Source organism: Anguilla rostrata, chromosome 5 (genome assembly GCF_018555375.3).
Source record: "Anguilla rostrata isolate EN2019 chromosome 5, ASM1855537v3, whole genome shotgun sequence".
Taxonomy (NCBI): domain Eukaryota; kingdom Metazoa; phylum Chordata; class Actinopteri; order Anguilliformes; family Anguillidae; genus Anguilla; species Anguilla rostrata.
Window position 1 is genome coordinate 12,328,431 of NC_057937.1, and position 62,032 is coordinate 12,390,462.

At 44.3% G+C, this 62,032-nt stretch overlaps 3 protein-coding genes across 5 annotated transcripts; all 3 read right to left on the reverse strand.

Moving 5' to 3' along the window:
• Positions 1 to 7,732: 7,732 nt before the first annotated feature.
• mogs (mannosyl-oligosaccharide glucosidase) lies at positions 7,733 to 14,341 on the reverse strand. Of its 3 annotated transcripts, none has more exons than XM_064335144.1 (5): positions 14,266 to 14,341; positions 12,677 to 13,049; positions 11,443 to 11,666; positions 10,179 to 10,372; positions 7,733 to 9,849 (listed from the first exon to the last, which is right to left on the reverse strand). In XM_064335144.1, the coding sequence occupies exons 1-5, from the start codon at positions 14,290 to 14,292 to the stop codon at positions 8,085 to 8,087; spliced, it is 2,583 nt and encodes an 860-aa protein (XP_064191214.1). In that variant the 5' UTR covers positions 14,293 to 14,341; the 3' UTR covers positions 7,733 to 8,084. The 3 variants fall into 3 exon arrangements, with proteins under 3 accessions (XP_064191214.1, XP_064191215.1, XP_064191216.1); XM_064335145.1 differs by lacking the exon at positions 14,266 to 14,341 and adding an exon at positions 13,765 to 14,038; XM_064335146.1 differs by lacking the exon at positions 14,266 to 14,341 and adding an exon at positions 13,271 to 13,629.
• Positions 14,342 to 14,803: 462 nt separating this feature from the next.
• On the reverse strand, positions 14,804 to 34,335 carry pdcd4a (programmed cell death 4a). Its single transcript, XM_064335147.1, has 12 exons — positions 34,089 to 34,335; positions 33,850 to 33,927; positions 25,890 to 26,198; positions 25,565 to 25,662; positions 24,600 to 24,713; positions 24,132 to 24,353; positions 22,675 to 22,772; positions 22,073 to 22,187; positions 18,444 to 18,551; positions 18,006 to 18,116; positions 17,519 to 17,658; positions 14,804 to 17,066 (listed from the first exon to the last, which is right to left on the reverse strand). Exons 2-12 carry the CDS (start codon positions 33,884 to 33,886, stop codon positions 17,015 to 17,017), a joined length of 1,404 nt encoding a protein of 467 aa, XP_064191217.1. The 5' UTR covers positions 33,887 to 33,927; positions 34,089 to 34,335; the 3' UTR covers positions 14,804 to 17,014.
• Positions 34,336 to 40,189: 5,854 nt separating this feature from the next.
• On the reverse strand, positions 40,190 to 50,933 carry LOC135254721 (WW domain-binding protein 1-like). The gene is made up of 6 exons (XM_064335148.1): positions 50,572 to 50,933; positions 46,656 to 46,700; positions 46,417 to 46,461; positions 45,934 to 46,081; positions 45,166 to 45,327; positions 40,190 to 44,523 (listed from the first exon to the last, which is right to left on the reverse strand). Exons 1-6 carry the CDS (start codon positions 50,620 to 50,622, stop codon positions 43,598 to 43,600), a joined length of 1,377 nt encoding a protein of 458 aa, XP_064191218.1. The 5' UTR covers positions 50,623 to 50,933; the 3' UTR covers positions 40,190 to 43,597.
• Positions 50,934 to 62,032: the final 11,099 nt, after the last annotated feature.

The window sequence follows — 62,032 nt, forward strand, 5'->3', positions numbered from 1 at the left end:
GTGTGCATGTGTGTGGGTTTTTATGTGTGTGTGTGTGTGTGTGTGTGTGTGTGTGTGTGTGTGTGTGTGTGCATGTGGGTGTGCATGTGTGTGTGTGTGTGTGTGTGTGAGAAACCCATGCTTTTAAAAAAATGGTGGATGAACGGACAGTCAGAATTAAGCAGAAATTATGTGTCAACAGCCAGGCTCCCTTGGGATATTTGATGACGGTACAGCAAACCGCCAGGGAACCCAAAGAGCGTCAACGTTGTGAAGTTTGCATCACCGCGCTTTGGGGTAATTGCCGTTGATGGGGTGAGCAATATAAGCTAAGATCAAAGGGCTAAGGGTTGCACTGTGTTTGGTGAAACAAAAGCACTCAACAGCCACTGGCCTTGACAGCCTCTGACTTCATACAAGTGACTTCACGCATTCAATATCCATTGGAGGATATTGCATAAATATGCTTAAGCATATTTTTCAGGATCTACAGAATTTATTTGAAATCTTTCTGGAGGATTCTTAGGAAAGAATAAAATTCCAGACTTATAGGATCACATTATTTCCCTGATGCCAGCAGTGTGATAGCATGGTTTGAGAATTATTGCTCTGAATTGATCATCACAGTCACCTGACTAAATTTCCACTGAGAGGACGTTTTGAAATAAACTGCTGCCAAGAAAGATGAGCGTGCTAAACTCTGTGACCTGTAGAGGGCTTCACTACAAACACCACATGGGACTGTGTTCCCACAGGAAGGGACCTGTACTGTAGACCCTAAAATGTCAAACAATTAAACAACTAAATATTTTAATGATTCAATGGAGGTACATAATTACATAATTATATAATTACATAATTAATTATATTACAAACAAATGTTCTAAGATCAAGCAATTTTCTTTAAGGTTAATATTATTTTTCACTGTTAATGCACTTTGAGCAACAGCGTTATCCATTGTAGAGGTGCAGTAAACCATCCAACAAACACAGGACGGGATAAGAATCCATACAGAGGTACGCTTGCATCTGACAAGATACACAATAAATTTCACTCCCCTCCCACTTTGATTACCCCGGTCATTGCTGAAAATTGTTCTCAATTGACCAACCTGGTTAAACAAAAGTAAGTAAATAAATCTCTCCACTGGGCCTTTGAGCTGTGAGGGAATAGTGTTTTCAGGAGTTCCCTCCATTTTGTTTTCAAACAACAACTTTTCTGCTCATGCATTAAACCAAACTCTCTTGGGCAGAAACCGAGAACTGACTCTGAAAAAGAAGAGCAGAAATGGTGTATTTGGTAAAATAATGCCAAAGGCCAAGGTTACAAGGTTACACCTAGAGAAAAACATTTCTCTTGAATTAAAAATAAGATTTATTTTCTCCAGGTTAGGTCCTCAGGCGTTAATGTAAATTCATAAATGCTGCTCTTATTGTGGTTATAAAATTAAATGGTATCAGTCTATTTCTGCTCACTGCACCCCCTTCACTCATTCCTGGTTTCAATACAATCTTCTGGCTTTATATATTTGGTTATTAAAACTCAACCTACTGGTGTTCCATTATTAAATATCATTTTTAATCTGCTGCGGAGCCCATAAATAAGAAATAAATGAATCGACCACCTATTTGGCAGAATTTCCAGAAGTAAAATGAACACGCTGGTCAAGTGTTAGTTTTATTTTCCATCCCAGCATGTGTTAGGCGAGAGGTAGGAATACACCCTGGCTAGATCATCAGTCCATCAAAGGGCACACACACCACACAAACGCATACCTGCGGGGCACTTTAGACTTTCTGAATAACCTAACCTCTGTGTCTTTGGACTGTGGGAGGAAACCAGAGTACCCGAAGGAAACCTACACGGACACGGAGGGGGAACAGGCAAACTACACGCAGAAAAGCCCCGGGCCTGGATCCTAACCAAGGACCTTCTTGCCGTGGGCAACAGTGCTACCCACCACACTGCCATACCACCGTACGTTATCACAAATGTATTATAAATATGAAATTTGCTGATCCGGCACATCTTAACGAAGTTCACACCTTGAATGGTCTGTTTGATGCAGTTCTGTCTTTGAAAAAGTGGCCTCTCTTTGGTTCTTGTTACTCCTTGTACTTTTTATTCCATGTAAAAATTTTAAGTGGACAATGTTCCCTGGAAAAGTTGAAAAGAACTGGCTGTCCCACCACTAATAAATAAATATCCATCTCCTGTTTGGGAAAGGAAGATCAATGCTAGACAATGTTTGCTTTCATTCTTTCAAAATTTGTGTCGCTAGCTAATACATAAAAGATTCATACAGGAGAGCTATTTAACTCCGATTGAATCAAATAAAAGGAAATCTATTACACAGCGAAGTGTAAATGTAGCAGGCTGTATGCCCTGGTGCATTCCCTTACGATGAAACCTTCCAATATATTGAATGTGCACGGGGAAACAAAATGAAGTTTTAGTTTGTACCAGCAGGGTCACATGAATTCCAAATGAGGCAGGGTTCAAAGCACATCAGTGCTGTCTAGTGCAGAAGTGCAAGCCAAGCTGATTTTTACTGTAGCAATACCTTTCCATAGTCCCACCACCACAGAGCATACTAAGGGTTGATCAAACCTTCGGCTTCATCACAGTCTCTGTAAACTTTAAAGCAGGCTCTGATCTGAGCAAAAATCCCTTCTTAATGCACATTCCCGAGCCCCCTTGATCATCCTGATTCTTCAGAGGGCTGAGAGAGCCAAGGGTGGGGTTATTGCAGCCCCTGGCTGGGTGTGACCAAGGAAGGATTCTCCAGTGAAATTTATTTTTTAGAAAGAGAAATCCATTTCTCCTAAAAATCTTTCAATCTAATTATTCAAGCACATTTTAACCAGCCTTAATTTGATTTGTCAGTGATGTTTACCGAAGCATGATCAAAATTTACTGTTTGAATCCCCTCCTCTAATTTCAGCCTGAACAAGATGTTTCAGCTTAAACAAGATGACAGTTATTCAGAAGAAGCAGCTAACCATCTGTTTATGCTCATCCACAGAGACTGGGTGGACTTATCTTTAACAGGAGTGCTAACCTTGTCAAGCTCAAAGCATCATAAAGACAGATCCCCACATTCATCTGGTTCAACAGCTCATTGCTTTACACCAAATCAAAGAGGACTAAAGCAATGTCATATATTATAAACAGCATGCATACTAGTATTACAAACATTAAGTGTTTGTGCTCACATCCATACAACGGTGAAGTAATAGAAATTAGAAAAATCATGATTGCTTCTCAAACATAAAATGAAATTCATATGTCAGGGTGCACTTTAGTCAATTTTTGAAATATTATAGCCTAATTCCCAGTAATTGTAACCTGGCTCTCAAAAGTGAACTGGGGAGAAAACTATTATTTTTATACTAATTTTTCCAAAGTCATTATTTTTTTTACAAAGCAAAGAAAACAAAAGATCTTTAGATGAGTTTTTTGGCCCATCTGTGAAATTGATAAAATATGAATGTGTGACCTTTGCTAGCTTTTAGAAGGCAGATATTGGCTCTGGTCCATGACTCACTCATAGCCTACATCTTTGACCAGAGGAAACACATGTACTCCAGACCTTTTCATAAATGCGCAAATGGATGTCCCCTGACTCATCTGTTTATGCGCCCGCTGTAAGCTCTAATGTTGTTTGGCCATTATGCCGTGAAAAAAAAAACCGGGTCTTTAGGAGGGGATGAATTGCGTAGCGCGTGACTTAGTCACAAAGATCGGCTCGGCTCTTCAAAGACGTGAGCTCATTTTCTGACAGCGTGCGGGTGCTTGGGATACAGATTGCAGTGTGTTGGTGGGGATCAGCGCGAGTTACACATACGTCGGACGGCACCACACGCTACCCGAGGCACTCTGCCTCCCAAAAATCGAGTGAAGAGGGTCAAAGGCTGTTCCCCACACTGGCCCAGAGGCATTGTTCCTATCTCTTCAGTGGGCCCACAATCGCAATGCCGTGGCATAGTCACTGCACCTAATGATGCAGTTTCAACCTGAAACAATTACAGCACTAACTTCAGCAGCAGAGAGACGTAGACACAGCAAATTACACAGGATCAGGGTTGCCAGGTGGGGGGATATTGCCCCCGACTGTAGGAGCTTGTGAAAAGCACGCAGTGGAGGTTTCAGTGTAAATGTGTATGGGAGTCAGTAGAAGAAAGGTCCCAGATAGCAGCTGCTCAGAGCTGACACTCCATTGACTAGGAGGAGTGCTTCAAGTGGGGGGAGAGTGCATCACACCTTAAAAAACCCAGTGAACTATATAGTGGAATATAAATGGTAGGAAAGGGGAAAACAGTGCATTCTTTCAATTTGTGGGGAGTAGAGATGGGCCTCCATGAAGATGAAAGCAGGAAAATGGGAGGCAAAGCCAACTTCTGCAATCACTCTACTGTCCCTTTGCCCTCTAGTGGTTACACTGCACTACTGCTACCAAGGGAGCCATACACCACTTCAAAATGTCTTCTGTCTTGTTCACTTTGCATTACAGGCATTTAGCAGATGCTCTGATTCAGAGTGACTTACAGAACCTTCTACATAGCATTTACATTGGATCCATTTATACAGATGGATAAATACTGAAGCAATGCAGGTTAAGTACCTCGCTCAAGGGTGACCACTGGAACCTTATATTCATTATTTTATCTCAAATCCAATGTGCGGGAGCACAGAATATAAATTGTGTCACTGTGCAAACCCACATACTGCACTGCATAAATAAATGGGGACATGTAGAGCTTTTAAAATGGCTGACACTGCTTCTTGCAGCATCAAATTCTTCAGATCTTATACCATAATCAAAATTATTTAAAATAAGATGCACAGCAAACAAACAATAACAATGGAATAAGATTGCAGCATGATGTTTTCCAAGTGGATACAACAGCACCTCGCAACAGAGGCACAAGGTTTAATCCCCTCCCCCGAGACTCTTTCGAATGTACCTGCCGCTTCGTTTCTTGAAAATATATCTATTTTCAGTCCGGCTAACCGGAGTGTACGAAGCTTCACCTTGAACCAGGCAGGTTTTCAAACAGAGCATTTCAGAGCATAATAAAAAAAAAAATCAATTGTTCCAACCGTACGGAACCCGCAAAGCCAACGTCAGCGCCATCAGGCTTCTGAAAATGCCATTGATGTAAAAAAAAAAAAAAAATGTCAGCGTGTGTGCATGTGTGTGTGTTTGGTTGGGGGGGGGGGGGGGGAGGCTGTGTGCAGTTTTTTTGTCCAATTTAGCAGCGGGGCCTCACAACATCTCGCCATGGTAACGAGGCCCGGTAGAAACAATGGCCCGCGGCTGACTGACGTCAGGCGCTGTCCTTCACGCGGGTACGAGAATGACAAAGCCCTGGCGGAGAGCAGGCTATCAGACCAGGGCACCCTGACTCCACATGCCTCTGATTCAGCTCTCGCTTTCACCCGCCAAGGCAGACCGGGGTCCAGCGCCGGGCGCCAGATACCCCATTTTCACCCATCTGAGGCTCGCTCATGCACCACTCGCGTGCTGTTCTGCCGTCGCTCGCGCCGCTGACTCCTTCGGGGAGAAAATGAGGTGAAGAGCACTTGCTCAACGTGTGCCATTTGTGGCTGATATCTGACACTCTCCCTGGTCAGAAGATGAGGGGCCAAGTTACACATATTGGTGCAATGAAGACTTTTTAACCAGAACTTTTATCACCGTAACATACAGTGCATGAATTGGAATATGACACAATTCCGGTATATGACAGGCTGAATTAGAATGAGCACCATTTGAAATATATTTGACCCATACTTGATCCAAATGTGTCTGTATCTAGAAATTGTGTGTGAAGCAAAGTAAAAGGCAAACAGGGACATAAAAGCTGCAGTATGAAACTTTTTCAATAAAATATGACGATACATCTGCCGCTAACTGTGAATGAGATTCGGTGGGAAATTCAGCAACCTCAGGTCATATTTAAGTCCTCTAAATTCACATTTTAAATTGGCGTGTTTGGGCCAAATCAGTGACACAGTGTCCTCTGTGACTGAGACAAATGAAAAAAGGAATTTGTTAATGGCAATCCAAAATAACAAAAGCTAATTTTACAGAGCGCATTTCAAGTCAAGTGTAACTTTCCCAAGGCGATGGGAACTAAATAGATAGGGCTAAGAGGAATGAAAGTAGACATCCAGCCGGCAATATTTCCACTCATATGTCAATAAATTCCATTTACCTGAATGGCAAAGATTTTATCTAATTTGTCATCTGTAAAATGTGATGCTGTTCAGAGGCAGACATTGTGCATATTGCAGCTTTTAGTTTAAATAGACTGAGGTTACGTAAATGATATACAACATATTTGTCAGAGCACCTTTAAAGTAACAGATTACAGGTCAGGGCATCCCACAATGTAAAGAATACAGAATGTCACAAAAAAGTTCAGAGTTAAATTACAGTACCTAAAGAAAGACTATGCAACCTCTTCAAGATGGGCGAAATATAACCAGAAGACTTCATTCAGGTTGTTAAAAATTAACGTTTTGGTTTGGGGGCACAGGTGGGGAAAAAAAATCAAAGGCTAAATCACACAGACAGTATAAATTATTCTTCACAGGACTGAATATCTGGAATAGGTTAAGAGGATGGGGAGTAAAACGAAAGACCCTGGCGTGGACAAAACCACGTTCGAAACACCGTTGGTCGCATTCAAGACAACAGGCAAAAATTAGCCAGGATGGCCTATTCTCATCCTCAAACATTACCATTCTCTTACATAAGACTCAAACATATCTCTGATCAAGGCAGTCAGAAGGGAATAACGTCACTCCCAATACTAAAGTAACGGGTTTGCCGCACAAATCGTTTACTTTGAAATCATCGCGCCGTTCTTTAAAAACCAGCCCCACGATGCCCAGAGTAGCGCTGAAGTATAGGCCTGGAGGCTGTAAGCAGTCAGCAGCGGATAACACACACAAGACTTTGGACTTTTTTATCCGTCGACTTATTTCAAAAATAGTATAGGAAGTGCCATTCTTCCCCGCACTGCCTTCAGCGGGACTATGTGGAGATTATCAAGTACTGCTCTTGTTTTTTTGTGGGCTGGAAGTAGGAAGGCGACCGCAGATATTTTTGTAACCGATTTGGATGAATAAATTTCTGTCTCACAATACGAATAAAACACTGGGAGTGTGGCGTTCCCAAACAGGCGCTGGAAATTAACGTAAGCTTCAAATGCTACGGATTATTGGTTTATACAATATCAATATGCATCTGTCTTTACCGAATAAACACTGAAATAAAATAAGCAGACATTCAAAAGATGCTCCCGGTTCACTTCTATACTTAACAGAAGCCGAGAAAAGTAATCTTCTGTTCACACATGCTTAAACCATTTATCCAATAAAGAACAATACAATTATTTAAATTCAACCTATTCATAGCACTTTTAAACCAAGGTTTTGGCAAACCAAAAACTGAATTTTCCATCTCACTGTTTTAAATATAATATGTACCCCAACCAAAATGGATTCTCTTGTATATTAACCCAAGAGACCTTGAGGAAAAAATTTGCACATGAAACTTTGTCCTTTCTGCAACAGGTATTTTTATCCGGATGAAATCTGTGCTTGTTCAGTATAACCCCAGAGGTCGGGAGTTTAAAAAAAAAAAAAAAATACTGTTAATAGGGTTTCTAAGCCAGATTTTTTTTAAAAACTCTTTGTCCAAGAGCATTTCAGCCATCACAAAACCATCCACACAAAGAACGGGGTCAAGAGTACTTTAATTCACTGTCGTGAGAAAAAGTAGCTACAACACAAGAGTTTGAGACACTGCGATCGCTGAGCTGCTTCGAGAGCACACAAACTGAGTAAACATTCCCCTCCCCCCTGGCCTTCGGCAAAATTTGCCAAGTTTATTTGATCGTTAAAAACGCTTCTGTATAAAACACACCGGGAACAGTTTAAGGAGAAAAATATTTTTTTTTGCTTTTTGCTTTAGTAACAATTCAGCATGATGATACGAGAGAGGATGATTTGGGGGGAGGGGGGTAGGGGGGTAAGCCATGGCACATTTGATGAGACTGAATTTGGAAACAGGTGCAGACGGGGCGTGGCTTCAGAACTGCTCAGCCATCATTAACACAGTCAGGGCGGACCAGCCGGTGAAGGGGTGGCTGCCCTGCCCCCTGCCCGTGCTGTCGTTGTACTGTTCCCAGATGTAACCCGTTTCCACGTACTGTCTGTAAACGTTGCTGACCACGTTAGTCCTGAGCTCCTGGTACAGGGCGGCCGCCGTCTCCCGGTACGGCCCCTCGGCGTTGCCGTAGTGATGCAGGGCCCTGACCGCCAGGTAGTTGATGTTGATCCATATGGGGCCCCGCCAGTAGGGGGCGTCGTGCTCCGTGTTGCGCTTCATGTACAGGGGGTCGGCCTTGGAGAGCGAGCGCAGGCCGTAGGGCGTCCACAGCTTGTCGGGGTCCCTCAGGTCGCGCAGGACGTGCTGGAGGCGGGGCGAGTCGGGGCGGAGCACGTGCAGGAGGAAGGGGAAGAGGCTGACGTAGCCCAGGGCGTTGACGTACTGCGGCTTGGGGGCCCTCCGGACGGCGCGCACCAGCCTCGCCACGGGGAACTGGTGCCGGGGCTGCCCTGGCGGCACGTACACCTTCTCCTGCTGCAGGGACACCGCCTGGGTGTGGTTGCCGAAGTCGGCGAAGGCGCGGAGCTGCTCGGACCAGTGCAGCTCGTCCAGCAGGCCGCCGTCGCTCAGCGTCCGGTGCGTGCGCTCGTACTCGCCGTGCGGCTCGCCCAGGAGCCGCGCCACCCGCGCCATGACGCCCGACGCCAGCGCCATCCAGCAGTGCAGGTCCACGTGCCGCTCGTCCGCCGAGGGGTGGGACGCCCGCGGGTAGTCGTCCAGGCCAGACGTCAGCGTCTTGGGGTTGAGGAACAGGTTGGTGTCCTTGTCCCGGCCCCGCCAGCGGTAGGAGTTGGGCAGGGGCCCCGTCTGGGTGGTGTTGTACCACTCGAACCAGGTCTGGAGGCGCGGGAAGAGCCGGCGGAGGAAGGGCACGGTGGCGGTGGAGGCCTCGGGGCTCCGCTCCAGCTGCTCCAGCAGCTCCTGCAGGGCCAGGAAGAGCGTGGGCGGGTTGGCGTTCTCGTTCCGCTGCACCACGAACTCGGCGGGCACCTTGCTCCGGGCCTCGTCGCCCAGGATCTGCTCCCGCGGGATCCAGCCCTCCACGTTGATGAGGTCCAGCCAGTGGCCCGTCGCCTCCCGGGTCACCTGGGGGTCCCACTTGGAGAGGAGCAGCTGGTGGAAGCCCTCGTCCCACAGGAAGCCCCGGGGGAAGAAGGAGCGGGACGGGACGGCGGTGAACAGGGCGCCCTCCGGGTACAGCAGCGGGTACTCGTTGTAGGCCGACTGCACCACCGACTGGCCGTGGAAGTAGCCCATCCCGCCCAGCATGTTGCTGAGCGCCGCCTTGCTGAACTTCACCTGGCTCGGAGAGAAGCCCCGCCCCTGGAGGCCAAAGGTCCTCTCGAACTTGAGGTCGAAGGCGGCCTTCCTCTTCTCCAGCTCCTCAGTCATCGCTGCGCCCACCAGCTGGCCGGGCCTGTCCCGGAAGCTTCCGGACTCGAAGAGGACCTCCACCTGGAACGGGGTCTGTACGGTCACCTGGTGGACCACGAAGTCGCTCTCCTTCCGGGTGTCGGCGTGCTTCTGCTGGTGCTGCTGGTGGGGGGGCTTGTAGGTATCCACGGCGATGTAGGGCCTCTTCTCGCCCGATGGCAGGCTGAAGACGAACCTCCGGTTCAAGCTGTTCCTCACGATGTCCGTCAGCTTCTCCAGGCCCTGGGTCACGGTCTTCAAGAAATTGTAGCTGGAAATCAAAAAGGCGACATTAGAACAGGACAAAAATGAAAACTTCAAAAACTTCTGAATATTTAACTTTAAAAACAAAACACAAAGTAAAGCTCTAGCTATAATTGAGAACTTTCTTACTGCAGAATTATCTTATTCTACAAAACTTTTGTTTGAAGAAAATAAGTCTTTGTAGAACAAGAGATTTTGAGGAAATGAAGAAATAGCAAACAAAATCTCTGTTGCCAGGAATGAATTATGGTGCGGCTTGAGGAGGATTCTTTAGTTGGCGGCACAGGCGTCTCCTCGGTAGAGGTCACATGTGCCCGAGTGTGCCCAATCGCGTACCTGGCGTACTTGGCGCTGGCCGCCTCCCCGGAGGACGGCTTCTGAAAGGTGACCTTGAAGTTCCCCAGCTCCTCGGAGTAGCCCGTCACGGAACCCAGCCGGTTCCTCTCCTCAACGTGAGCCTGGAGGGAGCCCTGGGTGTCCGTGGCGACGTAGAACATCAGCGAGATGACGGGCGGCTGGGCGGCCGAGCTCTGCGCGAGGAGGGCACGAACGCACATTACATTACCGGCATTTAGCAGACCAGCTCTGATCCAGAGCGACTTACACAACTTTTTCCATATACACTGCATCCACTTATACAGCAGGATATATACTGAAGCAATGTAGGTTAAGTACCTTGCTCTAGGGTACAACGGCAGTGTCCTACCTGGGAATCGAACCAGAGACCTTCTAGTTATAAGACCCACACTGCCGCCCGGATGCGGGCACGCAAGAAATCATCGAAGCAAGCGGCATGTACACAAGGCTGGGACAGAACATTCAGCCACACGCTCTCATGACACACACAAGAGGTCACTCAAAGAACTGTGTCATCAAATCAAACACATTAATGAATCACGCGAAAAAAAATGAGCAGCCCTTTTGAAACGGTAGTGAGTGTGCATTTCATAACATTTCCACTCAGTTCTAGAGAGCACAACCTTAGTCACACAGCATGAGGTAACTGCGAACAAAGGAAAAAATATAAATAAATAAAAAATCAGACGGCCCTGACTCACTTCTGGCCTTCTTTTCTTTTTCCCAAAACATACCCCCCCTTTTTCTTATTACTTCTTTCACAAATTGGAATGTGAGGTCATATGTGAAGGGCCTTCCCATAACGGCAACTTCAGAGAGTGTGGATTAGCACACCTGAGCCCCAAGTCCAGCATGCACCAAGTCACTGCTTCTCTTCACTATGCAATATAGAGCACAGGCACCTGATGACCCATAGGAGGCACTCCTGAGTCCTGCACAATAAAACAGATACCCTCTAGGCCAAAGCCCCAGCCACAGGCACCACTGCCACAGTCAGGATTTGACAGCACTGCCACAGTCAGGTTTTGACGCCAGGACCTGATTCCATGTCACAGGAGCGGCGGCTAGCACTTTAGCGGGACGTGCCACATGTGGAGACGTCAGCTCCATCGCTAGCAAATTCACTCACGTGTAGGCCAGTGAACAGACGGGAGTGGACAGGTAGAAAAGGGGTGCATTGGGTGTAGAGGGGGACGGGGACATAAGGGGTACGGGATAGGACGGGGCACGGCCTCTCGCTCACGTGCTGTTTGGCGGTGACCCTCCAGGTCCAGTCCCCGCCGTGCTCGCCGCCCGGCCTCTTGACGAACTCGGTGGTGAGGGTGAAGTCGCTGTCGCGGATCTCCTGCACGCCGAAGCCGAGGCCGTCGTGCAGGAGCCAGCCGTAGCTCGGCAGCCGGTCGCCCTGCTCGCACGTGTGCCGCAGGTTCACGTCCGTCTCCGAGAACTGCCGCAGCCACATGAGCCCTGCCGAGATGCGCAGAGGCAAGCCGGGGTCAGGAGAGCCCACAGTTCCCCTACCCTGGTCCTGGAGAACCCCTACATTACATTACATTACAGGCATTTAGCAGACGCTCTATTCCAGAGCGACTTACACAACATTATCACCTACAGCAATGTAACCACATCATACATCCATTCATATAGCTGTATATATACTGAAGCAATGCCAGTTAAGTACCTTGCCCAAGGATACAATGGCAGTGTCCTATCAAACTTGCAACTTTTAGGTTACAAGCCGAGGTCCTTAGCCATTATACTACGTTTTTGTGGTTCTGCAGATTGTAGACCCACACTGTTAACTGTAAAAACCCTGTACAGCCACTTTTTTTTACACCAAATGTGTTTATTGAGCTAAGAGACTAAGATATGCACTTTTTCAAATTTACAAACAGGTAAACTGTATAATTTCCTTTTGATGGGTAGTATGTCATTTCTAAACATAAGTGCTGGAGGTCTGACATTGTGTGCCTATATGGGGGTGTTTCTCTAGGGAAGTTACCTTGATTGGCAGCCCACTAAATCGTCACACCTCCGATTAATTCAAATGCAAATGCACGTTATAAAAGAAACATGGACCTGTAGTCAACCTGCCTGTCAGTCAACATTTTGACATTTTGACGTGTTTGACTTGCCAGTAAATGCAAGCATTACACTTTTTCTTTACAAACCCAGGTTGGCGAGTCTTATTAATTGCTTAACTCATAAAATGGAAAGAAAAAAAAGTTATGCCTTTAAATTTATTATTTATTTATTTATTTATGTTTTAAGTTTGATGGGCAATGAAAAATGCAGATACTTGCAGACGTTTGTGATGACTCGTCAGCTTAAAAGATATTTTAAATCCTAATAAATTGGAACTATCACTTTAAGGACTTTTAAAGGACTTTAAGTTGGCTGAAACCCAGTCATAGTCTCCAAATGTGCAATACCAAATCCTCTATCTTCATATAGAGGGCTGGCTAAGAAGCTGCTACCTGTCACAACAGATCTGGGGCTCCTCGTTTTCATCCCGAAATAAACCTGTGGGCGATACGATCCCCAGAACCGTTCGGGAGACACGGCAGGACTAGTGCTGTTGTCGTCCAGAACCCGAGGCGCATAATGAAGCGTCACAACTCTCTTGGCAAGTGAGTTTCGCATGTAGAGAGCGTAGAAGAACCAGGTGAGGCTGAAGATGCAGAGGCCGATGGATATATTGATGAAGAGCTTTCCGATGTCAAACTTCTTCTTCTTCTCCTTCTCCTTGCGATGGGGAGCGGAGCTTTTCTCTTCCTTCCTGTGTGGGACGGGATCGCTCGGCAGCACCCTCTTCCCATGCCTCTGCCTGCCCATCCTTCCCTTCACAACCTGTGAGCCGAGGAGAAACCGCTCTCTCATCAGCAATTCACAAAAGGTCCAATAGCTGAAACCAGCTATCTCTGGAGACATCTAAGAGCAATCGCAGTCACAACACCACGACACTCGTACCAAGGCTTCAGAAGTGAGCATCTGCCTCATATCTCGGTCAGCTTTATTTGAATCGAAGCCAATAAAAGTAAAAGTTAAAAGTTAAACTTAAGCTTGTTTACGTATTCATGTTCTTCAATGCATCAACTTCCGTGGAAATACAGAAAAAATATAAGCCATCGAACTGCTGTACAGCTAGCCAGCTAATTACCTATCAAAAATCTATTGCAGGCGAAGTAAAGCTTGTAGCAAGCAAGCTCATGTCACGTTACTACTGGACTACAAACATAGCCGGCTAGCTAAACGCAAGAACATTTACATATTTAAAGGGAACATTTAAAACTGCTTTACGAAAAAAGATCCATTTCCTGTTAATAAAGCTATGAGCGGTTACATTTAGCGAATAATACTGCGTTTTGTATGGGTAATGAATGGTTTCCAAATAGGAAGCTGGTAAAGTAGCAATCACTTGCTCTAGCTCCCAGACAGCTGTACATATCAAAAACAGCAACCTAGTCCACAAAACGGACGGGCGAAAGACAAACATGCGTTTAATTTTATATATAGTTTGAAATTGCATGTAAAAAATTATATCGGATTTTTTTGTTAAATGTACCTTAAAAATGTATGAAACTCCAGGTGTACATTATCAGTTGTGCTACTTCCTGCTCGCCTCGCTTCCATCTGGTACAGACGTGTACGAACTACACACGGTGCAATAATATTACGTCATCATTCAGGCGTACTACTTATTAAATATTTAAAAATATCTTTGCGGGATAATTATTCAATACTGTTTACATCATTTCTACTTTGCTATCTATGGCGGAGCTTACATTCTTGCCGAAGCGCCACAGCTTTAGCAAAAATAATCCGCATGTCATTCAGGCGTTTATGAATGACGCCATTTTATAATCACGTGACAGCCACATTGCCTGTACGTTTATGAAGCGGCTCTCTTCGGAATATTTGGCCAGCACCTGCACGGTACGGGAAATACTCATAGAAAGAATTGACCTGAAAGCAACATATAATTTAAGACAAATGGAACACATTCAAATATAAATTAACTACAAACATGCCATTCTTAATTAAGTTCAGTTTAGCATCTAATGACCTTGGGACTGAGCTGCGAGGTCTCCATATTAATATCAAGTTGCAGGATTTCAGAATCAGGTCATGCGGTTCAATCCCCAGGTAACATCGGGAAAGGCTCTAATTCTCAAATCTGACTGAGTTTGGTAGATCGTGTTCACCCAACCATTAAAAATAAACCATAACAAACAACTAATTGAAACTAGCTGCGGTTAAAAAACAACAAACACGCCGCTTTTGCTTAATGAAGTCTCTGGATTTACATGATTAGACGACACGGTTTCTATGGTTAATGCCGAATTATTTTTCCTCGTAGATTGTAAATGTACTTCAAAGAATATATTGCCCTTCAAGTGAACAAGCCAGAGTAATTCGAAAAAATCTGCATCTTATTTAGATGCCATTAAACCCTGTAATTTAGAACAATGGCTTAAATAAATAACATTATGGATAGGCTACTGCAGTAACTCAAAGTGAAATAGAAAAATAAGCATCTTATATGTTATCAAGTGTTTAAATGCAACAATTTTTTTATACATTTAAAACAAAAACACAGCACATGTGAAAAAAGAACTTTTATTGGAAATAATTACAATGTCCAAATGTACTGTATTTGCAATGGTAGACAGGGGTAACAGTTACAGAAAAATGGCAACAAAATAAAGCTATTTTTCCATTCCATTACAGAGATATGACGATGGCTTTCAGGGGTTCAAGAGATTTTTGGCTACCACATGAGATGCCATCGTAAACATACTGCATCTGAACAAGGATCAAGAAACAAAGCCTTCAAACAGTGAAACTGACAGATTTAAAACGCGCCACAAACATGTAAAACCTGCCAATAAAACATTCAGATTTCAGGCATTTACGTTTGGTTCAAAACCACCACCACTGAATTAACCATATGCCAAATGTTATCACCAACAGTTACAACAGATACCTTTATCAAGCCAATCAGATCTCTAAATCTTCGACAGCTATGTGGGGTACAAGCCTTTTTTTATTTATTATGGGTTACAAAAACAGAGTCCCCACAAAGTGTTAAGACTGGTGGCTTTTCACTCACATATTATGGGTATTGGTGCACGCACAAGCAGATCGAAATTAAAGTATTTCCCAACCAGTCACACTGACTGAGGAAAAAAACTGGCAAATCAATGGAAGAAATGAAACTGACAACAGGAAAAACAATGTCAGATCCACTGAGAATGACACTCAGCTTAAGCCACACAGCAAAGACTGCGTCACTAGCCAATCGTCTCAGCCCACCCGTGGGACACTGACCAATCCGCTGGCTGGGGAAACCATGAACAAATACCAACAGCACTATGGTGGTGTCAGAATTTCCCCATTTCTGTTACTATCGACGTTATAATCTGGTGAAAAGCCATTGGCTACAATCTTTAACAATGACAATTGTTATCAAAAGCATGAGTGCTTTGTTCATATAATGGCACTCTTAACAGAACCCTGGTTTCCTGATGAGACCAGCAAGAGCTTAAACATCGCTCCAAAAACGAGTGGCCTTTGTCATTATATTTGAAATACAAAATTAGGTTTATTTTTCATTTCTTTTTTTTTGAAGATTTTGTTTTTTTAAATATGCACCGAGCTTGTGACGCTGCACAAGCAGTGAAGAGTAAAAGGGTCCTAATTCAAAATAAAGGCATCTTGGCTTGATTTTAGCACACGGTAATATTCTTGAGCTCGTAGAAAGTTAGTTCAAGCAAATGCTCAGCAAAAGCAGGGGGCGCAACAGGTCATGAACAGTAGCCTTACACAAGCCTATTTTTCTTCTCCATGTTGGTTATGCTTAACCTAAACCAACCCCGATGAAAACATGTAATGTTGAAACATCTATAAAATAAAAAATCAGGGCTAGACTACAGGAATGTGCAATTTTATATGTATGTATATATGTTTTGCTTAAGTACGCACTATTAGTCAGCACCTCATTCCAGTTGGGTGTGTGTTGCACACTCTTTTTGTCCTGGTTATACCCAGCCCATCAGCTGCATTGTGGTTTTAAGAGGCGAGGGATAAACACCTTTTACTAAGGCTGTATGCAGCTTACCTGCATCTGTCTGGAAGTACTGGGGTGTGGGGACAAAGCATGCTCAGTTTGGTCCTAGAGACGGTGTGACATCAGCACACACAGAATGCACACAGCACAAGGGAAATGCCCTACGGAGAGTATGACGCACAGAAGCGCAGTGCTTGTCCACGGCAGCACACCGGCACGGGGATATCGCTCTGTACGGCAACACTAATGTCTTCACTCAGAGAAACAGATTTGAGTCAAAGTAACGAAGGGAGAGGAAGTGACATAGAAAGTGCTTGCTATTCTGTTTTTTTAACATAAGAACTTCATAATCTTACAAGCAAGATGCATGCAATGCAAAAAAAGTGAACAAAACAAAACAGAACAAAACAAAAAAAAAAAAAAAACACAAGACAGGCACCGGTGCAGGGAAGCAGCATAAACAAACAAACTCCCCCCAACCATCCCAAAATCCTTCCCCTCAACTTTGTACAAACACCTTTCCTGTTGGAACTCAAGAAAAAAAAAAATCAGGAGACAACTGACTGAACATAAACCACGAAATCCTCGGGACGAAAAACGAAGACACAAAGAGCAGACCCCCCTCGTGAACTGGCGACGCAGGAGTGGGCATAAGGGAACGGTTGGTGGCGATAGGAGGCTGGGTTTTGAGCGGGGAGGGGACCACCTGCAGCACGGAACGGGGGGGGGGCTTTGCTCCTGTTCTCTAGTTCTTGATCTTGCCTCCGTCACCCTCGCTGACAAAGCGCTTGCGCCCCCTGGTGGACGACACCGTGATCAGCACAGCAGGCATTTACAGGTCCATAATAACTGTTCACTGCAACATTTTTTTAACCAAATGATGACTGCTTTTGAATGGGTGATATCTAAAATGCTGAGCTTACAATCTTTCCTATGGGCAGACATAAACTGAATAAATCATGGCCACTACAAAGGGCAAAACATTTTTTAAATCAAACCTCATTCAAATCTTTACTGCTGTGCCCATTAACAAGATATGCTATGTGAACTGATTCACAAGTAATAATTAGGACAGTATTTGCAAACCTGCAAAGACAATGGATGCAGGAATTTGCCATAAAAATATTGTCATTATATCATTATGGGAGACACTATCAGAAACTGTACAAAAGACTCTCCAAAGCTCCAAGAAGGCTGTAAACAGGAATTTTAAAGTTGCATCTTTTTTTTGTGCAATGGCTGGGCTGACCTTGATGGACAGGCATCTCGCAGGTGTTTGGTGATGACCGACTCCTGGTAACACAGGTCTACGAATGTCTCTAGGATGATGTGGGCGTGGGGCACGTCTAGGGTGATATCTGGCAGCTCCACGTACACACGATTGAAGCCCTGAGGGTTACCCGGCAACAAGAACAAAACTCACAGATTAACAGTATGAATACTTTCCCCTTCTCTTTCCTCTGGACTGAAACGGTTTAACTAGACAGACCTCAAAAAAGAATAAACACATCTGAGACGGTTGTTTCTTCATACCAGATTTAAATGCAGTACCTGCATCCCACGCCTGTGACATCTACACTGACAGGCACAGTAGCACAGTGACAGATAGAGTTGAATATAATGACAGTGACAAACACTCTGGTCACTGACAGGCACAGTGACAGACATAGTAACAGTGGCACGCTGAGAAGGCTGTGACGCAGAGCGACTGTCTACGCAAGGCCGGTCATACAGACCCTGTTCATCTGGTCCAGAGTGATGAGCCCGGTTTTCCAAAAGGCCTTGAGCAGCTTCACCATCATTTGGACAGCTGTCTCCCCTTTGGACTCCAGGACCATGACCACGGCCTATGAGCCAAGACATGGAGTTAATCCACCGGTGACCTCATTCAAACCTGGTGACAACCGTGCATAATACTATGATTGCCACATGTCCCTTTTGTAATGAAAGGGAATACTCTTACTCCCCTGCAGATTGAACAGACACAATTACCCGCTGTTTTTGAGAGTTCTGCTTTCACGGATGCAGCTCAGTTTCAGAGCAGTTCAGAACATGGCTGACACCAGACGTACTCTTAAACCCAATGCATGGGTGGTTAAGTCAATAAATTTTGGGTGTTTAATTTATTCTGGTGGGGGGGTGGGGGGGGCGGAGAGGTGTCGGGGTGTCTATACCTCGTATACGAGCTCATGGTGGAAGTGAGGCACCTCAAGGTCCCGCAGGCACTGTTCTGCCTCAGACACCTCTCCAGAGATGAGGTACTCCTTCAGCAGCAGGTTCATCTGAAACACACACACACACACACACGTCACATATTAGGCCGACTGAGATCAATCTCGATATGCAGAGGTTTTCCGTCCTCTGCAACACTGTATTTTTCACACTGAATCAGCAGCACAGGTTGTGGCAGGAAATCACTGTCGTTTCTGGGTTTCTCTTCCTGTCACCAGCCAAAAAAAGTCATGCAAATAGGTCGATACATATACAACTCAGTCAGCACCCTGCCCATTTAATCGATGGACGGAGATATTTTGTGCCTTTTCTACATTAAATAAACGTTGCGTCTTTTTTCCGAGGCAGTACCGCAGACATAAATCCTTCTCAACGTGCAGCCCACTGTGACGTTGAACCAAAACTTTTGACGATTTGCTCTCCAGCATTCATGATGCATGAGGTCAGTTTTTTGTAACAGAATCCGTAACACCTTCACTAAAATTCCAGAGTCTCCAGAGACCTCTGAGAGGGGGTCCGTTTCCACACGCTCCCACAATCTATTTCCACCTGAACGGCACAATCGGCGGGTGTGCCGTAAGGCCAAAACCCTGCAGGCCCTGCTCAGCGCTGGAACCGTAACCCAAGAAAGGCACCGACAGACACGTCTGCGCTCTCCTGGCACAGGGTCCTGGGGGGGGGGGGGGGGCATGATAACGAACTTTAACTGACCCAGGCCAAACACGCTCAACCTGACCACGCCATTAAGCTGGCTTCTCTAGACTGTCTTCACGGGCTAAACGCAGACTCCCAGACAGCTTTAGTCAGAAGATGGGATAAGAGAACAAGGCAAAGCTCAGATTAACTCCCAGCACAGACAGCAAAAATCCCCTCAACATCCCACCTCCGCCAAGGCTTCCTGCAGCTGCCCTCTCATAGCGACACATCACAGAAAAAAAAAACATTTCTTCACCTGTTCTGCACAAACTTTTCTCCAACCAAAGCAATAAATCTGAGGGGAAATTGGAGAAGACAGGCCACACAGAGCTACTCAAATGAGGAACCATGACCATAAGGCAGGGACTTTAATCAATGCCAGAGCAGTGATCTGAAGCAGTGCCTGTTTTTTCCCCTGCAGTGGCCAGCCGGGCAGGAAATTCACCCTGCCGGGGCATCTGCTGCAGACAAACAAGTGCTTATGTAACACCATGCATTGCAAACTCTGCCCAGCTCATACATACATACACATGTATACACACATACACACCAAAAACACTTATACATGCATACACATGTATATGCACGCACATATTCAAAAACACTCACACATGCACATCACACGCACACACGCACACACACACACACACACAAACTGTCACAAATACAAACACACACTACATGGCCAAAAGTATGTGGACACCCCTTCTAATTAGTGGGTTCCGGTACTTCAGGCACACCCATTGCTAATAGGTGAAAAAAATCAACCATACAGCCATGTAATCTCCATATACAAACATTGGCAGTAGAATGGGTCGAACTGAAGAGCTCAGTTACTTTCAACGTGTCAACTGTAAGTGCTGATATCGTGAAGTGGAATCGTATGAAAATAACAACAGCTCAGCCACAAAGCGGTAGGCCACACAAAACGGGACCACTGAGTGCTGAAGCGCGTAGCATGCAAAAATCGCCAGTCCGCGGTTGCAACACTCACTAACGAGTTTCAGACTTCCCCTGTAAACAACGTTAGCACAAGAACTGTTCGTTGGGAGCTTCATGCAATGGGTTTTCATGGCCGCGCAGCCGCACACAAGCCTAAGATCACCATGTGCAAAGGTGAGCATCAGCTGGAGTGGTGTAAAGCAGACCGCCATTGGACACCGGAGCAGAGGAAACGTGTTCTCTGGAATGATGAACGACGCTTCACTATATGGCAGTCTGATGGATGAATCTGGGTTTGGCGAATTCCAGGAGAACGCTACCTGACCAAATGCATAGTGCAAACTGTCAAGTTTGGTAGAGGAGGAATAATGGTCTGGGCCTGTTTTTCATGATTGGACAAGGCCCCTTAGTTCCAGTGAAGGGAAATCTTAATGCTACAGAATACAATGACATTCTAGAAAATTGCGTGCTTCCAACTTTGTGGCAACAGTTTGGGAAAGGCCATTTCCTGATTCAGCATGACAATGCCCCCTCGCACAAAGCGAGGTTCATAAAGAAATGGTTTGCCAAGTCTGGTGGGGAAGAACTTGACTGGCCCGGCACAAAGCCCTGACCTCAACCCCACTGAGCACCTTTGGGATGAATTGGAACGCAGACTGTGAGCCAGGCCTTATGGCCCAACATCAGTGCCTGACCTCACTAATGCTCTTGTGGCTGAATGGAAGCACATCCCTGCAGCCAAATTCCACAATTTAGTGGAAAGCCTTCCCTGGAGAGTGGAGGCTGTTATAGCAGCTAAGGGGGGACCAACTCATAATTATGCCCTTAGGTTTGAAATGTTCACCAAGCACATATGGGTGCGATGTTTAGGTGTCCACGTACTTCAGACCATGCAGTGCACTCAAACTCAGCACACATACGCATGCACACACAAAAACACTCACATATAAAGGCATATACACGCTAAACCACACACCCACACACCCCCACAAACCCACAAAGCTGCACACTCGCGCGCACGCACACACACACACACACACACACAGAGGCACGTGCATACATGTGCAGGCAAATGTGCACACAGGCGTTACTCAAGGCAGTCAGGCAGTGGGTGGGAGGGCTGGTAATACAGGTCTTCAGGACTGCATGTGCTGCTACTCTCTGTAAGATCTGACAGCTCTGAGTTTGAGCTCCAGGCCGTGCAGGTCCAGGATAAGATGAGAGGCTGCGAGTGCACAGCTAACATGGCCGCTCGGCACAAGGCTGACAGCTGGCCCGCTTCCCGCTGCGATGCGCTAACTCCCGATCGTGCTTCATATGAGCAGAACAGACCCTCGGAGACAGCCGGAGACCGCATCAGTCATTTCATCTAATGCTGCACCAGCCACTCAGATTACACCATTATCACACTATTATCACACTAGGCACTTATCTACACAGTGGCAGATATCACATGGAGGATATGAGCATGAATGCATTTGCCCCCTGTACAGAGAATGCTGGGAATTCATGTATTTATGTATATATATATATATATATGCTGTCTTGGGGAAGAAGTGAATAAACAGAAATTTGTTAATTTGGTTTTTAGAGGGAGGAGGGCACCATTCAAGCATCATTCTCAGGCATGGATGGCCCAGTAAAATAGTATCCCTACAATGTTAGCGTCAACTGTGGCCGACAGCCTTGTAGGTGATGTTTAATTGGCGATCCATAATTGGCAGCTGCATAGCACAGGGTCAGGGAGGTTTCAGTCGACAGGGATACACGTCTCATTGTTCTCTAGCAACCCCCACTGGTTGATTGGGCACCCGATTGGTGAGAAAATGGGGAAAAAGCATTTAAAAAAAACTGATGTTTACAGCACCAATTCTGAATGTGCCTGTTTAATACATTCTAATCTCTTCTGGAACCCGACTCCACCCCCTCCTACCTCTTTGATGAGATGCTTGACGGGTCTCTGGCCCCCGCCCACGCCCCATACGTTGTCCAATCGCACAATCTCCCTTTTCATGGACAGCAGCACGGCGGCTCGGTCCAGCGCCGCCCTGAAAGAGACCACAGTCAAAAGGCCGTGAGCCCAGCATTACCGTACTAACTGTACTAAGTGTCACACTAATATAGTACTTTGATACCAGGTCAAAATGATATCTTCTTGTTCAAATAAAAAAGAACATAAGAGAGTCAAGCCTGGTCTTGAACAAACCAAGAGTTTCTGCTTCAACAACAGGTCCTGGCAAGCTGATCCATCCATTATCTTTAGTGTCCAATATCTCTAATTTATTACACGCCCTACTTTCATTTGATCGTTTTGAAGAGGACAGTACAGATATAAAATGATATTCAGCCAAGAACATTCTTTAGTCATTCCGATAGCATGTAAACATTCACTAATCTCTCCTCCTAACCACAATTTCTTTAGCAACAATCTCCTAGCGACAGCTGGCGGCGCATGGTGTTAGATTGTCTGAAGGTCTTTTATGTGGGTTGAGCTGTCGGTTTTCGGCATTCGGCCCAACACGGACCGCACCTCACCTGGCATGGTCACAGTCCACCCGGCCCTTGTAGCGGCCCAGGAACTCCATGGGGAGGGCGTGGTCGGCGACGGCCCTGGCGATAAACTGGCCCAACATCTGTGTGGGGGAGGGGCGGTTGAGAACCGGACAGCACCGCGCGCTGTTATAACACAACCTCTCCCCGATTTCACAACCGACCAGGCCCAACGCGCTGGTGAAAGAGTTTACCGTTGCGCAACGTCAGACGGCCACCTCACCGCGCACCTGCTCGCTGAATGGAAAAAAACACTTCTTTCGTTCCACCAAATAAACGGTTAACGGCGCCACTGTGGCAGGGGAAACTTCTCGTTTTATTTTTAATTTAATTATGCTGGAACTGACTCACGGTTACCGTGAGAAAACTCTCACTCTGTCACTCAGTCACAGTCTCCGTGGAGACGAAGGTGAGAAGAGTTGAGAATCCCGACCCCCGCCCCTCGTCACTGGGGAAGACGACAGTACCAAAGACCTTGTCATTACAGTCGTTTTCCTTAAATAAAATGTTCGCTGCTATGTTTTTCCAAGCTGGTTACCATGTTCACTGACTTCATAGAGACAGAAATAGAATGCCATCTGACAGTGAACATGTTTGATGCATAACAAAGAAGCCCTCTCAACACAGTAGACATTAAAGACCATATTTTACCAGGGGAAATTCTATTTCTTAAGAAAATAATTGCATGTCTTTGTAATACAGGTAAAAAAACTAGGCATTTGTACTGTATGTAATAAATGCTATTTAGTTAAGGCAAGGCGTACCTGCTGAAAAACACACACGTGTATCTGAAAACTGCAGGGCTCAGAACTGGCCAAACGCCTATATTTGTAAAACTTCAGCGGAGACTGAAAATCCGGTTTGACCAGAGTTTTGTGCGTCTAACAGCGGGTCATTAGGTTGGCCCGCACTGACGAGGGGTCGGCTCCCGGAAGGGCAGTACAGAGGCAGATCCAAACCGCTCAGCCGGAACCAACAGGAGAGGAGTCATGTTCCCTGATCCAGTGTGCTGCTCCCCACTCAGTCACACAGGGATGGAACGTGTATCGCATCAAGAGGTAAAGAAGGATTTAGAGTCCCTCCGGTTACAAACATTTCCAACGAGTAAGCTCAATTCACTAATGCTGTATTTACCGTTCATACAGAAACCAAATGGTGTTATGACACTTTCCAGTGTTGCTACAGCAAAGCTGCTCAACAGCGACCCCTCTGGCCAGTTGAGTGCTTGCAGTCTGTGTGCCATCTTTGTCAGCTACCCAGACTATTCTGAGCTAGTGGATTATGACTCAAAAGAAGAGGCTGCTGACTTCCTGAGGATGTGCATTCTAGCATGCGGACCTACAGCATTAATTGACGATGTTGCAGCAATGGAACAGTAGTTGGCCACTGGGGGAGAAGAATTGGAGGAGTGCTTTTTTTAACACATGGCAGCGTCCCTTTACCTGAGGGGCTTCGGGCGTGTCCAGGATGAGGTCGGGCAGGTCCTGCAGCATTTTGTCGAAGGCGCGCGCCATGTCGTCCTCGGACAGCCCCTTGCCCACCAGGTCAGAGAGCAGGCGGGAGGTCAGCTCCCTGTGGCTCGCCTTGCCCTCCAGGGACAGAGACACCGCCAGTGAGGAGAACTCGTACTTGTTGGACCCCAAGTTCAGCTCCTTCAGCAGCATCTGAGAAGAGCCCCAGAGACGCACCACGTGGATGGCACGCACATACATATGCACACGCAAGCACAAATGCACACACATACACAAACACAGGCCACAGAGGCACATGCACACACACACACACAGTCAGTGAAAAACCAGCAACCCTCAGCACGCAGGTCGGTAATTGCATGAGCTAAGCACAGGAACAGAGTAAGACAGTGATCTTGAGGCGGAATCGGGGGGAAAGGGGAAGGAAAGGGGACCCACCTGCACCTCTCTCGTGTCCCCGTGCTCAAAGTACTCCTGCACGATGGGGTTGACCGTCTTCTCCAGGTCCCGCTCGTCCAGCTCTGGCACCACCGTGGCGTAGACCGTGTCCCCCTGCAGGCAGCATAATCAATAATCACAGTGGCAGTTCAATCGATGGCCGCTCCTTCCGTTTAGCCGTTTAGGGGGGATGCCCTTGCAGAAACTGATCACTTCTGCTCATGGGAGGGTTTTTCAGCCGACCTCATCACTTCCACTTCACTTTTCCACAGTTTCATATTGACAGGAGGGCCCACATTAACCAGAGCAAGAGGCACTGAAAATGACGTAAAATGCCTGAAAACAGGAGGTGCCGATCAGCGCAGGAATCCACAGAGCGATGAGTAGAACGGCGGTCCTTTCGATAAGAAACGCTTGAGCCTACAACGAAAACGACCTCAGGAAACAAGAGGGGACCTCTACTGCTTTGACCTCCTTCCAAACGAACGGGAGGCTTTCCAAAGAAATACGGGGAGAGCTAGAGAGGGTCCGTCAATTAGCGAAGCCGTGACTTACTGCTCGGTTTTCCTGTTTTCCTTTTTTAACTCTGTTGAGCAACCCTCCCCAGGGGAGGAAAAACAACCTTTAAGCTGGCCAAGGCACAACCCTTACGACACAATACATCTCCTCCTCGGTGAAAGCCACTAAGCCCTGCCACTAATTCTCTCATCCAAATCATCACAACAGCCCTTTCAAGAAACACCAAGGACAGCTTTGCAAATATATGGAACACAGAAGACTAACCTTGCCTGATGTAGCACATTATGAATCAATTCTGCATAATGCATTTCACTGACTTGTGTTCGCCTGGGTGTCACATTTAACAACTATTGTTCACAGTATCTTTACAATTATAAATTTGAGTCAGTTATGGTCAGTGTACGTTATAGGTGCTCTGATGACATCACTGGTGGGTTGTGGCTCACCTGTGAGGACTCATCGTAGTTGGGGTCCCTGGCGTCAGGCTCCTCCATCTCATACACCATCCCTGCCGCCCCCCATACTCCTTTACCGCCAGCTCCACCTGTGCAAAAATGCACAAATTTACAGCTGTGAAGACAAAGGATTTTCAAGAGGGCTCAAAGAAATTATTCCCAAATGTCATCTTTGAAACTAAGTAACAACCTAATATATCAAGCTAAAAACAATAGCAAATTAAATTAATGAAAATGAAACAAAATGGGTATTTTCCATTTCTGACCCATATTTTAAAAATTCCATTAGTACAGAGTCACCGTGGAGGAGGCGGACCTTTCTTGGGCAGGCCCCGCCCCTTGCCCATCCGAGACTTGCGGTCGTTGCCGTTGAGCTTGCCCTTGGGGCTGTGGGGGTCGGAGCCGGGCTCGCCGGGCGTGTCGGAGAGCGACTCGCGGGCGGAGTCGCGGGACGAGGTCCTGCGTAGCCGGCGCTTGGCCTTGGCCTTCAGCCTGGCCTCGTGGAGGGCCTTCTCCTGCGGCGTCCAGTTCCCGTTCGCCTCCGCCTCCGCCAGCGCCTCGCAGTCGTCCACGTAGGCCTCGTCCACCTCCCCGTCCACCAAGGCGCCGTCCAAAAGGAACACCCCTGCCAGAGACGGACAGCCAGTTCAATCCACGCCGTTGCTGTTAAATGTGATTAATGTACCAGCTCACGTAGGTTCGAATGTTCTGAATTAGGACAGTCAGTTATTTGGTGGAATGAACATGATAAACAGAACACCAGAAGCACTAGCAGTGCATGGAATCCATGACTACACATGTACAGGAATGTCTTCCTGGTTGCTCCATAAGCCTAAAGGGCCTTTAAGACTCTACAGTACTTAGGGTTTCCCCCACATCCCTGAATAGACTGCATTTTAATAGTCTTCATAAGCATCCTTATGTAAATTATACCTACAGCTGGCCATCAAAGGACCAGAGTTGGCCTGCATCCATTAAAATCCCTGACACATTTTCCCCGTGTCGAGTGTGAAAATACGCTAGGCTATTATTGTAATACAATCATGTAACAGTTTTTCTCAACAATATTTTTTCTTTTTTTAAAATAAATAATCCCTGGGATATGTCTACTGAATACATCCAAGTGCTGTGTAGCCAGTGCATAAAAGGCCCTATACAAAAATGCTAACTGAAATAAAAAATGTTATACATAATCTGAATAATGCAGTCAGAAAGAACACAAAGGTGCCTCTCATGATGTTGCATCATAACCACAAGCAGGGAAACCCAGCCGGTGACTCAAAGCAGAACATCATAGCTCGATGACGCAGCCAACATTCTTATCCAGAAAAACAGAGGATCTCAAGGTGAAAACCAGAGTGTGTTCATTCCGATCTTTCATGCTCTCAAATCCTCATTCCTTCCTCTGATTCACCGCAGTGTTAACACACGGCAAGACATTTCAAATATACAAAGGCATTCACTGTAACAGCCTACATCCAGAAATGAAAATCCCTTAGAACAGACCGCAAAGCTGTACAATGACAACTGTGAAAGTGATGACAGCACAATGATCAGGGCCCGTTAGTTATGAAAGATCAGAGCAATAAAGCTGAGCTAGGATCAGGTTTGTGTGTGTGTGTGTGTGTGCGCGCTGCATACCTGAACATGAAAGCGGATCAATTTCACCATTTCAGGGCTTTGTAATGTCACGGTACATCTTTTGACCTGAATACACTTTTTCCAAGATAGCAGGCCCCTTATCTAAAGTAAACAAATGGGATTCCTTGTCTCTAGGACCCACCCTTTTACTGGTTCAAAACACTATCAAGTCGCTAATGTTTACACTGAAAAGCACTCTACTGCTTTATAACCCTTCAGCTGGTCTAAAGTTGCTTCCCGGTGATAACTCCTGTTCAGGCTGGCGTTACAAGATGCACTGATGAGATTAAGGCTGTCAAACTGACATAAAGAACATTCTGCGTTTGCTTTACTTTAGATAAACTGAACATAAATACACTCCTCTGTCTGGGTGGAAGATGGGCTGAGAAGAAATAAAATGGAGCAGTGCAATTTGAATATTTTAACTTCTTCATATTCTCCTGCATTTATGAAAAACGTTTTTAAATGTGATCGTTTCGATTGTAATTACGGGTAGTTCTGAAGAAAGAGGCAAGACCATTTACCAAAACATTAAAACTATAATAGCTAAAACTGCTCAGGAGAAAAACTAAATCAGACAGCTGGAGGAGAAGCTTGAGGCGTTCCAACAAGCCTTGGTTTAGCAGTGAGTGGTATCTCAATACTCATGCAAATGTGAAATTGCATTGATATTAGCCTGAAAGCATTATGGTAACTTTATGTTCAAATAAAATGCAGTCGCCAGTAGTTAAGCACTGACCAGTCGAGGCAACATTCGTCCTCTGTGATGTCACGACACCACTGAGAAAAGTAAGTAGTCAGTCATGCACAGAGTTCAGTGTGCAAGGCAACATTCCTGAGCTGCTTTCAGTTAAAACAGAAAAATGGTGTTTGTACAGCAAGGCCCTGCTTGATTCGCACAGCAGAACCGAACCCCCTGACCCTCCTGTTCATTTTCAAAACAGAGGAACAGGGATTCAAACTCAGGAGAACGGGGAAGTTAAACCCCACTAGCCAGACTACTCCCACTCTTCCCCTGGAGTTCATTTCAGCGACATGCTAATTCTGAACACATGTGGGATTACCAATCACAATATGTGTCAAATACTTGATTGACATTTCAGCAGTTGGAAAGTCTGTCAGCAGCCTGAAGGAATTTCAACAGGGAAAACTGAAGTCAAAGCGGAAATTCAAATAACAAAATTCACCTGAAGCCCCCTAGGGGAATTCTCCCAATGAAATTTTCAAAGGTTGGACAAAAATTTCTGGCCGAGTTGCCAACAGCAAAATAAATAAGTTGGTGGATGGGAGTTGACCGTTTCTATTACAAAGGGAAACAAATCTCATTAAAACCAGTGCAGTGGTCCACTTGGACCTGAAATGGCATTGAAAGTATGCCACAAGTAAGAGCAGCAGCAGTCTCTTCTCATCTGCCCACTGAAACGTTGACAGCGCAGCAACTGTGGTGGTCACATGACCATTGCCCAAGGTACAGGAAGGTTAACTGCCAAAATAAAGGAAACACCTGAATACATAATGGATGCAACGTATTCTGAAAGCAGACACTTCCACAAAGGTGTGATTCCGGGGTTGCCAAGAAATCAACATCCCAGCATGCTCCTGGTTGTGTGTAGAAATGGTGAGCATGCCCAGTTGCCCATTACTTTGGCTACCATAGCTACAAGACATCTCAGTGACTGAAAGTGGAAGTGGCTGTAGGTGAACATTGAAAAAGTCTTCACTAAAAAAAAAGACTGTTGAACTTGCTGAAGTTTCACAAGGAACCATGGCTTGTTGATGTTGAAATGGAAATCTGAGGGAAAGACATCATTACCTAGGGGCAGCTGTGGTTGAAAGTGCATACTCCTCAAACTATGAAGTCCATGCATTAGTTTGAGATGGAAGGCAAAACAGAAGAGTAACTCTGAATCACACAGTTGCAAATATCAATCTAGGGTATGAGGTGAAGTTTGCTCCGTTCAGAACTTCACAGAAAGGGATGCTATGGCGGGCATTTCATTTATTTTGGCAGTTATCTGCAGAAGCTCAGGAATGTCTTACACAGTAATACGGCCCACATCCCCCTCCATGTCTGGCCTGACACTGCTGACTCCAGGAATTACACCATCTGCATTCCCAAGAATCCCTGGTCCCTTCTGGGAGCCGCGATCCATGGCTTTAACCACAGTTCACACTCATCCTTCCCCTATGACCAGCCTTGGATCACTAACAGCTCTTTCTATGGACTGGGTTTAGGATTAGGATTAGGATTAAGATTAAGATCAGAGCAACTTGGCTGTTGCTGCCGTAAGGCGGAAATGGGAAGTTACATTTTTAAACGACGACTCCAAACCTCAAACAAACACGCAACACTTCAAGCCGATCCCAACTAGAGCCTGCTGTTCTTCCCCATTAAACTGGCATGCAGTAGGCATGTCCCATTACATAAGGCGAGGCCCAAAACCAGCCAATAAATGAATAGCACGTCTGTACCTCATACCTTATTTTAAATGCTGCCTGACATATGCTCAAACATGGAGTTAAATGTCTTTAACTTGTCAACACACCTGCATTCTAAACTGCAAGTTGCAGGTGCACTGTTCAGTTTTACTAGTGTGAATATTAAGTGTACTATGTGGGTATGTTAAAAAACCTACATTCAGATCATTGCAAACCTACATAATTTTTGTAATCCGTAGCCTATGTCTTAACTGACTTCAGTCCCTCCCATGACCCACCTTTGGGCCCCAACCCTCAGTTTGGGAACCAACGACATAGAACAAGTAAAAACCAAAAACCAATGCTCCTAATTGCAGTCCATGCATATTAATCTCTGTAAAGCACACAGATGTCACACATTAATCTTTGGCTGTATGAAGCAACCTTTATGTGCTGCAGAGTGGGGATGGTAGCATAACTATCATAGTTATCAAGTCATAAGGAACAACAGTTAAAGGACAGATACAAGAGATACAAGAGTCTTTGAAAGAGATGACAAAAAAAACACAATGCATTAAGGAGAAGTATAACATATCATCTATAGCCCACTTCACATTTCTTCATTTTAAAGTCCTACTACCTCACAATTAAAAAGAACAGTTATTAGCGCAAAAGCGCCCTATGTGGTGCCCTATACCCTCATATCTACTGGACTTGGCTTTTTTGAGAACTAAGTAGATTCCTGGCAACATAAACATTCCCTGACTAACTGAAACATAAACAGACATGGATATGGAATGGGTTAGTGATCAGCACTGGACTGGTGCATCTCCAACTTCCACCTGCACCATTTTAAAGCAACTTTTTATAATTCAACTTTGTAATAATCTGGACACATTTCTTTCATAGCTCCATATTAAGAAGGCTATCTTTAGTCTTGCGCTAACATGGAGTCCACAGGTAGAAAACAAACATACCTGCTTTTGGATACCAGCCAGGACAAACTGCCAAAATACATGCACCATATCACATGACAAACACCTGACAGTCAATTGGCCATCCATTTTCACCTGTGAGCACATGGTTCTAATGGAACAGGAAAAGCAACAGAGGGCCTCAAGATTCAAGCTCCGAGGAGGAAGTCCAAACAATAGCTTGACTCAACAAACTCATACTCCCTCCCTCCTCCCCCATCTACTGTTTACACTTTAGAAATGTAAAAAAATAAATGCAACTGATGTGCCATGGAGGAAGATGGAAACATTGCTACAGACATACAACCATACACAACACAAACAAACACAAACAACCATAATCGGTCGCTTCAGACAGACACACAAAACACAGCTCTCATTTTAGTCACGTGAGCCCAGGCCTCGAGACGGTCATCAGCCCAAATGTGTAATCAGCATTATCTGCTCCCCTGACACACAGCTCTGACAGTCCGCCCCTCCACCTACAGATGTCTCCAAAAACCACTTAATCACCCCGTGGCCAAAATACCTGCCTTAGCCCAGAGGAAATAAAACTTCTTTCAGACCAGCCAAGGCGAGCATCAGCCAGTGAAGCAAAGTACACCAAAACTACAGGCAGATGCAGATCTCTATATCCAGAATGTCTAAAAGATTTCCAATGAGTAGCAAACTTAGAACACAACGTACAGAACAGTATTTATTCTTTTTTTTTTTTTTTTGGGGGGGGGGGGTGCTTCTTTCACAATTTCCTAGTTACTGGAGGAATCATACACATATCCCTTCTGTTCTGTCGATAATACACACACAGACTACCCAGCAGTACCCCAGGGAAAGATTATACTCTTAACTCCTCTTTAACACTAGACATGGTAACCGTGGTGCAGAAGACAAATTAAACAAAGGACGATTGAAAGGACAGACAGGATTTTCCTCCTTTAATGGTAACCACGTTGCAGAAAATGAATAACGCCCTCAATAACATTGCCAGAGACTGGTTGACAGTGGTCAACTTGAGCTGACACTTAGGAGCATTTACCCTATTCAGCAAGGGGATAGGTTCACACTGCGGGAAAGTAGAGCAGAGTTCTCACAGGACTCATAGGACTGACCTAGTGCCAGAGGACATGCCTGCACTATGCAACCCACAAGCATGCCTTGTACTGCATGCCTGCACCGTAGGAAGCAGAACAGAGAAAGTCTACATTTGAGCTTTCCTTTCGATTGCAAAGCAGGGCACCAACATCTCACCGACAGGATAGATTCATCCCTATTAATTCTAACCAGCACATTGCAATCAAAAGTGCAAACACTAATTTTAGTCCTTAATTACTTTGAACCGTGAGGTAACTGAATAATGAATCACAATGCGTGAAGCATTGCATTGGGGAATTCTATAGGGAAACTTAAGATTTGTGCACGGAGGCCAGAGTTCAGTTCGAAGGCAGGGGATACTCCTGAAGGCCTGCATCCTGTTTCACCCACCCCCATCAAGAGAGGTTATTTCCCATTGGTCATCACCGGCCTGCAGTCCGACAAAGGAAACCACATCGTCGGCTGGGAAGTCCTTTTTCTTGATGATTCATAGCGCTGCTTTTATTTAAAAAAATAAAAATAAATTTTTTTTTTTTTTTAAATGGCATTGCAAGGGTTAAATTGTTTTGGGCATGCAGCTGAAGGTCCAAAATCAATATGCATGTTTGTGGCAGCTATTTTTTCTCCCTGGCTCACACAAAAGAATCTTTGACTGCATTTTAAGAACACATGCGGGGGGGGGGGGGTAAGGGTGGTGTTTAATCAACCGTGCCCACTCTTGCCAAAGCAAGAACAGTCGAGTTCACATCTGCACACTACTACAGCGACCATATAGGCTAATCCATGCAGTGTGGCAAAACAGGGGTGGAGGATGGGGAGGAGCTGATTCACACAGGTGACCTGGATGCTTGACTCTCTTATACGCTCATATCAAACCTGCGGGCAATGGGAGGGGTATGTGGCAGCATTGTCTATATATTTCTCTCTGGCTTCATCTAATTTTAGACTGCAGGGAAGGCATTAATATAAAGGACAAATTGTACAGTGTTGTCTCTACAGTGCATTTTTATAAAGAAGCTGAATGAATCTATCCAATATGTTTATAAGAAGCTATATACACATCAGTTATGTAACACCAAGTGCAACAAAGCTATTGCTTACATAAGAGATCACTACTGGTCTCACACCCTACACACACCTCAGCTGGATGTATATGCCAATGCCACTCAGATGATAACATGGCAAAATAAGACAAAAACTGTACAACAAACAGAACCGACCTCAAAGAGATGTCCTATTACAACCAGTTCACCTTACAAGGCGGCAGTGAGTGTTCCGTGTTCAGAGCACAATGTACGACGAAGGCACGTGGTTAGAATGTAAAGCTGATCGCAGGCAGAACAGCTTTCGAATCCTGAAACGGGAATCTAACAAACCCACATTTCCCCCCATATATTAGCAGGATTTATGTGTATCTTCGGTGACAACTGCATCGCTGCATTGAGGAGGCGTGGTCGCTGAATACAAAATTTAGGAGCTACGTCATGGAGGTCTGTGGACAAAGGCATTTAACAGATCCAGACGAAAATCCGTAAACTCGATAACATCAAAAATATTATTTATTGATAAACGGCTGTTGGTGCACATACAAACAAGAGTAGTAAACGTCGGAGACAAGCAGAGCAGGCGTAATAACAAGGAAATGACACTAACACTGTCAGCCGTGACAATATACTGCAGCGTCTACACAAAAAGAGAATTGAAGATTAATTTTCATCTAGCTACGTTCTTCTCCACGACCTAAGAGTTGTGCAACACAACACGAACTCGTGCAAAAACAGAAGTAGCAGGATTGAAGATATCGCTACGTTACTCTTGCTCCGAAAGAGTTAAACACTGAAGCGTGTCCCTCGACCAGAAAAAGTACATTTAAACAACACTACATATGCCTACATACTATGAAATGTTAAATAAAATCGCACATCGGATATATTAACTTGCTTGGTATTTCCAATCGCACTGTGCAAGCACATGGTGGACCCAGAAACAAACTAGCTACACCCCCATCCAGGAAACAATAGTTGACACTGAACGTCGAACGTACACGCATTTTCTCAATACTTGCAAAGGAGATACTCTTCACAAGTTCACCTCGCCTGTGATTTGGAAACGGTACAGAATTTGTTCCGTTTGCTAAATTATTAAACTCACCATCATGTGCGTTCAGCGATTCCACTTCAGTCGCCATTCTCTCGTCCACTGTTCCTTAATTTTTGATTACCCCAATACCTTTTTCCAAAATGAAAACAAAATGCAAAGCAATGACCTGTCAGTAGTGCAATGATACAAATATAATAATTGCATCAAAATATGTGCATTTTAATGTTGTAAAAAAAAAATTAATACGCCATTTCTTTGCAATAATTTTATCTTGCAAAAGATCGTCTCACCTTTCTCCAGCGTAGCCAGCTAGCTCGCTGCTTTTAGCAGATAATTGCCAGCTAGCAAATGCAAATAGCAAGACAGAAATCAGCTAAAATTATACAGCCGTATTCTTGTTAAGTTACTAAAGGAAACGAATTTTGCACAAGTAAGAATTAATTTGAAGACCGAAAAATGTATGTGGCCAACCCTGCGCACCCTCAAAGTGTGAAACATAAACAGAATGTTTTTAACTTTGCGAGACTAGATGAATCACATGGAGAAAACGCGCTAGAGGAGTGGCTGAAACGGGGGCAGGAACTTTTCTGTTTCGGCCAATCGGATCCCAAGAGACATAGAGGAAATCGACTGGCTGTGCAGAGAATCTTATTTTTCAAGGAGTCGTTTTACGGCTGGAGTAACAAATATTCTTTATATTGTTTATTTTGTAACTTTCAGAGCCTTGCTTATGTCTTAAGCTTTTTTAAGGATCTCAGCTGCAACGGCATACCTAACTTGCTTCCTTGTAGAATTAGCTATGTGCAATAACCGAATACAATTGTCACAGAACAACGTATAAAAAGTAAAAATAATTTCCTAACCGAAATGATGAAAATCTAGCTATTTTAGTGAGGGTAACGATTTCATTTATTTATATTCATATACATTTTCTTGAAACGTCGACTCGGTACATCCTGTACTAATTTTGACGCGTTCAAACATGCGCACCATATAGCCTACACCCTGGTATACATGGCATACATTTTTTCTGGTGCTGTATCACAGTGATCGTCGTTTACATTTTAAACTTATTCATATACATAAAATATATATGTACATGAGTAAACACTGAAGGGAAGGTTATGCTATTGTACAGCTTTGCTCTAGTTTATACCAGTCAATGCAATTGCTCTAAGTATAGGTGGCATTTATTATGGGATAGGCCTAGAAGTCAGACAAGCTGTGGTGCTGGACTTGTTTATACAGCTGGTCAACCTTGAGTGATTTAGATGGAATACCAAACCTAGAGATATACCTAGCTTAAACGGGCCTGAAATCCCCAAGAGTTGTGTTGTGACAAAAGTTCTTGTTAGAATTGCTTACAATATATAATCCATGATCTTCCCTGGGGCACATTGTAGCTGCAGTATTTGTTTACATTTCGGCACCCTGTCATTTACCGGATAAATGTCTGACATTGAATATCTCAGAAACCTTACAATTAATCAGCCTCTTGTTGGTAGGAGGACAGGCTTATATTTCTTTGACCCCGTATGTGGATTGAATGCTGAGCTAAGTATCAACACTGACCCCAAAATACTTGTCAGTCATAAACTTGAAAAATTGAGTTTGTCAGGCTCCCAAGACCCTGAGTCTGGCCTCCAGTCTATAGCTTTTCAACACATCATACTATTAAAAAATTCCCATAAGATATATATTATATATATTATAATTTTTATTTACTTCTTGTTTAATTTAATTCTTAAATAAAATGAGACTACTGAATATTCGTCCTGTGTATTCATCCTGCATATCTGGATATTTTTTTGCTGTATAACATGCTGGATATTTTGTGTACAAATTGATTGATAGATTGAATATATGAAGGGCTGTCTTCCATGATTCCAGATACATTTTGACATTTGAATGCAAGTGCACAAAGCCTAACGTCATATATAGCACATACTTAAAAAAAAAAAAAAATAAATAAATAAAAAAAGAATTATGTTGTGTAGACTAACATCAGAAGCCGATCCAACTTTGGGCTTTGTGGTGAGTATCTGAGCATGGAGGCAGGGGTGGGGCTAACGTTTATTCTGAGGCTGGCTGGGGTTCATTAAGTGACAGTGTATCATGATTAGTTTCAGGTGTGTGAGGGATTTTGGTTGAATGGATGACTGTTTCAAACAGGCTGCACTTGTATTGCCCTTTATAATGTGTGGAAATGGGAATTTTGTGCCATGTCAATCCTGCAGAAGCGAAGGTCTCAGAAGTTAACTTTTTATTTCCACCTCAAGGCACAGTATCCCCACGGGTAGAATCAAGAGGGCCGCAACATATGTACAGGGGGAGAACAAGAGGGTGTTTGATTTCAAGGGCCCTTTCATAATGACCGCTTTGGCTGGTGGGTGTATGCTGATGTTAACACAGCTGTGGACTTGCGTACTATAACACTGTGTATTTGTGGTCAGGCTAAGAAACCACTCGTTCTTTGGAGAGCGACTGGAATAATTGTTTGAGAAAACAAACAAACTGTCTGGTACCATTGGCTAGATCCATAATTACCTGTCATTCCCAGTTTAAATAAATTTTCCTTCTCTCAGACCAGAGGTAGAGCTTTTGACCACTTTAGAACCCCTGGATCTGAATTGAAACTAGTACCCAGACTATGGCAAAGCAAAATAAAGATGCTCTTATATATTCACAGACTTATTTGCAGATGTCAAGATTACATGTAATTACTGATGAAATAATAAAATGTGCTCTTATATATTCACAGACTTATTTGCAGACGTCAAGATTACATGTAATTTTACTGTGTGAAAATGAAAAACAACTCATTTGGGGCCTGGAGCTGTGATCACAGCAGTGGGAACTTTTCAAGAGTTGTACTGGTGTATGAGCAACTTTTCAGAGTTGTGCTGGAGTTTGAGCAACTTTGCAGTGTTGTGACAGTGTTTGTCTCAACCTGAAAGTCAGGTTCCAAAAAGAAACGAACAAACTGCAGAAGCTCTCAGCCGTGCAGAGACCTTTGAGGGGCAGTTGCTTAAAGTGAGAAAAGGGCATGCAAGAATAGAAAAACTGCCTCTGGGCTTTTTTTTTTTTTTTTGATAAATACACGCCCTTGCGTTCAATGAGCACCTTCTACCCTAGGTTCACTTCTACTTTTAAATTATTATTTAAGCACCCAGTAATTCCTTTCATAGAAACAAATGATGATTATTTTTCTTTTCTTCTCCTGACTTCCGAATCTTTCCTTTCTGAAGTTGCTTAGATGTGCCATTAGATGGTGCCGGAGAGATGTGAGTCTCCCTCTGATGCTCTGCAGAACAGTCTGTACTCAAGGTCAATCAATAACATTGCATATTTGCATAACATGAATTTTAGAAAACACAACTGCCTAAAATTTGAGTTTCAGCCTGGACTGTATTATATCATTTTCTAAATTATGGGTTATGTTATTTTCAAGCTTTTTAACATTTTGTATTAATTTTACATTATACAATAGATACAACATTTATCGCATTTATTAGCAGTATATTCAGTATATATGTGCATTTCCTTCATGTGTTGCACAATATGTATTTTTAAAATATACTCAAAATGCACTAACTTAACACATAAATAGAAGCAAAAATTGATTCTTGTGGATTATTTGGCAGTTTAGGGTTAGTGATCAATCGTCTGATTTTGAAGGAGTAGAGATTCATTAAAATCAGATCGAGAAGAGCAGATGGCATCTGAGGCTGTTAGAGTAACACTCACACATTCAGAAGATCCACAAGATAGTCAGCTGGGCAAGTTTGAGATTAACAAAGATGAGTACTGCAGAGTGATATCAGTGTTCTCAAGTGTCACAGTCTGTTATGTAGTTATCTAGTCTTACTGTACCAAACATTAATAATGACAAACTGTGTGCAAAACACTATTTTCTCTATGTAAAGGCTAATACAATGCTAATAAATGAGGCAATATTATTAACATGGGTCATTGGGACAGGAGCAGGTCTATTGGAAAAACTGCTGGTGCTTGATTATTCAAGGAGAGACATGGGAAGATTACGTTTGGAAAAAGGCTACTTTAACTGTGGTTTACATGCACACAATTCACACCCAAAGCAGGTGACTCTAATGGAAGGATATAGAATAAGGTGGCAGAAGCCAGATCCGGCCAGGAACTGGATGGTCTGATAAAACTGGTTATTCTGATATGGGGATTTTTCTTTCTGTACTGAACTCTTAACAGTAGCAGCGACACACACCCTGCACTGTTTGGCAGGAAAAACCAGGGCTTAATTGCTGCCTGATGTCATCCAAAGGGATGGACAGAAAAACGAGAAGAAAGTGATCACAAGAGAATAATAATAAAAAGAAGCAGAAGAAGATGACAAAGAAGAATAATCATTATCACTATTATTCTTACTATTCCATATTTCTCATGATTTTTTAAATTCATCTTTTGACAGAAACACACAGACCACCGTGTACTGGTGTACACCATGTGTAACATCGTGTAACATTTATTTTCACACAAATTCACATGTCGTTTTATGAAAATCACTGATTGCCGAGTCCAACAGAACAGTAGCTTCATGAGAAAATCAAGGTCTCTCACAGATAGGTACGCGGAAATAGTCCGACTCTCAATGCTCAATGTAAAACTCAATCAAGATAAGTAATATCTGAGAGCACGGCATTAGGACGCCTTACAACAGGTCATGGGTAAAAAATAACAATGATGTAATTCATCACATTAAGTGGTACAGTAACAACAGTACTTCACAGAAAATTTTTTGCAATATAAATAACGTACTTCACACCGCTCAGATAGTCCAGAAAATCTACCTCTCACTGCCACCTTGTCTTGGAGCATTATCAAGATGTGGCTATTTTGTCTTACAAAGGCCTGTTAGTTTTACATGTTCATGATTGTACACTGTACAATAATAATAATAACTATGTAATGTTGTACACATTATTATCGGCATCAACAGTGGAAAAAAAAACGTTAAAAACATAGGACATAGGAGTCATCAGCTGATGACATTACCGGAAGGATTTCACTGTCACTCTCTCACATGCATGTTACACTACTTTATAGAACGCAAGACAATGGGACACACACAGCATACATTCATGGAACACACACACAAAAAAATGTTTTAACATAATAGTAATTTATGTTATGCAATATAATCACTTAGTTTTTCCTGCAGCTCACACAAGCTGTTGCAGATGATGAGTAGGGGTTGATGAGAAATCAAACAGTCTTAGACATCCTGATTCAACTGGTTCTAGGCTCTTCGAACAAATATAATTTACTTTTTTTTTTTTTCCTTTTTGGCTTCACAAAGTATTAAAAATAGAGAATATATAGTTTTTTTATAGCTTAATAAATGAGGAGCAAAGAAACCATTCACAGTCACAAACTATAGGATAGACTGTGAGATAACAGTCTTCTAATGTGGGCCCTGGTCATTTAAAGGTGGGAGAGGGGCTTACAAAGCTTCCTACTAAAAGGAAGTCCTATTAAAAGCAAGCGCACCATCAGTCTCAATCCTCATTCTGATTGTTGTATCTCAGCGTCAATGTAAAGTCACTTTCCTCAGTCTTCAATATCATATTCTCAGCATCAATCATTCAATAAATCAATCACACCTTGTTTTCGTATAGCGCCATTTGCAAACAAGTCCCACGTTACTTCACATCCTGGCATCCGCATTCCACACACCCTCTAGCATTCATTAACTGCACATAGCAATATGCTTTGCACTGACTCAACCATAAGCTCAAACATACATAAAACTATTCTGAGGAGGCACAGGCAAAAAACGTTCACACACTTCATTTTACATATCCTTCATTTTTTTCCTTTTGCATCCTAAATATTAATTTACTTAAAAACAATTATACTCTTAGACCACGTATGAATGACTGGAGGTACATAATATAGTCTTGATGGTGACATGGTGAAGTTAAGTGGAGGCAAACCATTTTGTTTAATTGCTGAGTGTCTATGTACCTACTGACCCCATGTAATCTTATGCACCAAAAGCAAAGAGTACGTTGCGTACATTTCTTAAGCCATAAATTAAGTCAATGTATTATAAAACATTGGCACTAGGTTTTTGAAATAGAACAAAATAACCAAGTGTTAGTGTTAATCAGTTTAACCTTCAGGGTCCAAGTTGAACTATGCTGTTGTTCCCTGCACTTGGACCGGTACTTCTCTCTAGTGGTTTCGTCATACTTGTTCCTGGTTATGGTTATACACTTTGTTGTACGTCGCTCTGGATAAGAGAGTCTGCCAAATGCCTGTAATGTAATGTAATGAGTGTAGAACAAAGTGACAATGTTCTAGAAAAAAAAAAAACCGAACTGGAGCCAAACTGAAATATGTTTTGCAAAAGGCTCAGATTCTGAAATTCTTGATACATTCTTCTTTAGGTGGGTAAAGGCAAGTTTAAGAGCAGGGAGCTCCCCCTCAAAGAAGTCATTCATGTTTATTTATTTATTATATGGAGCTCTGGCTGGTGGCTAATTAAGTTCTCCGCTACGGAATACCGAGAAATGGCTGGCGTCTGTGTCCAGTGAGCTACTGGACAGAGCTCCGATTGGTAGGCGGTGTGTAAGGCCGCGAAAAGGCCCCGTTAGCCCAGGGTCGCAGCATGTACTCGCACCTCTGACCACACTGACCATGTCAGTCTCCCGTCTGCTCCATTCACCTCCCAAATCTATAGAGTGCTCTGTTTCCACTAAAGTTTTTCAGTCTTACTGTATTAATGATGAAGATGTGGCACAGCTTGTATATGTGGTCAAACGCAACCCGTTCAAAGGAGAATCTTTTGCAAAATATAACTATGGCAACTAACACAGGAGAGCTGATTAGGCCGGATAATAGCATACACTGTTGGAGCTAATTTATATAAAAGATTACTGAAATAGTAATATTTCTGGCTGCAGCCCAGATTTAATGCTGTATGGCTTTGGAACACATTAACAAGAATGCTTAGCGTGGAATGTATCTGGTCTTGGGGGGGACCAAATAAAGTCACCAGTTAGAGACAAAAAAACAAGTAATTCTACGTTCTAAAATGTACAATTAGCGTAAATGTTCATGCTAGTACAGGATACCTCAAGTCAACAATTTTTTTTTGTAATATAATTAATTTTTAAATATTCCATGTCTTTGGAGATCATAAAAAAGTATATGTGTGACAAAGAACACATCTGCCGTTGGCTAAATACTAAGCACAAGCTTCCATACAAATGATTCACACCCTCACAAGTAAGTTCCAAAATTAGACACATTTACAGAAGCAGCCAAGTATGAATTTTAACACACACAGCATATACTTCAGGTATACTTGTATAATATTAAGCAAACTCAGACCTTACAGAGGGTCCAAGCCATCTTTAGCTCCATGCCCACAGCCTTAGAAATCATTTTGTGGAATGAATATTAAAAAAAAAAAAAAAAAATTAATGAAATTACTGGTTGATGATATATGGTGATATAAATTGATAATGTTCAGTAAACATCAAGTTTGGTCAGTCAGCAATACAGTGCTACGCGCAAAAGACAATGTTCAGCACCATCGCATTGCTTCAAAATTACAGCAGCCATCTGGTAAAGAGTAGATATGTATTTACTGAACCACAGAGCTAGAAGTGGCCTGTCACTGGGGAACAAAGTACCTAATAGCCTTGGAGCCAGGCCCAAGCATTAACAGTAAATAAGCCCGCGTGACAGGCCTCAAAGTTCAGCCCATCTGACACATACGACAGAGGTTCACAGATATTAAAAGATAATCAGTAAACTTGATCCAAAACGGCTTTATAAAGAATACCAAAATGTAAAATGTTAACATCCAATATAATCTAGTACCACACTTCCAGAATACTGCACCACAGAGTACCATATCTTTAAATGCAGCCGGCCATTTCATAATGGACTAAAAACTATGAAAGGCTTTCAGTATCACAGTGCTTTATTCGACATTTTCATGAGAAGATGGGCTCGGAGAATGCACATGTTCCTAGCAGCAGCTATCGTCCAAGGGCACTGGTGCTAGATGTGTACCGTTTTCACATAATAAGTCACATTAAAAAAAAAACATTTTGGCTGCATGCTATCTTTCTCATAGAATATATGTGTGTATCTACTGACAACCCAATTAAATAATAATAATTTTAAAAAAACACACACTTGGTTATAGTCACATGGAAATTCAGCACAAACTCATATATGGGGGAGTGGAGTCACTATTAAGTGATCAATCAGTGATCAAACTGAATGACACTGAACGATTGCAAAAAAATTAAAGGTAGAACACCTTCCCTGTTGGGCGTATGTCTGCATGTGTGTAGCAGCCATAGAGTAACTCCGTGGGAACCATCTTGTGTTCCAGAGTGTTCCGGAGTGTTCGGCGCTCTGAGAAAATGGGGGTGTTCTCTTATGTGATGAGGAGACTACATTCAATATCAGTGGTGAGAGGAATTCGAGCCAGGCTCTCGCAGGGCATCCACCAGGCCTTCACTGTGAACCTCGACAGCGCCCTCTAGTCTGGGGGCTAGGAGCTGGCTGATAAGGGCGAGAGCTGCTAAAAGGGCTGGTGGTTCAGGCAACACACAGCTGTTCATATGCATCTGGAATCCGTACAGCTATTACAGCATGGCTCCCCAGCCCTGTTCCCAGAGGTCTACTGTCCTGCAAGTTTTCATTTCAGCCCTAATAAAGCATACCTGATTCTGATACTAATTCTTAGCAGCTCAACGAGATCTTTAGGGATCTCAACAAGATCTGTTTAATGCGGTGTGCTTTGTTAAGGTTGAAACGAAAACCTACAGGATGGTCGGTCTCCAGGAACAGGGTTGGGCAGACCTGTATTAGAGTCTTGCAGAAGCTGCTTGTAAACAGCATCAGGTAAAAGGAACAGAGTCTTTGCCAAGAATCCAACACCACAACCGGTAGTATTTTAAACATTCATCAATAAAGGGATACCCCAAACTCACTGAATCCTCTGCCAGGCCTCAACTCGCAGGAAACAATCAAGCACATTATTATTACTATAGTTATAATAATTATTATAATAATAATTATCATTATTGCCTTTGAATCAACAAGCAGTCCAAGCAGCATAGAGGATCAATGAGAGCAACAGAAAGTCTAGTCTGCGGGAGGGATCCGTTTAAGGTAGGCTGGTTGGAGAGCCCTCCCTCTATCCCCATGACAACAGCAGCTGTTGATCAGCCGAGGACGGACAGAGGAGGGTTAAGTGCACACATTTCTTGTTGACGGGGCCATGCGAACATACGGGCTGTTTCCGTGGCGCGCGATGACCTCACGCTGCCCGCGTCAGCCGCCAGCTTTCGTCACGTACCTCCGCAGGGCCGAGGAACTCCAAGCTCCGTCTTCACAATTTGTTTTTGTCTTCTTGAACAAGACGAAAAAAACGCCCCCTTTTGTTCTTGGTTTGCATAACCAAGGTTGTTCCGCGCACAAATGGAAATGAATGATAAATGAGTCTGCACATTCATTTGTTTAGTTAATGTTGTTTGCATTTTTTCAGAAACTCCAGATAGGTAATTTCTCTATGGATCCACACAGACGTATCGCACGGACCTTTATTTCGTCTGTGCGTTCATTCCGAGGCGGCACTCAGGATGTGAGCGACACCGCACCGAAAGTCCACCGCGCTCCTTCGGCGTTCCTACGGACAGACGCGCTCAGTTCTGCCACATTCCCATCATCCTCTGGTGTTTTCGGAGTAATTAACGCCACTCGTCTGCAGCCCCTGCCGGACACCGCAAGACCCTCACACGGTCTCCACAGTGATGACGCATTCCCCGCCCCTCTGCAGGATGGGGGCGGAGCCACACAGGCTGGCGCACTCCTCGGGCGGGGGCTGGGCCAGGGTGGCGTGGGCGTGGGCCCGGGCGGAGCAGTCCATGCTGTCGTGGAGGAAGCCGGTCTCCTCCTGCCCCTCGGCCTCCTCCCGTTCCCCCGGCTCCGCCCCTTCACCCGCCTCTGCCCCCGCCCCTGCCGCCGCCTCCTCTTCCACCTCCTCCTCCTCCTCCTCGCTCTCCACCTGGCAGCGGCACACCTCGATGCCCGAGTCGCCCGTCAGCCGCCGGTGGCGGAAGTGGTTCTCGTCGGTGTCCTCCTCGCCCTCCGAGGCGCCTGTGGTGTGGCCGTCCGGCTCGAAGAAGTCCACATTGGAGGAGAAGAGCGTTTGTTTGGGGACAGACTGGGCGGGCTTTGGGGGAGGTCCGTCCCCCTCCGCGGCCGGCTCTTTGCCGGGGGCCTCCTCGTCTTTCTGCTCCGCCAACACCCCCAAGGGGTCCGTGAGGGGGACTGGGGCCGCGGGAGCAGCGGGAGGGGGAGGCAGAGGAAGAGGAGGAGGAGGGGGCGGGGTCAGCGGGGAGGCGGGCCCCGGGGGCTCGGCGGCGCTGGGTGGCCGGGACTCGCCCGCCTCGCTGGGCGTTGTGGCGTTGCTGGTGTCGGTCTCGTCGGTCACCTGCACGGAGAAGGAGGTGCTGCAGGGGGAGGTGGCCGAGCAGGACTCGCAGGAGCAGCTGGTGTAGTTGTCCGAGCTCGGGGAGGACGCTAAGCCACTCGGGCCCGCGTGGGCATAGTGGCCGCCCCCCTGGAGGGCGAACACGGTGCTGTAAGGGGGGGGAGGGGTGTTGGGCCGGGCAGCGACCTCCTCGTAGGACGGGAGCTTGAGGGAGGCCAAGAAACCTGAAAAGCACCAGAATTTACCGTGAGCTTTACTGTCATTTCAGGGCGCTAGCATTAGCACACACACTATTTCTGACCAAGGATTTTCAGCTATAATAAATAAATAATCTGATCATCAGAGTATCTTCAGTCTAGCCTAAATCTGACAGTTGCAAAACGGCTGAATACAGTGAGAAACAGTATTGACGGTTTCACTATCTGAAAAAATCATATTCACACAGAACCAGACGTTCCCAGCTTATTTTACAATTTTATGAATCTCCAACATCTATGAACCACATGGGAATGCCATAATGGAATAGGTGGAGCTTCAACAAGTGGATGATAAGCGCCAAATGTTCACAAATTGTTTAAAACTAACAAGAAACATTGGGACAGGAGAACAGCCAATTCATACACTGGCATTTTCCAAAACACAAGTCCTGTACATATTTACAGAGCTTACCTGGAGCTTGAGTACATAAATGCTCTCAGAGTCACCTTGTAAAAGGGCTTTAGCAACAAATATTTATAAATAATGCATTAATGAATGTAAATCTGATTAAACAAGGTAATTCAGATCACATATTAAGATTTGCGAGAGAAAACCAACTGTAAAACATCAGAGCTAAAGGTAGCGTAGGCTGAGAGGCCTGGTCGTACTGAGGTCCAGCATGGAGGTGGGGTAGTTGCAGGCGCCATGGTAGGCGATGAGGTTGATCTCCCTCTGCCTCTGCTGCTGCTGGATCCGAAGCTTGGCCCGGCGGTGGCGGTACGCGCAGCAGCAGCTGAACAGGATCAGGACGGTCCAGAGGAGCCAGAACCCTGCAGGACCAGAGCAGTGCGACAGAGCTCGCAGCTAGCCTTGTACCGTGGGTCCACAGCCAAAACCAGCCTTCTGCATTCACACGCAAGTGCTGCATTCACAAGTTTTCAGTTGTAGTGAAGTGTACCCACACTGCAGTTTGTAACAGAATGTGTAGTAGTACTGACTTTCTCGCACCGCAGCTCATAGTAGTGGGTGTAGAAGTAAAGATTACTCACACCACAGCTCATAGTAGTAGGTGTAGCGGTAAAGGTTACTCACACCACAGCTCACAGTAGTAGGTGTAGTAGTGAAAGTTACTCATACCATAGCTCATAGTAGTAGGTGCAGCAGTAAAAATGACTCACACCACAGCTCATAGTAGTAGGTGTAGCAGCAAAGGTTACTCACACCACCACTCATACTGGTAGGTATAGTAGTGAAAGTTACTCACACCACAGCTCATAGTTGTAGGTGCAGCAGTAAAGGTTACTCACACCACAGCTCATAGTAGTAGGTGTAGTAGTAAAAATTACTCACACCACAGCTCATAGTAGTAGGTGTAGCAGCAAAGGTTACTCACACCACCGCTCATAGTAGTAGGTGTAGTAGTAAAGTTTACTCACACCACAGCTCATAGTAGTAGGTGCAGCAGCCAGTTTCTCCACAGCAGTGGCCACTCTCACACAGATATCCCCCGTTGTTGTTGACGCCGGGGCAGTATTTCGGACTGGCAATAATGGGCTGGCTGCCAGCTCCCTGGTACTCCACGCCCTGGGGAAAAGGATGCCAGTTCTCACTCTGATCCCAGAACAGCAGGGCATCAACTCTCAATTACATCCAACCAATTTGCCCAAACAAAGAATGCTGAAAAAATAATAACAAGGAGAAGGACACTACCAAATACCTCAACGCCCCCAAAACTACATACTTTGTTTTGAGGGAAATTTGGAGGTAAAATTGTCCATAAAAGAGAGAGTGGCAGGGGACATTTGATGGACTAAATTGCTCTGATCAATGTCCATTTCAAGAGAAGACCTCAACAGCTACAAGATATGCCAGTATTTTCTAATACTTGAAAATAAATCAAACATAAACTCTTTGTGTACCTTGCTAATGCCATCCATGTCCGGAACCTTCTGAGATACTCTCATCTACGAGTAAAAATAGTTTTCATTGTTAGTTTGTTGTATTTAGGCCATGCAAAGTTCACAGTTCCATACTGATGAAATTCACAGCAGCGCTCTTGATGTGGTTTTAACAGTTCGTCGTGGAGGAGTGCTCTCTGGAAGTTCTGAACCCAACCAAGCGTGGTCTGGGTTGGTTAAACTGACTGGCTGCTCCTTACCTTCACGGTGGTCACATCTGGTTCCTGCTGCAGGGAGATGGTCATCTGAGGGGAGAGACAGATAGTAACTTAAACCCTTTGAATAGTAGGTTTTTTTGGAATGTTTTTTTCTTCAAAATTCTAAGTCTAGTGTTCCAGAACTCCATAGCTTTCAGTTACCAGTAGTGATTGTTACAGCAGCCCTTAGAATGTTCAGTTAAGAACATTCTAATCACATATTTGATTACACACCTTAAAGGGTTAATGCATGTGGCATTTAGGCTGTAGGATGGATAGCAGGATGGCAGGGAAGGAGGGACAGAGAGAGAGAGGGAGGGAGCAGGAAAGAGGCACACACAATTGCCAAACACTGGTTCCCTGCTGTGTAATCATTTTCAATCAATCCTTTCATTATAAATTCAACATGAACACATCTGCATCACACACCATACTTCTGTTTTTGTTCTTGTTGTTCTTCTTCTTCATAGTGAAAACATAATTTATTTTATCTCATTCAGCGAGTTGACATTTTGACCAAATTAAAAAAAAAGCACAGGGCACAGCCGCGACTTTCTTTGCTGGGGGACTTCAATCTACAAACAGCATAAGCCCCTCTTATCACAAAAGGATGTGTTTCCTACAGGTGCCATGGTTTCTGTCTCCAGCACACTGCCCTCTCAGAGAGACACAGCAGGGCTGGCTGGGCCTGCCTCCGTGTTGAGGGAGCTCACGCGCGGCTGTGTATTTTAAACAGGAAGGCTCTGCGCTCCGTGCGTTTTTACACTGCGTCCAGACAGACGGTGTCAAAAACCCAGACTCACCGGGGACAGGAGGGCGGAACGAGCGCGAGCCCCACCTCCACCCCACCTCCTCACACCGGCCTGAGCGTAATCATACACTCGGCCACTTCCACAGTTCATTCATTATTCAGTCATTTCACTCAGTTTAGCTTTGTTTTTTCAAATCTTAAATACCTAGAGGTCTAGGTTAGCCCTAGAAGGAAGGCCGCACAAGTGAAAACATAGGAAGGCCACAGTGAACTAAAACCACCTGAAAATGCTAAGCTATTGGTGAATGATGCTGTATGAAAAATTTGCCTTACAGCACTACTTATTTTCTTTTACAATTGTATGAATTAATGCTCTATTTTATCTCTCTTCATTTAAAATATGTTGTTCAGACATATTGTTTAAGGTGTAGCTAATAGTTCATAAGTGGTGAGGCAATTACATGAACTCCCATATTTCTTCCCCTCACCTGTGCATTGCACCTGTGCAGGTGTGTTTCACACACACACAAACATACACACAAAACTTCTACAATGACCCATTAATGTGCAGAAATGTTCTCTGTTTGTCAAGCAGCTGAAGGGGTCAAATGAAGGAAACCTTCAATCAGAGGCCCCAACCAGTTAAACCATCCTGCTCTCCAGTCTACCCCCAAGCTCCCTATACAACTATTCCATGCACCAGTGCAGAGTTATAGAACCTGACAATAATGCATAGTGTGTCTTTAGTGTGCATTGTGGCTGCAAAAAAGGTGCAGCCCAGAGATTCTGGAAGTTTTTTTTTTTTTTTCCAGTGGCCTGTGCCATGCAAATGGGCTTTTTTGTTAACAGGTGAGCTGTTGCCCGGCACCGGAGCCCCATACAATGCCCAGCTATGCAGTACACCAGGAGCAGCACCCGCTCTCCTGGTCAGTTATTGATTATGGAGCAGCACTTGGTGGTCTGGGAAAAAAAGAATAGGAAAGAGCCTTAATCAATCACACCCCCAGTCAAAGGAGGGCTTGGCTGGGAGGGGAGGGGCTGGAAAAACAGGGACTCCCAAGCTTATTCCCATCCCTCAATGCCATCCCAATTCTACCAAAATGTAGGTAGGTAGGTAAACAGAGACTGACTTCTCTCAGTTGGTCCTTTTCAAAGCTCAGAAGTCCAGTGCAATGTAAAGCACAAATCTGTTCTGCCTGCAGAAGAGCATCTTTTGTTTTGAGAGTTAGCACCCCAGTCACAGAGAAAAATTGCTTGATTGTTCTCACTTTGCCCACTACAGTGCTAGTTATAGACACCTTATAGTTAAGTAATTAAAAAATTTAGACTTATCATACTTGTCTGCTGCCTGCAGAACTGTACAGGTGGGACGGTACTGTACTGTACTGTACTGCCACCAGTGATCACACTGCAAGTCCTTATGGCACAGATTCCTGGGGAGAACGCCAGCTATAGTTTTTTCCCCAAGGTTCAAGCTATTGAAGATAGCAGGGTCAGATATATCAACTGTACAAGATCTTTGGCTGGTCATCTGAGTATACAGAGTAGAACTAACCAATGATATACGTTTGATTTTTTCTAAAGAATCCCCACCTAGATGATTTGCTGGAACATGGGCACTCACAGGAGAACAGCTCACAGTAGTGGAGATTAAATTTAGAAAAAATAAGTGTTTTGAGACGATTAACTCCGTCAACAATCGCAATCAATAATTCCCACAGAAACAGACAGCTGTGACACAACAGAGGTCAGGCTAGAATGAAGCTTGTTCTAAAAAAAAAAGCATACCGTCATTCATGCAGTTTACCATGTGTGTTGTGCTTTGCAGCACTGTAAGGATTGTTAATTTTGGATATGTGTTATCGTATCGTATTTTAGCCTAATCACAGATCTAGATCCTGTGTTAAGTTCCACTCTGCACATACTCTTATTTAATAGTGTGTGTGTGTGTGTGTGTGCGCGCGTGCACATCTGTGTGTGTTTGTGTCTGTATGTTTGTTTGTGTATGTGCATGTGTGTGTGTGTGTGTTTGTATACACTGTATGGGTGCATGTGTGTGTGTGCTTCCACGTGCATGTGTGCATGTCTATGAGATTGTGTGTGTGTACCTGTCTGTCTATGCGGATATGTTGTATGTTTATGTGCATGCACACACATGTGTTTCTCTGTTTGCATTTATGACAATCAGTTTAATGTAAATACTAGGACTATCTGTTTCACCAGGCTTTCAGTTTAGTCCAGCATGAAACCGTACACTTTTAAACCAGTAACTGTTGCTGATATGACTTCATGGCATGATACTGTATCCTTACAATTCTGTGCATATATATTTGTAGTTCCTCGTAACTTGCATGTTCTTTTTTTGTCCTGCACAATTGTGGATCTTCTAAAATATTGAACTCCTTGTTATTCAGTTTATGTATGCATGTAAACAATTTTAAGTATGTTTGTGGCCATGTTAAAGCTTAATATGACACACACACAATAATTTTGTTATCCCAGTAAACAATTATTATACTGATGTCATTTTATTCCGTGGTTAACTGAAAATGTTATGAATGCCTTCTGAAAGTTCAAGTGTGGATATTCACAAAAACATCTTTGTCATAGTTGGCTACCAATTTAGGCTTTGCTGCATTGGTGCAATTCCACTGCCAAAACGAGTTTCCCGAAGAAGCCAGCAACTTTCCAAATTACGCAACAGGATTCTTAAATAGCAAGATCAGTATTCTAATTTATTTTGCATAAATGCGACATATTGTCCTTTGTATTGCACAAAAAGGTACCATGTTAAAATCAAACGTAATAGTCAATCATTTTACACACGTGCTAAATACGCTATATGCGACCATTAACTTACTATTAAATCGCGTTTTAATTCAATCTAGCTAGCCTTGCAACAGATGTTCAATATCTCCATTTGAAATTACATTTGTTGCACGTATTTTGTTTATGACAGCGGTTTAAACTGAGAAACTACTGTATATGCGGGATACACTTGTATAAACGATGTATGGATGTAGAACATGCTGAATGAACCTATCTTAGGTATACATCCTAGTGGTTTCATGTTGCCTTATTCTGAAAGATAAATGTTGTTAAGATTTTATCATAATTCATTGGCTATATTAATAGTTCATCTTAATGTAAAATTGCAAATATACGCACCTCCTCCGCTTTCAGACCCAAGCAGAACGCGAGAGTATTTTCCAAATCCATGACGATAAACAGAATACTTCTTGGAATGTAAATGTAATAATTCTATATTATTCTGTTAAACCCCCATCGCTCCCTCGCCCCAGATGCCCAGCCAACCCATCCGCCATTCCCGTCAGGACAGGACGCCCCTCCCCGAACCCCACACCGATAAAGGAACCGTGGCCAATCCAGAAATGGCAAAGGTTATATTGATTGGGAAGGAAACCATTCCAATTCAAGAAAGTCCTTCCATTCTCACCCAAAGAGTGCTTATCGTTGTAATAGATAAGCAATCACTGTTTTTTTTTCTCCGAGGGTTGGGAATTGAATTAATGATGTCATTTATTCCAGCCCCCTAACTGGGAGCGAAATGAAAGCCCTGCCGCTGATTGGATGCGCCTCATCCTAGCAACAGCCGCAAAAATGGAAATAAGATGCTTCGAAGAGAGATTTGTTTATAATTATTCTAGTTATTAATATGCTCCAAATGACTACATTTCATCTGCTCCATTTGGAAACAAAGATATCATCCACGTGTATTCAGAGGTGTATGTTTTGTTTTTTTTTTTGTCAATTTTGTCAATTTGTCAATTTTTGCTAGGAATATTTCCCCCTGCAGCCCGAAAGTATCCCTGATCCATAAGGCCAGGAGACCGGGGAAAGGGAAAGAGTCTCGAGCAAGGTCATGCTGTCGGCAGAGGTCGAGGCTTTAGGGGCATTTTTGGCATCATATTCGCTTAAGCAAGTGCTGTACACCTTACAACGAGCGCATTTCAGTGTCTCGTTTAATTATCTTGATCGTTTCAGGGACGAAATTAAAATGTGAACAAGATGCCACGTGCCATGTACCGAGGAATAAAGATGTCATTTGGTTTGCCGTAACCACAAGAAAATGTGATGGTGACATCTGTATTTGTGAACATCTCAAGTTCTGAGACAGTGTGATTCCAGAGGGAAACGATCATTAATAGGTTTCTTAACAAGATACATTTACAGCCAACGCAATCTGTTGTGTATAGCACTAAAATAAAAATAAAAACAACGCAGCTGTTATTCTGGGGAAAAAAGTATATCTTCAGTGCGCTGTATTTATGTCCACATTGAAATATGATGGTGAAAGCAAATTGTTGCACCATTTTCTTTGCAGCAACTGTGACAGAATAAAATAAACTGGTTTATAGATCTTTGCTTTCGTCTGAGAATTTTTTATCTCACAGAAAAAAACACATTTCCTTTAACATATGGCATGTCACCACATACGCTAAAACAAACATTCGGCTAGCAAATGGCAAATCCTCATTAAATTTTATTTGTATCATTTTTGATAATAAAATAGTATATAAGGAAGTGGTAGTCATCAGAATACCTACATTAACGACTCAGTTTCAGCATGTGTAAAAGACAATTCCCTTTGAATGTTATCCAGTAACATGCATTATTCTTAAACAAACAAACAAAAAAAAATATATTGACACCTGTCAGGCTAGTAATTCCTGTTTTCATTTTCAAGTTGCTGCTAAAAGAGAAAACATTTGTATTTCTGTTCGTTTTTAAAAACTATTTTATTTTTATATTTGATACACAAAAAATAAATAATAAAATTAAAAAATTGGATTTTCATTCATTATTTACTGACATGTTTACCATCAGCCCTTCAGCCCTTTCTATTTCCTTGAAGGGGGAGGGGGGGTAACGACTGCAGCCTGCTGCATCACCCTCTCAACAGCAGCATCAGCATCTTCTCCACGGCGGACCAAGTCAGCCCGCTCGTCTGAGGATAGGTTGCAACGAACAACATAGACGCTAGATGTCAGCAAACGGTCGGAAAAGTTCCGATGTCGTGGGACTGCACACAAAGAAACTAGCAGCAATGTAATCGCTTATGCTTTGCAAAGAAGAAAATGAAATCAAATAATACATCATTTTTTGTGCCTTGTTAATGATGGTGCAATGAACTACACGCTCGAGACGGCGCAAGCTTTGCATAACAAGCTACTTTTACCATAAAGTAAAATTGCCATACCCATTTGAACGGTTTATTGCTTTATCGCCAGTGGTACAGAAAGCTTTTATTGCCGTCGCAGGCAGACAGGGGAGTCTTGTGACCATATGCTGCTGTTGGGTTTTAGCATGCCGCGTGTCGCTGCCTAAGTGGAACATCACGGTAAGTGCGGTGCACACGTCAGCCAAACCCGTGGGTATTCTGTTCCCACCCTCCTTCGGCTGACCGCAGTGCTGCCGGAGGCAGAAGGGTAAGAATGGGATAGATCATGCTCTCCTTCCCCCATGCTCTCTGCTGATTGTTGTTGGGGTTCAGTGTGGCTTCCAACCCGCCTGTGGTTCGACCGCTGCTATAGGCCTCAGCTGTTTCCGCCTAAGCGGAGTACAGTTTCACACGAGGGCCCAAGTTCACTGCCTGGAACATCTGACACGTCCCAGAGAACAAAAGCCTGGAAACCACAACTTCATAGTCAGAACTCTAGCCAATCACATGATGAGACGGTGGCCTGTAGGCGGGTGAGGTTTGCTGCGAATCACCACAATGGCCCCTGTGACAAGCAATAGCAATAAAATGCCCTGTTTGATATTAATAAATATGAAATATGTAAATTAATATTTATTAATATTTTTATTTTAAAGAAACGCAATTAAAAAGCCGTCGTCAGATGCTGTTACAATGAGCCACACCCACGGGTGTCAATGCGGCCATTTGTAACCAACCTGTTTTGCAGGAGCTTTGCGTGCCGTGAGCGCAGTGTGCTGCGGAAGACTGTGAGCGATGCCGGTTCGCCACGTGCTGAGTGGCGGTTTGGGGAAAGCACGAGCTGTTGATTAACGCGGCACGACACTTTGAGTCCTGGGACTGTAACCCCAGCAGAGGCTCAGGATAGACGCGCAATCTATTGTCTCTACGTGACCTCACGACACGTCCGCTGCTCCGCGACTTTACCAAAGGGCACCAGCGCAAAGAGCGCAGCGATACCAGGAAAACATTCGCACACCGGGGAAGAGGATAGGCTTGGAAACCTCCCTTTCCTTTTTTGCACCAGAACAGGGAAAAAAAAGTATTACTTTATCTTTCAGAGGTAGAAAGTACTGATACTTATGGCATACCAAGGAAGGATTTCTAATATGATTCAGAAATATGAGGCTTAGTGCAAAAGCATATAAATGTAATATACAAGACAGACATTTTGTCAGAAACAAAGAACCACAAGGAATATAAATTATGAGCATGTAAACTGAGCAAATGGATGTGGGAACAAAATTTGAAGAAGCACATAAATCAGACATGTTGAAATGAGATCAACAGTATTTTAACCCAACAATGACCTTGCACAAACTTTAGCCAGTGCTGAGCCATAGCTTGAGTCACACACTCTGCACAGCACTCTGTAGTTTAAAATAGCGATTGCTATGTTTTGGGTACCAACATTAAACAAGACAGTATCGCATCCATTATGAACCGTATTAGATTTACTGGAATGGCTGTGTTTTGTAATGGTGCGACATTAACTTTCAAACTACAACTAGAAGTGCTCTTGCTCACTTACTCACTGAAACTGCTTCAAGAACCATCACTAGGCTACCGTTGTTATGATTGAGCCGTTTGAAATAGTGATGAGAGGCAACTGTCGCCAGCCTAATAGATGATATAAATTTTGAATTGAGGAAATCATGGAAGGAGCCTGATGGTTATGCTGAAAGAAGAATGACAACAATGTAAGTCAGGTTGTAAGAAAATACAGGCATGCATTCTCAAGCAAGGTCACACACACACACATGCACGCACGTGCACACACAAACACATACACACACGAACATGCATGTGCATGCACAAATACATACATACATCCATCCATTATCTATACCCGCTTATCCTGGGCGGGGTCGTGGGGGCTGCTGGAGCCTATCCCAACGTGCATTGGGCGCCAATTTATCGCAGGGCACGCACACGCTATTCACTCTCACACATGGTCAGTGGATAGTGGGGCATACGTTAAGATGTGTGAAATGCACAACATCCATCTCTAGTCCTGAAACTGAAAATTCCAAAAGGCCATTTTGAATTTGTTCAGATTTTACATTTTTAAACACAAAACTGACAAACATGTCAAATCTTCCTTACACTATAACTCCATTTTCATATCAGTTGAATAAAAAAATAATAATAACCATAGCATTCATGGTGCTCCTTCATTAGTAGCAAGTGTTTTCTCCTACAGCCCAACATTTCTCTTGTAGTATAACCATTTCCTGACCGGCAAGGCTATCACCATTTGCAATTATTATAACTTCCACATCTCTTCCTATTGACCACCAGAGATGATCTATTGTAACTGGATGTTAAACTCTGCTCTTTACAGTGGAAAGTACGTCTCTGAACATCCCAACACTTGAACTCATTGGCACACGTAAGTGTATTAAGTGCATGTAATGTATACAATTCTCTACCATTATTAATAACAGTAGACTATTTCTTGCAATATCACAGAAATATAAGTATAGGATCACAAGGCCACTTCACTTTTTTTCTACAGTGAAAATGGTCATGTGGTAATATCAAGCAAATTCTATTTCTGGGAGCTGTGCTTATGAAACAAAAAATGGGAAAATCAGGCATTTGAATACATCTTCCCAGTTTCAAGGCTGATCTTGGAAATTGAACTGACAATGACTTCCAGATAAACATCTGAACATTGTGGTACATGATGGTTAGTTGGTAAAGGGTCATCCTGTTCTACCATACATGAAATCCACTGCACAGAGATGCGCCTTGTGTTTATTTCTTCTCAATCTCCAGAATTTTAGACACATGCACGGGCACAGACAGAAACACATAGATAAACACATATGTACATGCGCACACACAAACACACACACGCTCACATTCACACACATGCAAACAGCACATCTTCATATGCACACACAACGGCACTCTGTGACAGACACGCATGCACATACACACAGAGGGCTGATCTCAACAGCACACGTTTCCAAAGGGAGCCATACATGATCCAGAATCCTCACATCCTTCCCCCCCCAACACCCACCACCATCATTTCCTCCCAAGTAGCTGGGCTAAAATAACAGCCCCTGCCTATGAACTAAAATGCACACAAACAGCTTGGCCTCCTGGAGCCCGGCTCAAGTCTCATGACATGTTCTGGCAGGACGTGTGGAATTCTCATATGCGCTGTTCACATTGCTTTACCGCCAGGCCGCACCGTCCTGCGACACGGCGCTAGTTTCTGATAAAAAACCCCAACACAAACCCAGCAGAGGTGATGAAAAATGGACACCGGCTGTCCATGCTCTCATCGGCACAGGCTCCCCCCTATCTCACCTCTGGATAGTCCACTGTACTGCTATCAGCTCAGCTGTCTGGCTGGAGTCATGTGCGTGTTCAATAACAAATGTGAGGTTTAATCATTTCCTTATGTTACCTCATTACATTCCGAAGTACGCTCACTCCCCTAAGTTTCACCTCTGACCCTGCTCCCCTTAGACACACACACACAAACGCACATACACACACACACACCTACACATATAATACACACACACACACACACACACACACATGCACAATAATGGCTAATGGTGACAGAATAACCACGTCAGAAGGGGGTTCACAGACCTCTGTTCCTTTAATTATACATTACCTCAGATCTTTGCACAGGGGCTATGATTGGACTGAAGTTGAGTTCAGACAAGTTATAGCAGCAACTTGAGCAAAACTGATTCAAAATTGGGAACTAAGGGGGGGGGGGGGGTACAGAGAAACACAGGGCTGTACGGCCTGCCCCTACCCTCAGCCCCACCTACCGAAGGTAGCGACGACGCTGACACAAGGTTTTTTTTTTGTTTCCACAGAAGGGAGAACCTGGCGTACCTGCGAGTGGCCGCAGGCCTGCTCTGACAAACGTAAAAGCACGTCGCCATCATTTCCCCCCGCGCTATCAATCGAAAGCCCAGAGGACCTGCGAGTTGCATCAGGATAAGCGTCTGATTATAGCTACAACGTGTACCACAGCACATCTCACGCCGAGGGTGTGTGTATGGGCTCGCACCAATTACATTTGTTCAGTTGCCTTAGGCGTCCTATCCTGCGGCCCGGACAAGAGAGCGCTGACAAGAAAGACAGAGATTCCATTCGTTCCAGAGAACAATGTCCTGAAATCCCCTCTTACTAGCAACACCAGCGAGGGCGCTGCCCTTACCCATTAAAGGAAACAAATAACACCGGTAACCACGGGACCCACAGTGTCACGCCTGCGTACGCAAAGATAAAACGCATTTCGCACAATTTGTAACTCCCCTGAAACCTCGGAAACACGTCGCTCCTGTAACCCCACCCCGTCACAAACGTTCTTCTGTGTGACTCACTCACTCATATCTGACTTAATCCCAGGGCAATGGAGTAAAAGATCTTGGCATGTGTTCACGTTCACTGGCTTTTTTTCTTCTTCTTCTTTTGTTTCTTTTTTTAGATGGACAGACCTGGGACACAGTGACCCAATTTTGGATCTTTCCTCTCCATACGAAGCGGGAAGCATTGCCCTCCTCCCTGGCTTCCTCTTCCTGGACCACGCCCAGAGGAGAGACAGCATGTTAAAAGGCCTGAAGGGGTAAATGGAGAGGGGTCTGTGATTGCTAGAAGATCCACTGGAATGGTTTCTCCTCTAACTCAGTTACTCACGCCCTGTTGAAAGAGATGTCCATTCAGACAGAGGCATTTTACACATGGTAACATGTCCAGTGTTAATTCAACTGTAACGGTGTACATATGAGTCCAATATGGACCATATGTACTGTATAAGAGTTGATTTATTACTGAGTATTGTACAGCGCAGACTCACAATCCAAAAAAAAATTATGATGTAAAAATAAATTAACACATAAAGTAAAATTTAAAAAATGATTCTCAGAGGCTATGAGGGAGGGAATTCGAGGGGGTATGAGCTTGCAGTCGGAGCAGCCACTCTTGCGGGGCTGTGGAAATGACCCCTGAGGAAACACCGCCGGGGGCCATGGCGAATCGTCCCTCTCTGGAGACACAGCCTGCCCCAGCTGTGAGTTCGAAGGCGCGCGGGTGAATGTGGGTCAGCCGTCAGCGCAGAGTTACCAATCAGAAACAGCTGTGCGAGTTTGACCCTCTGCAGGGGAGGCGTGCAGTCCCATGATGAGATAACGCTTTATTGAGAGTGTTTGTTTTATTAATTTTTTTTTCTTTTTTTGCACGCTCGACCACCCCCGCCCACCCCCCTCGCTTTGGCCTGAAAACTGATACGTTGGCTGCTCGAAGCCCATGGTCATTTTTTTGTTTTTCCGAACATCCTGTTTTGTTCGTGCCATGTCTCCATGTTCAAAAGAATCTGCATTCCTTTGCCAGAGAAACAGTCCCAGCATTCAACGTCTCCCGATCCGGCGTGCTCCATGTAACACGTTTGTGTTTACACATGGCTACATTGTGGGTTTTTTCTCTGCTTTCTGTGTTTTTGTCCCTTTTCCTCCCCTTGTTCACGTCTATAAATACCCCAGGAAGTTATTTTTTGCAACAATTATTCTTTTCCAGGTCCCATCTGTGTTTGAATTGAGCTCAGGGCTTTTGGCTCCAAAAATCACTCCATTTCAAAATGCTTGCATATGTTTCTTTTTGGGTTTTTTTCTCCCTCTGTTTCTGGATAATCAAGGACAACGTCGTGCTGCTTGACAGTGATGAATTGGCTAATGCCTTTGGGTCAGCGTTAAGTTACTACAGAGCTCTGGAGACGCGGTGTCGCTAACCCGTTTAGACTGCCTTAGCCTGCCCTCACCGCCTCAATCCCGGAGGTAATAACCTGTCTGTCTTGTCATCTGGGGCTCTGACATCACCTGTCTCCGTGCACTATTAGGAGGGAGAAGACAGGCACATCACGGAGTCACATGACGCAGGAGCATCCAGTTCCCTGCCTTTATGTTGCTGTTGACACCTTGCTTCTGGCACCTCTGTCTGCAGGGAGCTCATTTAGAGGTGCGGTGAAGGAGGAGAGCGGTGAGAGACAGCATAGCAAACAGACCGCCCCGCTCACACTCATAAACACACACGCTCGCTCGCTCACACGCACGCTCACACACGCAAGCGCACAGACCTGGCCGCTCACAGGAACTCAAATAATTACAGGGCTGCGCTCCGGTTGGCACTTGTCACTGCTGCGCCCCCCTTCTTCGCTCACGCCTTTCGAGACGAGTGGGCGGGGCAGACTCTCCTGCCACGACAGACAAACAGCGCAAACGTTGGCCCGGCCCCAAGCACGTGTGGACGGGGCACGCGAGCGTGCGACCGTGCTGTCCCTGTCCTCCTGAGAGGACAGCGACAGTTTATCCGACGCACTTACCTGCGTTAACGGGTCAAAGGCGTCCCTCTTTCAACATTCAGGTCTTATCACCAAAATCTTAGCACAGTTACGAGGCAGAGGATTCAACAGAATTTGGGCAGCTTTGACTAGAGGAATGAGAATTGAGGAAAGAATAGGAAATCCAAGCTTCCTGATTAGGTTTTTGTGTGTGTGTGTGTGTGTGTATGTGTGGGCATGTTTTACTATCTTTGTGAGAACCAAATGTCCCCACAAGGATAGAAAGATACGCAACTACGCAAGGTGGGGACTTTTTGCTGGTCCCCACTAGTTCAAGAGGCTGTTTTATGGTTAGGACTTAGGGTTAGAGTTAGGGTTACAATTAGGTTAAGGTTAGGTTTAAGGTTAGGCATGTAGTGGTTGGGGTTGGGGTTAGGGTTAGAGGTTACGGAATGAATGTAAGTCAATGGGAAGTCCTCACAAGTATAGCAATGCAAACGTGTGTGTGTGTGTGTGTGTGTGTATGTGTGTGAAAGCGGCGCTTGTAAAATGTAGGGACCCTTTATGCACACAGCGATCCGACAACATGGCTCCTGTCAAAACAGGACAATAATGGTGGGTGGTCCTGGCCTGCGGTACCCCGGCCGCCCCCACGCTCTCTGCTGCACACCCGGAGTATTGCTTTGGCTGGGTCTGCGTCTTTATGAGCAGAACGGATGGGAGAGTGCTTGTGAATGCAGACCTATTCAGGCTGGCAGTTGCCATGGACACTACATTTTTTTTTTTTGGACCTCAACCATGAACCATGTGAGATTCCTTAATTTTCTGTCTGAGTGTCACTCAGCTCCTTTTCCAAGACTTTAAGAGGATTCTTTCTGAATGCTCTGCGGCTTCAGACTCCTTGAAGGAACTCAGCATGTCTAAGTTTATTTGATACCCAAGCAGGACTGTGAATAATGATATGGTCAAACATGAAAGCCTGAAAGAGGCAAGGGGACATGAATGCAAACAGTCTGAGAAGGTGAGGACATGCTACTTTATACATGCAGGGTTTCACAAACATACCAGGCTGGAACCCCAATGCAAGTTCAACAATGCTCTCTCTCTCTCTCTCTCTCTCTCACGCATCCCTGAGGTTTCCTCCTCAACATATGCTCAACAACATGACGTCCTCACGCGAGCTTGGTTTTCATGAGACGGGGTTGGGGTAGAGGGGTAGGGGGTGGGGGGGGGGGGGGTAATTACAGGCGCACAAGCCAAAACAAGAACTTTGCAGCCTGGCTCATGTCCAGGACTGAAATGCTAATGCTGCTGCCGGCATTGTGGTAAGTCACTTCTCCCACCCCCCAAATTCAGGCTTTTCATAGCGGTGCTTTGACCGAAATAGGCCTGTGAATGGCGAAGCCTATTTTTACAGATTTTTTTACATGTGTGGAGCATTCATTTATGAAAAGCAGAGCTGCAGTGGTTCCAGAAATAGGCAAAAAAAAAAAAAACAAAAAGAAAAAAAAAGGCAGGATATTGCTGCTGGAGCCTCTGCTCAAGCGAAGCATGTTGTGCCATTCATAACTTGGAGATTTCAGCATGTGTTCTCCTTTTTGTTCACACAAAACAATTACTTGAACTTAAACCAAAATTCATTCAGAAAAATGCTTCGTAAGTTTTCCTAATCGAATGAAAGGTTATCTGTCAGTGGATTGATAAGTTACCCTTCGACCTCAGATGAAACAACAATCAATAGTGACCGTATGATTGCACTCATTTAAAATACCAGTGCCTGAGTTTGATCTGGGCTGAAATGTAAGCATTAACATGGGCAGACATTTATCTGTGTACATTACATTTTGAAATTAGCATTCCTGTTCGCTGTACCACGCGTGGAAGCGGCTTTCCACAGAATGTTAAGATTTTAGACGTGTTTCAAATAATATTTCAGTATCATTATCTGAACACAGCAAATGACGGATAAATGCGTGAAATCCCAGTTTATGCTTATTAAGTGGAGAACTTATGACAGATGTAGGTGCTGATTTATTGACAGTATTAAAACTCTATTATTGTACAATGAATGGAGATGTCGTTTAGGTGGAGAAATGCACAATATTCCATTGACAGGCTTCCCCTGTAGCTGCATGCTCCTGACATGCACAGCTGTGCGTGCGCATATGTATGTGTGTGTGTGTGTGTGTGTAAGGGGGTGTATAATAGAACTCATTTTCATCTCCATGAAAATCCTTTCAAATGAGAAGAGAAGAAAAGCTGGCAGGCAGAGGTAGGCAAGGGCACAGGGGCTCAACACTAAGGGCTATAACCCACCATCCAACCAGCCAATCAGTAACACACAATAATGTTTCTCCACACCTCTGGGATGGACATACAGCCAGACAGACAGAAACGCAGTTGACTGGCATAAATAATGAATAAGAATGTGGTCCCTACCTCCACACATTATAATTAGCCTGAAATATTTTATAGCAAAATCAGATGCCACAAATATTTCAGTGCTACACTCAGCGGTAACCAGTAGTACGAGAGCAGAAATGTTACATCATCCATCATCTCATTCTTATTGCCATAGTTACACCAAGGCCATGCCCAGAAAGACACTGGAGCATTGTTGAAGGGAATAGACTGTTTCTGGGAAGGACTACTGTTATGTGCAAGGACAGGATATGCTGAAACTTCTCGCAATAGAGGGAGTTCGGCAACATGGTGACTAAGTGATACGTTGGACCATATGATGACACAAGCCACTATAGCACGTACTAGTTGCCTGAAGCATAAAGAAGCCTCTTTTCAGGAAGAGGTCCTGTGGTTTAAAGAGTGGTAATGGTCAACAGTGACTTCTTCTCTCCTTTGGTCACCATGTAGTACATCCAAGCTGTACCTGTGGACCAACTCCAATCCAAATTACATACTAAAGAATATGGACCACAAAATGACAATAGATAGAAATTTCCCATATTTAAACTGAAGGCACTGTGACATCACCAAGTAGACTTGGCTGCCGACAGAGCAAGGGTGTGGTAGACAAAAAAGATAAGGATTTATGACACATCAACATCATTATTCTGTGTCATTTGCTATGTTTG

Coding starts and splice junctions, on each gene's coding strand:
- mogs (XM_064335144.1), bottom strand. CDS start 14,292: ATGGAGACCTCGCAGCTCAGTCCCAAG. Junction 11,667..12,676: donor CCCCAGATCTGTTGTGACAG/GTAGCAGCTTCT, acceptor GCATCTCGGCAG/GGCTCATGTGGCTGCGGCAG. Junction 9,850..10,178: donor GCCAGCGCCAAGTACGCCAG/GTACGCGATTGG, acceptor TTTGATTTCCAG/CTACAATTTCTTGAAGACCG.
- pdcd4a (XM_064335147.1), bottom strand. CDS start 33,886: ATGGCGACTGAAGTGGAATCGCTGAACGCACATGATG. Junction 26,199..33,849: donor ATCGCTGAACGCACATGATG/GTGAGTTTAATA, acceptor CGTCTCTGGCAG/GGGTGTTCCTTTTGGACGGC. Junction 17,659..18,005: donor CTCTGGACCAGATGAACAGG/GTCTGTATGACC, acceptor GGTAACCCTCAG/GGCTTCAATCGTGTGTACGT.
- LOC135254721 (XM_064335148.1), bottom strand. CDS start 50,622: ATGGATTTGGAAAATACTCTCGCGTTCTGCTTGGGTCTGAAAGCGGAG. Junction 46,701..50,571: donor TGGGTCTGAAAGCGGAGGAG/GTGCGTATATTT, acceptor CTCTCCCCTCAG/ATGACCATCTCCCTGCAGCA. Junction 45,328..45,933: donor CTACTACTATGAGCTGTGGT/GTGAGTAAACTT, acceptor CTGGTCCTGCAG/GGTTCTGGCTCCTCTGGACC.